The following is a 72089-nucleotide window of genomic DNA, read 5'->3' on the forward strand; positions in this document are numbered from 1 at the left end:
TGGATTGCCAGGCGTACCTCACAAGTTTCAACACCCTGTCCAGATTGGTTCCATACCTGGTGACCCCGGAACCCAAGAGGATCGCACGTTTCATTGGGGGTTTGGCCCCAGAAATCAAGGCTAGTGTGAAAGCCTCTCGGCCAGCTACATTCAGGTCAGTAGCTGACATATCCTTATCCCTCACTCTGGATGCAGTCAGACTAAGATCGCTGAGGAACAAGGATGCCGAGAAGAGGAAGAATGACGATGACGACAACTCTCGTCGATCAAACAAGAAGCACCGAGGGAACAACAACCACAAGAAGGGGTCTGGTTCAAGGAAATATGGGCATCAGTCTAGGGATAAGCCCAAGTGTAAGACTTGCCATAAATACCATTATGGGAAGTGCAGACTTGACTCCAAATCCCAATCTCAGGCGGGACGTTGTGGAATTTGCAAATCCACGGAGCATAAGACCCTCGAGTGCAAGAAGTTGAAGGATGCAACATGCTACAATTGCAACGAGAAGGGGCACATTAAGACAAATGCCCAAAGTATGCCAAGAAAGCGGATGAAGGAAAGAAGACTAATGCTAGAGTCTTCAGGATGGATGCAAAGGAAGCAGTGCAAGATGATAACGTGATCACAGGTACCTTCCTCATAAATGATGTATATGCAAGAGTACTATTTGATTCAGGAGCTGATAAATCTTTTGTAGACAATAAGTTTTGCACATTGCTGAATTTACCTGTTAAGACCTTAAGTGTGAAATATGAGGTGGAACTAGCTGACGGCACCTTAGAAACCGCCTCAACCATTTTAGAGGGATGTTTCTCTTTTCCCTTGACCCTACTTCCTTCGAAGTTAGCTGGTTTCGACATAGTTTTGGGTATGGACTGGTTATCTTATAACCAGGCCCAGATTGTCTGTAATAAGAAGCAAGTAGTGATCAAGACTCCGTCTGGTGAATCACTTACCATTCAGGGAGATACCCAGTATGGACTGCCAGAGCAAGTGACTATGCTCAAGGCTTCTAGGTGTTTGAAGAAGGGTTGTGTCATCTACATGGCACAAGTAACTATCGATGAACCGAAGCCCAAGATTGAAGATATCCCTGTTATTTCAGAATACCCTGCAGTCTTTCCCGAAGAACTACCTGGTTTACCCCCAAATAGGCAAGTGGAGTTTAGGATTGACATTATCCCTGGGGCAGCACCTGTTGCAAGAGCACCATACAGATTGGCACCAACAGAGATGAAAGAATTGAGAACACAACTGGATGAATTGTTAGCCAAGGGTTTCATTAGACCTAGTTCGTCTCCTTGGGGAGCGCCAATCTCATTTGTCAAGAAGAAGGATGGATCGATGCTTCTGTGCATCGATTACCGCGAGCTGAACAAGGTTACCATTAAGAATAGGTATCCATTACCCAGGATCGACGATCTGTTCGACCAACTTCAAGGAGCAAGCTACTTCTCTAAGATTGATCTGAGATCAGGTTACCACCAACTGAAGGTTAGAGATGAAGACGTGCACAAGACTGCATTTAGGACTCGTTATGGTCATTACGAGTTCCTAGTGATGCCTTTGGGGCTCACTAATGCACCAGCGGCATTCATGGATCTCATGAACCGTGTCTGCAAACCATACTTAGACAAATTTGTCATCGTCTTCATAGATGACATTCTCATCTATTCAAAGAGCCAAGCTGATCATGAAAAGCATCTTCGCTGTATTCTTCACTACTTCAACAGGAGAAGCTTTACGCCAAATTCTCTAAATGTGAATTCTGGCTTTGAGAAGTCCAATTCCTTGGACATATGGTTAGTGAGCGTGGTATTCAAGTGGATCCCGCCAAGGTGGAAGCTGTCATGAATTGGCAAGAGCCGAAGACGCCCACAGAAATTCGCAGCTTCTTAGGGTTGGCAGGTTATTACAGACGCTTTATTGAGAACTTTTCAAGGATTGCTGCACCCCTAACTTCCTTGACTAGAAAGAATATTAAGTTCAACTGGGGTCCTAAGCAGCAAGAGTCCTTTGATATACGTAAGCAGAAGCTGAGCAATGCACCTGTGTTGACATTGCCGGATGGAATAGAAGAGTTTGTAGTATACTGTGATGCATCACACACGGGGATGGGTTGTGTGCTTATACAGAAAGGCAAGGTTATGGCCTATGCTTCACGTCAATTGAAAGTGCATGAAAAGAATTACACCACCCACGACTTGGAGTTGGGTGCCGTTGTATTTGCACTAAAGCTCTGGAGGCACTACTTATATGGCATCAAGTGTGTAATCTATTCTGATCACAAGAGCCTCCAGTGTCTGTTCAACCAAAAGGATTTGAACATGAGGCAACGACGGTGGATGGAGACTTTGAACGATTATGATTATGAGATAAGATACCATCCTGGCAAGGCGAATGTAGTCGCCGATGCCTTAAGCCGAAAGGAAAGGGTAAAGCCTATTAGAATCAATGCCAAGAGCATTGAGATAGTCTGAATGAAAGGTTGTTAGCTGCACAGAAGGAAGCTGTGCTGGAAGCTAACTATCCTAATGAAAAGCTAGGAGTAACTGAAGAACAATTATCCTATGGAAAGGACGGAATTTTAAGGTTAAATGGACGAATATGGGGTCCAGTTTATTGGGGACTACGAGATGTTATCCTCCAGGAAGCCCACAGTTCCAAATACTCTGTTCATCCTGGAGCTGATAAGATGTACCAGGATTTGAAGGCAAACTTTTGGTGGATAGGCTTGAAGAAGTCTATAGCTACCTATGTAGCTAAATGTTTGACTTGTGCGCAAGTCAAGGCTGAACATCAGAAGCCGTCAGGTTTGCTGCAACAGCCTAAACTTCCCGAGTGGAAGTGGGAAATGGTGACGATGGATTTTATCACCAAGTTGCCGAAAACAAGGAAAGGAAATGACACGATATGGGTGATAGTTGATAGGTTGACTAAGTCAGCACATTTCCTACCCATTAAGGAGACTTATAGCTCCGACATGTTAGCCCAATTGTACGTGGATAAGATTGTATCCCTGCATGGCGTGCCAGTGTCTATTATCTCTGACAGAGATACCAGATACACGTCATATTTTTGGAAAAGTTTCCAACAATCTTTGGGCACGCAGCTAAATTTCAGTACGGCTTACCATCCTCAGACGGACGGCCAGAGTGAGCGTACTATCCAAACCTTGGAAGACATGCTTCGTGCATGTGTGATTGACTTAGGTGGCAGTTGGGATAACCACCTGCCATTAATAGAGTTCTCATATAACAATAGCTACCATACGAGCATTAAAGCTGCTCCTTTCGAAGCCTTGTATGGTAGGAAGTGCAGAACGCCCGTTTGCTGGGCGGAAGTTGGAGATGTCCAGATGACAGGACCAGAAATAATATTTGAAACAACGGACAAGATTGTCCAGATTCGTGACCGTCTGAAAGCTGCCCGAGCTAGGCAGAAAAGCTACGCAGATTTGAAGCGTAAACCTTTCAACTTCGAAGTAGGTGACAAGGTATTGCTTAAAGTATCACCCTGGAAGGGAGTGATGAGATTTGGTAAGAAAGGCAAGTTAAGCCCGAGATACAATGGACCATTCAAGATCATTGAACGTGTCGGATCGGTTGCCTATAAGTTAAACTTACCAGAAGAGCTCAGTGGTATTCATAATGTTTTCCACATCTGTAATCTGAAGAAGTGTTTCGCTGATGAATCACTGGTTATACCGCATACAGATGTATACATCGATGAAAGCTTGAAGTTTATTGAAAAACCTGTGTCGATCGAGGATCGACAGGTTAAGAAGCTTCGAAGAAAGTATATACCGATTGTAAAGGTTAAATGGGATGCCCGTAGAGGTCCCGAATACACGTGGGAGGTAGAGTCCATGATGAAAGAAAAGTACCCTCATTTGTTTCAGTAAATCTCGAGGTCGAGATTTCTTTTAAGGGGGTGAGGATGTAACACCTCGAAAATTTGCGTCCTATAATGTATTGACACGTGTCATAAGTTTACACGTGATAATAAATACTAAAGAGGGACTAAAGTTGACAAACATGGAAAGTATATGAATTCAAGGGTTCAAAATGTCAACAAGGGATAAATATACTTTACAGTAACCCTAAATGATGCTCGTACCTTCAAACGAATGAATCATGGATCAAACGGAACGAAATGTGGAAGAAAGTGAGAGATTACAAACTACAGGGGTTAAAAGTGTCAACATGTTTAAGTTATACCTCTGAGTGACCCTTTAACAAACCCGAGGCTTTGTAACGGTAAATTACGCTCACTAGGATACACAATATAAATTTCGCAAAGTTCCGTTTTAAAATTAGAAAGTTATGATCGAATTCGTACATGAGGGGTTAAAAGCGTCAACATTGAAAGTTAGGACTTTTCGGGTAGTTGTAAACTAACCGAGGGCTTAACAAAGCGGGTAAAAGTCACGAGGCCCTTATACGTAAATAAGAAAGGCCCAAAATCAAAGTTACCCCTTCGAAACGCCTTAGGCCAACTGCAATTATGTAAAAAGATTTGAAAAATCTTACAGCAGGCCTCAGGCGGGACGCGTAAGAGTTGCCGTAAGGCTTACGCGGGCCGCTTCAATATGTGAATTATTTGAAATCTGCCAGAGTGATCCAGGCGGGCCGCGTAAACCTTATAAAGGTCTTACGCGGGCCGCGTCAGACTTCCAGATGCAGAAAACGTGGACAGAAGCACTGTTTGGTGTTTTAACCGACTTAGATCATTATTACAACAGCATGGGCGCCCCCTAAACGACCCCTAGCACTCAGGGACACTTGCTGGGGATCTAGGAACCATTGTAGACTTAGTTGTAATGATCCTAAGCTTCCAAAATCACTATAAAAGGTCCATTGAGTGCAACATTGTATCCACACCTTCATTCTGCATTCTTGATCATTTCCGGAGCTCAAGAATCCTCTTTAAGCACCTCTGGTCGTGTACTAGACTTCTGTAAGTGTGCTTAACCTTTCTTAGTTAAGTTTTTGCTTAGTTATTGCTTAAAAGTCAATCTGTCGTAATTAATGATTGACTTAACGATTAATCACAAATGGTCCAGTGATTAGTCGAATCAAAGGTAGTTATATGTTGGTAATTATGTGGCCATTAAACCCTTAAAAGGGCACCCTCTGATTCCCACTCTAACTAGTCCAAATGTCGGGTCAAAGTTGCTTAGAAAAAGTCAACAGAATGCTAAACTTCGATTTAACACATAATTAACAATGTAGATGGCGTGTAACCTGTTTTATCACTCATATAACTTGATAATAAATATTATAACTGATCTAAGCTTGTTTGATCCGACCGTTTACTGTTTTGACCCGGTTCGGAACCGAAAGTCACAAAACTTTGACTTTTGCTTTGACTTCGGTTCTGACCCGTTTTGGTATGATTTAGATATGCCTTAGGACTCTCTTAGGACCAGGTTAGATGATGACATAACCCTCTGTGACCGGTCCGTTGTTTGTCCGATTCGTTTGCACATTTCCGTTATATGCTTAAATGTTGACCATAATGCCCTTTTCGGACATAAAATGAGTTCTACATGGTATTTTGACCCGAATCCAATTGCTACTGATTTTAAATAATAAATAAAGTATTTTGATCTTTATAACTTATTCAGAATACTCAGATTTCCTGTATAACCCAGAAATCTCTTTTATAATCTTTAAAATGACCAAAATACCCCTACGGGGCGAATATTGGGATTAAACTCGTTCTGGGCATAATGGAAGATATCCTACTAATATCACAACCTCTTTAGAGCATATTAACTTAGGAAACCTGTGTAGGACTCTCACGGTTACCCGTTACGCCATTTACACGTTCGGTTCGGTTTATGTAACTAGTTTACATAAATTAGACGAAACGGGTCAAACTTTGTCGTTTTTATCTCAAAATCCAGAATGTGGTTGGATTACCCATATTAAACAAGTCTTTAAACTTGTCGGGTCTAAATCACATTTTATTCCGGTCTTCGCTTAGTCGTGCGTTCGAACCGTATCTTTCGTTAAATACTAACCGGTCTAAGTTTAAGCTTAATCAAAGACCGTTAGGATTCTAATAGGTTATTATAAACCTTCGTTCCAGGATAGGAGACCCGGTAAAAGCTACTTGCATTAGCTATTTGTAAATTATACTTGCAAAGGTAAATACTTTTAATTTATTTCCCTATACGGGCTTGGGGTACGGTATATAAAATACCGCTTGGTCGGGCTATTGACCTTAATCGATTAGTGGTTAAGTATTATCAATATGACCCGTTAGAAATTTGATTTGTTTGCTTAAAGCCTTTGGGGGGTTAATGACCATGTCCCGGATATCCCTGGCATCATCTTACGAGATGGCCACGACCTAAGCACGGGGTGTAGGCGTACACCTGACAGTTGCATATGAAAAATGGTATCTCACTTAAGGATTAACCTTGTGGGCATTATACCTGTGGCGTGTCTATTAGTCTTTAACCCGGTCTACGGAACGGGCTACTGAACGCAAAGAAACATGTAATTCGTTTACAAGTATTATATTAAAATAATTATCCCAAGTTATAAAAGTTTGTGCCGCGTGCATTCAAATCAATTTTATTAAACCTTTTTACAAAAGTGTCAGTTGAATGTATTTACTAGTGTAAACTGACGTATTTTCCCAAAAAGGTTAACTGCAGGTACTAAACGAAATAGGCTGGCTTTCTCCTAGCGTCCTCAATAAGTCTCGCAAGCTTGGACGTCAAACTGTTGAACATTATATTCCTATTTATTTTTGAGCCCCTGTGGATTATTTTCAACTATTTGTGATACTTGATATTACAATAACATTCAGTTGAAATATATCTATTTTTGATTCCACTGTGCATTTATATATTGTGTTGTTTGACTATTTGTTGCCAACTACGTCACGATAGTCCCCCACCGGACCCACCGGTGAAACGTGTGGAAATCGGGGTGCTCTTGCAACAGGTGCTGCTCCAGGAATAATGTCGATTCTGAACTCCACTTGCCTATCTGGGGGTAAACCAGGTAGTTCTTCAGGGAATACATCTGGATATTCAGCAATGACAGGGATGTCTTCATCCTTGGGCTTCGGTTCATTAATAGTTACTTGTGCCATGTAGATAACACAACCTTTCCTCAAACACCTTGACGCCTTAAGCATAGACACTTGCTTAGGCAACCCATACTGAGTATCTCCTTGTATGGTAAGTGGCTCACCATACGGAGTCTTGACAACCACTTGTTTCTTGTCGCAAATGATCTGGGCTTGGTTATGAGATAACCAATCCATGCCTATCACTATGTCGAAACCAGCTAATTTCAAAGGAAGCAAGGATAACGGAAAGGAGTGCTTCCTAATGGATATAAAACATCCAACTAACACAGTTGAGGCAGTTTCTATGGTACCATCGGCCAATTCTACTTCATACTTTATGCTTAGGGTTTTAACAGGCAGATTTAACAATTTACAAAACTTATCATCAACAAATGACTTGTCTGCACCCGAATCAAATAATACCCTTGCATAAACATCATTAATAAGGAAGGTACCTGTTATCACGTTATTATCCTAAACTGCTTCCCGTGCATTCATCTGGAAGACCCTAGCATTGGTCTTCTTGCCTTCCTCAGGTTTCTTGGCATACTTTGGGCAGTTTGTCTTAATATGCCCCTTCTCGTTACAGTTGTAACAAGTTACATCCTTTAACTTCTTGCAATCCAAAGTCTTATGCTCTTTGGATTTGCATATCCCACAACCAATCGGCTTTGATTGCGACTTTGATCAAACTTGCATTTTCCAAAATGACGTTTCTGGCAGGTTTTGCATTTAGGCTTCTCATCCGTTTGCTGGCTACCCTTGTTAGACCCAGAATTCTTCTTGTGGTCTGTGTTCCCTTTACGCTTCTTATCAGAACGTCGTGAGTATCATCCCACGCTTCCTTTTTCCTTCTTCAGAACTCTTAAGTGATCTTAGCCTAACCGCATCCAAAGTAAGGGATAATGCCAAATCAGTCGCTGACCTAAAAGTAGTAGGTCGGGTGCCTTCACACTGGCTTTGATCTCCGGGGCTAAACCCCCAATGAAACGGGCTATCCGTTTTGGTTCCGGCATCACCAAATAAGGAACCAATCGAGACATGGTATTAAAACTTGTAAGGTACGCCTGACAGTCCAAATTCTTCATAACCAATGTCAGGAAGTCAGTCTTGATCTTCTCAACCTCATGTTGAGGACAAAAATTTTCCTTGATCAAAGTCACAAACTGATCCCAAGACAGATTGTCCAACGGGATCTTTCCAGTAGCCTGGATTAGAGACCTCCACCAAGCTAGTGCTTCTCCTTTAAATGACTGGGACACAAACTTCACAACATCCCTATCAGCGCAACTACTAATATCAACCACGGTATCCATCTCATCTAGCCACGTCATGCAGTCAATAGCTCCTTTTTCTCCAGTGAAATCCCTAGGCTTGCAGGAGACGAAATACTTATAGGAGCAGGTCTTTGCACGTGGCTCCTGATCAAATACGATCTTCTTGGACGGAACACTATGTTGATTTGAAGAGTGCTGAGCATCATCCTTCTTCGACTCATGTTGTTTAGAAGGTGGCTTACTATGAGCCTCAGAATGAGTCTTAGGGTGTGATTTGGAATGGGGTACTGATAAGGTTTTGCTATGCGTACCACTTGATTCTCTAAGTTGCCTATCCACGGCTTTAGCAACAACACTATCGATTAATGCTCGAAGTTCATCCCCAGTTATATTGATCCAGGTAGTATCATGGTTTTCCAGAGGATGACTGTTGACTTCTCCAGACTCTGCCATGTAGCTTGATTGCTACATAAAATGATGACAATGATTTATTCAGAAGTCTATAACAGTACTATCATTCTTGATGATTTATTAACCATGGTATCAATAAACCATATTGGTTAATTTTGTTAAGCATATATGTATTCGGGATTTTCATTATACTTATCCTTAGTTATAATTAAAATATAATAATGGCACAAAAGGCCAAGTCACAAGGACAATTTAAATTATAAGCCAAGATTTTATAGGATCGAGGCATTAAGGCTTGAATCATAGTTCACTACCTTTTCTTGACAGGGAGTTATAGACCACAACCGTCTTTAGTCTCAAAGGACATTAATTATGGCCCGTAGGCACTTTCATCACTATTGGATGATTAAATAAATTAGAGACAGGAATTGGAAGAATCCAATATAAGGATGACTTATGCGATTTTATCGAATCACATTTGCAAGGAATGTTAACATGTTTTCAGATGTTAACAAGGATCTGAATCTTAATAAGGAACTACCATCATGGCCCTGCCTTAAAATGACACATGGGCTAGGTTTTGCCTTTAAGATTTTATTTAATAATGGCAGATCTTATAAATAGATTGATATTTTTATTTATTCCTTATATTATATTCATACATATGATGACAAAATGAAATTTTAAATTCAAATATTCCATTAATAATTAAAAGAGTACATGGATGCCTTAAACGGGACTTTAACAGAAATGACTTGCCCACGCAGGGGCTAAACAGAAATACAAGTCCTCTCAGGGACTAAGTACTTAAATAGATGTCCACGCAGGGACTTGATTGAAACAAGGAAATTACAATACAAATAAATAAATAAGGAATCTTCAAAAATCCATTTTCTTCTTTCCCTTGATTAGATTCTCCAGACTTTGAGAAATTCCCGGTGGTTCCTACGCTCTTCTTGAACCTCCCGTTCCACCTGGCTCAACCTTTGGAGAATCTCCTGTTGCTGCGGTGGTCGTATCAGTGGCGGCTGCGGCGGCTGCGGCGGTTGCTGCTGTTGCGGAGGTTGAGGAGGTAGCGGGTATTGGTACCCATAGGCCAGGTATCCAGTTTGCCAGGGGGCTCCATAGGGCCCCTCGGGATGAAGAGCATTGTAGTTCGCCGCTACAAGGTATGGGTCAACTTCGGCGTAGTTGTAGTTGGTAGGGGCTGGCTCCTCAAAAGGGTTATACGCCGCTGCACCGGCATATGAAGGAATTGGGTTATCGAAACCCATTGGTGTGGTGCGACTGGTGTAGAGTCCACCTCAGAAACGGGGTTTGAAGGCCCACCCATCTGCGGGTCTTCATAAAGTGGTGGGTAGTGGCTGCCATTGGAGTGTTGAGGGGTGCTGATACAGATTCCCCCTCGCACGGACATCCGTGCGTTTGATCTTCTCCGCCTCGGTGGCTCCGGAGGTGGCTGCTGCACTGGCGGCGGTGGCGGTGGAGTGACCGCTACAAAACATGAATCCTCAGAGGGATCCTGTTGCGGTTGCTGTGGTGCTGAGTGGTAGGAGGGAGTAAATACCCAGTCGTATTGGGCAAATCTTGCCTCATAGCTGTCTGGACCATGATAAGGTGATCCATGAAAAGACGACCCATCCAAATCTCGATGGGGTGAGTAGGTGTCCAGATGGTGGTTCGGCAGGATCCGGGTCATCATCCATTTCCATGTCCTGAGCTTTAGGGAAATGGTCTTCGGGGCCCAATGGGTTATGACCCATTGGTTCTTCAATCTGATTTGCCGGGTTAAATCGGCTCTGGAAATATGGGGTCGGGTCTTGAAACGCGTGGTATGACCCCGACCGCTGCAGTGGTAGGTAAGAGTGGTGCGAATCATCGGGCTCGTTCTCCGACTACGGCCCAAAAGAATGATGGTAAGAGGGTGATGAACTTAGCGAGACAGATCGCCTCGCGGTCTCCAGATATGTCCTCCAATGCTCCTGAGGATTTGTGCTCATTGTTGCAGACGGAGTTCGCCGGTGGGAAGGTCTGGCTTCATGATCATGGCTGGTGAATGGCGCCTTGCCTCGTCCTCCTCTTCTAAACCTTGGTGGCATTTTGTTGAACCTGTCACAACAACAAAGAACAACAAAGAAAAACAAAAAAGAGCAAAATAAAATAAATTAAGATTACTCCTAAGTTCTTTGCCTAGACTCGGAAGTCGAAGAATGTCAAACTGTGTCATTGAGATTAAACACAAAAGGCTAGTGTTTAATTCACTCAATGTTGGCTCTGATACCAACCTGTCACACCTCGATATTTCCACGTATTACCGGTGGGCCCGGTGGGGAGTATCATGACGGAGTTGATATCATTATAGACAATTTATCACAGTTTAATACACAGCGGAAGTCGAAAGATAAAAACATTACAAACCGAATAAAACTAATATCAATTATTATAGAAACGGTTGTAAGGAATCCATAGGTGGATCAAAGTTAAAAAGGAACATTGTTCAACAGATTTGTGAACATCTAAGCTTGCAAGACTCTTTATTGATGCTAGGAGTAGCCAGCCTATTCCGTCTAGTACCTGCACTTAGCCGTTTTGGAAAATACGTCAGTTTACACTGGTAAATACAATTAACCGACTCATTTTGAAAATGTTTAAGAAAAATGATTTGAATGCACAACGCACAAAATATCTTTTATAACTTGGGATAATTATTTTAAAAATAATATTGTATACAAATTTATATGTTTGCCGTCTGTCAGGGCCGGTTAGAAGAGCCAGACAAGATTAATTGACACACCACAGGTATAACGCCCACAAGGAGAATTCCTCATTGTGGATTACCATTTATACATACGCAACTGTCAGGTGTATGCCTACACCCCGTGCTTAAGTCGTGGCCATTTCAATAAATGAGCCGAGGATATCCAGGACATGGTCATTAACCCCCCAAAAGCCATATACCAAACAAAACAGATTAAAATGAGTTATGCAATTATATTAATCACAATCCAATTTAAACAATTACACACCCGACCAAGCGGTATTATTATTATACCGTATCCCAAGCCCGTATAATGGAAAATAAGTTAAAAGTATTTACCTGAGCAAGTATATATATCAATCAGCGAGTGCAAGTATCTTTTACTGGGCTCCTAATCTGGAACGAAGGTTTTAATAACCTATTAGATTCCTAACGGGTCTTAATTAAGTCTAAACTTAGACCGTTAGTTTTAAAGGAAGATATACGGTTCAAAACGCAGGATTAAGCGAAGACCGGGTTAGAATGTGGTTTAGACCCGACAAGTTTGAAAACTTGTATAATATGGGTAAACTAAACACATTCTGGATTTTGAGATAAAAATGATAAGGTTTGACCCGTTTCGGTCAATTTATGCAAACTAGTCACATTAACCGTACCGAACGCGAAAAATGCATAACGGGTAACCAAAAGAGTCATATACAGGTTTCACAAGTTAATATGCCTTAAATATGTTGTGATATCAGTAGGATACCTTCCATTATGCCCAAAACGAATTTAAACTCAATTTAAGCCTCGTAGGGGTATTTTGGTCATTTTAAAGGTTATAAAAGAGGTTAAACATTAATCTGAGATTCTGGACTGAAAAGATCAGTAAAAATATTTATTTTTATAAGTCACAACAGTAGGGTATTGCATATATGTGAAATTTATTATTTATAACCAAACTATGCACCGTAGGGGCATTTTGGTAATTTCACATAAGCTTTAAAGGTCAAATTTGGAAATCTGAGTTTAAAACTTTTGCTTACTGTTAAAGTATAAAATTTTACTTAAAACATCAGTAGGTATTAAGTTTATATATATCAAAAAGATTTTTAATCCATACTATGCGCTTAAAACGCGTAAAAGTCGGTTTTAAGCGATTTTCGGGTCATATAATGAAAGCTGAGATTTTTATCAGCCCAGAAGGCTTAAAATATTTTATTTATCATATAAAATCAGTAGCAAAAGATTTGGTATCAATATGTTATGTAGAACTCATTTTATTCAAGAAAAGGGTATAACCGAGAATTACCGAATCAAAGCTAGAACCCTATGTTATGATCAGTTTAAAAATAAATAAAAATCTTCAAAAATCCCAAAATATTATATTACATCAGTGGGTAAAAGGTTTGGTGTCAAAATTTGGGTTTAAATAGGCTTTATGCTAATTATGCCGTTTAATTAATAAAAAGCTTCTAAATTATGATATTGAGCATAACTCGTAATTTAGACCTCAAACTGATGTCAAATTTTTAGTACATGTTTATAAATCAGTAACAAAGGTTTTTGTCTTCTCACATTTTCAAAAATCTCGTTTTAAGGTAAAAAGGGCATAATGGTCAACATTTACGCATATAACGGAAACATGCAAATGAATCGGATAAATAAGGAACCAAGTTGTATAACCTCAGAGGGTTATACTAACCTATAACCTGGTCCTAATGGAACTTTAAGGCATGTCTAAACTAAACTAAATCGGGTCAGAACTAAAAGTCAAAGTAAAAGTCTACTTTTGCGACTTTCGGGCCCGAACCGAGCCTAAACTTGAAATTGTCGGGTTGAACATGCTTGGACATGTTCTTACATTAATTACCAAGTTATACAAGTGTTAAAACAGGTTTCATGGCTTCTACATTGTTAATTATGTGTTTATTTGAAAAAATAGCTTTCTGTTGACTTTTTATAATTAAGTTTGACCCGACAATTGACCTAGTTAGAGTGGGAATCAGAGGGTGCCCTTTTAAGGGTTTATTTCCCACATAATTACCAACTCATAGCCACTTTCAATTTGAAAAATGACTGGACCATTGGTGATTAATCACTAAGTCAAAGCTTAATTACGACGGCTTTGACTTTAGGTCATTAAACTAATAAAATGCGAATTAGAGAGGTTAAGGAAGCTTACTGAAGTACTTAGCACGAGTTATGATCCATAGAGAATGACTTTGAGTTCCAGGAGGCTCCCAAAAGTGAGTTATGAATAATTTCAAGTGTGTAAGAACAATGTTGCAACAAAGGCTCCTTATATAGGAGTTTAGAATGCATGAGATCATTCCACCAAGGTCTACTATTGATCCCTGATGATTTCCAAGTGTCCCTATGCATGAAAAACCACTGGTGCAGCCCCTGGGATCGAATACCATGCATATAAGTCGGTGTAACAGGCACCTGCCACCATTTTTTGGAGCTGGCACTTTTTAGGCGGCCCGCGTAGGGTCTGGCCAAGGCCTACGCGGCTGGTATGGGGGTAGATCCGGTCACCAAGTTTCAATTAATTGCATATTCAGTCCCTGGTCCCTCCAAACATGTTTTAACTATTGTTTATTGCACTTTTGACCCTCAAACTTGACTTTTAAGGACTCTAAGTCATAAACAAACTTTGTTAAGTTCTCGGTTAGTTATACGATCACAGAAACGTCCTGAATTTCAACGTTGACGCTTTTAACCCCTTATTTACGAATGTTAACGTATTTTCCTCATACGATATCGAAACCTTGTGAAATTTTTATTACTCATTCATGGGAGCAAATTTAATCGTTACAAAGCTTCGAGTTCGTTAAAAGATCACTCAGAGGTATAAATTAAACATGTTGACACATTTAACCCTTGCGGTTTGTAAACTTTCACTTTCTTCCACAAACGGCTTCATATGATTCATAATTCATTCGTTTAAGGGTATAAACATCGTGTAGGGTTGTTGAAAGGTATAATTATCAAATGTTGACACTTTGAATCCTTTTTCACACATACTTTCTTTGTTTGTCAACTTTAGTCTCTCATATTTAATCCATTACACGTGTAAAGCTCATGACACGTGTCTTCATTATATTGGTCGTGATTTTACGAGGTGTCACAGAACTGCACATGTCGTGTCAGAACATTCTAGTTCAAAGATGACTTTTATTATTCAAAACCTATCAAACCAATAGGTATTAAATAAAAGGTGTAAGCTTTGACTTACCTTGCATCCAGATTATGCTTTTCCTTCATTCTTGATTCGTTTGACCCGCTTCCTTCTCAAGCTTCCACCTAGCTTGTTAAGCGTCAAACTATCATTGAAATTTGTAAGATGGTTAGACAAGTCATAATCATTCATGACTATTCCATCCTACAATCTTTATGTCGAAATTATCATTCGATCATATAGAAGGTTATTTTGACTTTAAAAAAAGTCAAACTGCCTAATGACAAAAGTAACTACACGATGTAGCTTAACTACTCGTTTTATTACTTTTCCACTATACGGTAAGCATCCTTGTTATGCTACTGTTTTAACTACTTATGAATTCAAGTTATTGTAATCGAATTTCATTCGGTTAACACATGATGATATCAAACATCATTTTAATCATAATATATCATCATTTTCATTTTATCATACTAATCCAATTCCTAGCAAGTATGATCATGTACTCAAACACAAAATTTGTTCAAGTATTTCCTAATTACTATCAGACATGATGATTCTAATCATAATTATATCATCAAATTCATCATATGATTAATACCCACTTATCCTAGTGTGGTAAATCATTCAAATTATAGCATCATATGTAAAATTTTCACTTAGGGTTTGGTTCCTAAGCAAGTATACATCACTAATTCAATCATAGCTTCAATAATTCATTCATAATTCGCGATTATGATGATTATTAAAATTTCATAACTTCACAAATCATCAAAATTTGGCATACCCTATGATCCCCTAGCTTGGGTGATCTAATTCACGTTCAATTGTGAATTTGAGCTTCAATTGAGCCTTCAATTTGATGATATTGTTGGAACTTAGGGTTTTGGAACTCCTGGGGAGTCTTCTGGTCGAACAGAACATACACATACCTTGTTATTTATAATTTAACTTTCAATTTATCCAATTTTTGCCCCTCTTGTTTGGTTAGTTATTAAGTAGGGCGCAACCTACTTATTTCTAACAATATTTCCACTTATTAACTAGGTTAAACGTTCCTAGTTAACTTAGTGGGTTCAGGGTATTTATAACTCAGTTTACTTTAAATCCTGTAAACTCGGACCTTTTATAAACTTTATTTCCTCAAAAGCCTTTATACCGTTTTTAATTAATATTAGGTTTAGTTATATAAATCCTAATATTTTCCGGGTTAATTTTAACACTAACGGTACTTTACCCGTCTTTAATATTAACGTGGTTTGATTACCAAACCCGTTTTTGGGGTGTTACAAGTCTACCCCCCTTAAAGAGGTTTCGTCCTCGAAACCTTTATTGCATAGTTCATTGAGTTTAAACTCAATGCACTTGATTTCGATATCAATTGAGCATTGCTCATATTTTAACCAATTGTTAGCATTACCATAAAAATATGGTAATATCTTTTTGGTTACTAAACATATATGCATTTCATACGAAATAATGCAACTCGAAATAACATAATCTAGTTATTTCCACTTGTTTAGTTAATTTAGCGAAGTCCATCGCTTTTATACTTTTGGACTCTTCATGAATTCGTTATTTTAACATGTTCAAAGGTCTTTAGTGAAATCTTTCACTTTTAACAAACAAACTCTTTTGTTTGAATTGACTTCCCGACACTTCACTTGGGTTGTCTCATGATCCCTTAAAATAGGTGATCAGTATTTTCTGTTATTAAGGTCTCATGGGCCTTTGTCGTTTACTTGATTGAGTCGCCAATTTGGCCACTTGATCATGTAAATTTATTGATTTTGTTTATTCCACGCTATTATCATAATAAATAGCGTATTATCGAAATTCTCAATTTAAATTTCGACCTTAACCGGTCTCACTAACTAGACTTATTAGTCCAGTTACCTTATACCCATCGCTTGGGCTATAATGTGATTATACTTCACATTACTTTTCTTGACCGTGATCGCGTCACATCATGTTTAAGTTTATGTCAACCTTTCATTTTCGAAAATATTTCTTTTCGAATGTATCATCTTGCACTCGTTGGTGTCAAGACTCGCATCTTTTAATATTTACAATTCCTATTCCTATCAGAATAGTCATATTTGTGAAAACGTTGTTTCTTACTAAAACTGAATTTTAGTTTAGCGTTTTCTCTTTAACTTATGTCAATTACTCATATCAAGAAACTGACAGCTAAGAATTTATTCTTGTTCATTCTTATTTTACGCGGGGATTCTCAACTAGTTCCCTCACTTTGCCTAAGTAACCCGTAGGTTCTTTCACTTAGCCTCATGGGCTATTTCTCTAGGCTTTCACCTTATTAAGGTAAGGCCCTTATAGTTCATTTCTTTTTATTTATACCCCACGGGTCAATTTGGTCCTATAGACCTTTTCATTATTTATAACCCAAAGTTTATGTTGATGCCGTAGATCATTTATTACTCATGTCATTCTTAAAATACATGTTTGGTGTCAAGGTACCTTGTTTATGTTTGAAAATCATTTGGTTTCAAGTTTTAGATCCCTTAACCTTAACTGTAGTTCGTGACCACAATCGTTTTGTTTCGGATCATTCTCCCGACTCTATGACTTCTCACGTCATCTATGCATCGGTTCATCTTATGCTCACCGTTATCTGGTTTGCATATATTCGTATTTGATTATGTCCCATTACCGGGCTAATTATGCTTTTGCGTTTAACGCTACCGTTATTCGGCTTGCGCTTACCTATGCCATCCGACATTATATTGTATTCAACCCGTTTGACTTGTTAATGTAAATTCATCACTTATAAACAATCAAACTTTATTCTATATTTAACTCGTTCAAACTCAGAATAGTTGAACATATTTATTCAAAATTTCTATTTACAAAATTTTATAGTCTTTTAGTCATAACTCATAATCTGAGTCCTTTGACTTTCAATCCGCATTCCCGTCTCTAGGTTCACGCATGTATTTAATTTCCTACCCATCAATCGGGTGATTTACCGAAGTCATTATTAATGCAACCCTTTAGGTATGCATCAAGACTTCATTTTGACTGGGTTGGGTGTCTTAGCGAAATCCATCGCTTTATTTAACCAAACCTTTATTCTTTATGTGACCATGCTTGATGGTCTTTTAAATTCTGAATGATGATTATCATCATCACCCTTTCATTACTACGACCAAAGTCAATGACTTCGATCGTCTTTTTGTACGAGCAATACCTTTGTTTTTATGACCTCGTGGGTCATTTATCCTTTGGTTTTACATGCCCCTTTTGTCAACCATGGCTCTTTCCATTATGACTTATTTCACTATTTACTTGGGTCATCTATTTCTATGCGCGCCATACATCGTTTTTATGGTTCCCTCGAAAACCACTTATACGAGTATGCCCATAAGATTTCTTGACCCCAAGGTTCTTTTAACTGTTTCATTCGTCTCGACCTTACCACATCGGACATAACTGTGCTCATTATAATAAGTTCATGGTATCATGTGTTCACTACTTACTTGGCCAGAGCAAGCGATCAACACATGTCACACATGACCTTATTATAATTACCACATCACGTCCCATGTAAGTAATCTCTCGATTTATTTCATTTTTTTATGATTTCATTTGGTAAAACTTTATTTAATTGTCAATTGACAAATATTAGTTTTACCTGTTTTATTCGTGAACATATAAAATGTCCCTTTTTATACCCATTTATACAATCACATTCATTGATGTGATCATTACTTTTCTCAATAGGATCTATATTAAGAATACTTACTTGGATGATTATTTTCGTCCAAGTTTATATTTAACTAAATTCAATTATTGTCTTATTATTCACGACTGTGAATAATATATATTTCTACGGAATTTCTCTTGGAAACGTCATCCTGGATAGGTAATCTATCCAGGTTTTCCAAGTTTCATATTCTATATGCAATTGTCATTCACTATGTGTTTGTTGCATATTTCTAGTTATACTATAAGTTTAAGACGTGTACCTTGTAGATACTCGCTCTGATAACATTCCTTGTTGTTCGATCTCTCATTCGAGGTCGTTTCTCTATTCATGTCTTTGGCGTGTATGACTTACTTGTCATACTTCAGACTATTTCTTTACCGCATCGATAATTCTTTAAACTCTCGCCATCTTCCAATGTGAGGTTCCTTCAACTTAAAACATTTACAAATATTAGTAACTTTGATCTTTATAAGTGCCCGTATTATAGTACAAGGCTTTCTATGACACGTGTTAACACACGTAATTCGTTTAACTATATCGGTCTTTTATTGCTTTCTTTGGGGTAATGTGTTTTACACGATAACCCTATATGTTGTTTTCAACACTTTACATGCTAGACCGTCAACATACTGAATAACTTACCGGATTTTGCGATCAAGCTTCGAACTGAACACCAATCTTTATCAAGAGCATAAGGTTTAAGTCCAAGCATAGTTTTTCCCCACCATACTTGAATCTCTTAAACCAGGGCTCTGATACCAACTTGTAAGACCCACATCAGAAATTTACACGATTACAACTTTAAAATATGCATTTCAATACTAAAAATGCGACTTTACAAAAACTTAGTTGTAAGCGTTTACATAAATCACTTATAACAAAACGAAACAAGATTTAACGCGGAAGCTTTATTTAACGTGTGTTCGGTTCTTGTTCGACGCTTGATCTTCATCTGGCACTTATCGACATTCACCTATGATCAAAACCAACTTACAAGTTAGTTTTGATAGTTAAATAACAAGCACAACAAGTTAAATGGGTCAAACAAACAAAATAAACAAAAATTGGAGGTTTTTACCCCGTCGCCGCACGCGACGGTATTCCCCTTTAGGCGTCGCGCGACGCCACGCCCCCATTTCGACAGAATGTGTTGATGCTAGTGCTGCATATTACCGGCAACCCAATTTTTCACGAAAACGGACATAACTTTCTCGTTTTTGATCCGTTTCGCGTCACGTTTCTTCCTACGTGACCGTAATTTAATTCTCCATCATATGGAGTTAACATCCGACATCCGGATTAACAAAATTTTAGACTTTTAAGCCTTTGGCTTAAAATGTAATTATGAACTTTTGACCCGTTCGTGTATTAATCAAACAAACATGTTTGTTTGATCTCAATTTCTCATAAACTTTATAAAGTCAATGTTATCTATCATACTAGATTCAAATCCCGGGTTTATACATTCTTAAACCTGTTTTTACTTAATTGCTTATTTTGACCCGTTAAGGGATTTTAAGCATATTTTAGACATGAATCGCTTTCATTCGTTTCTAGCATTTTATTATCACATTTCTTATCAAATAATCTTCATACACAACTATATTTGTGTCGGATTTAATGTGATAATTTATAAATTCCGAGTTTTACCCCATGGATCATTATTTTACGGCAAAGACTCTTATAGAGTCAATTGACCAAAGATTTACATCCTTCACTTTTGATACTTATTCTAAGTATTTATTTAATCATAAAACTTGTTTCCAAACAACCTTTAAAGGTTGTTTGCTCATTTTAGCTTACAAAGGCGTTTTGGTCCATTTTAGCCTTTCATTTATGATGAAGTACTTTTGAAAGCATGTTTGACCCAAAATCCCTCTTTTTAACTATGATTTTGTTTGAAAAGTCATTATGTTTGAAATCACAATGACCATCACTTGAATCATTCGGTTTACTCATTAAAGTAACCAAATGTCTGTTTTTACTTATTTAACTCTCAACGAACCTTTCATTCTAAATGAGTAGTTAACCTATTACACATACCTGGCTCGGATCAATATATTGACCCATTTCAATACGTTGCCTTAATAGCCGCTAAATAATAGCGATGTAAATATTCACTCAATATTTATTCCTATAATCATACAACTCGATAAACCATTAGTCGATATTGTCAAAGGGTGATGTTTTCACCTTTTGACCTGTTTGGTCTAAATGACCGTATATCTTTGCGAGATGAATTTATTATCATCTCGTCTACATGACTCGCACCGCTTTACACCGTACGGTCAATTTACTTATAAACCAATTTCATAAACTCTTTTGACCCATTATGGCTTACGCCATAAAGTGGCTTTCGAAAACTAACGGTTATCGTCAACGTGCGATCGAATTACCGTTTTACCCTTATTCTTTATGTTGGTTTACTCTGTAAGGTAACCCCTCGAAACTCATGATCTATTAGTCATTACATGACCAATTTATCGTATTACTCTGTTTTAACCATTAAACATGGTTTATTATCAATGTCTTTTGTTCCGAACTGCACATGTCGTGTCGGAACATTCTAGTTCAAAGATGACTTTTATTATTCATAACCTATCAAACCAATATGTATTAAATAAAAGGTGTAAGCTTTGGCTTACCTTGCATCCGGATTATGCTTTTCCTTCATTCTTGATTCGTTTGACCCGCTTCCTTCTCAAGCTTCCACCTAGCTTGTTAAGCGTCAAACTATCATTGAAATTTATAAGATGGTTAGACTAGTCATAATCATTCACGACTATTCCATCCTACAATCCTTATGTCAAAATTATCATTCGATCATATAAAAGGTCATTTTGACTTTAAAAAAAGTCAAACTGCCTATTGACAAAAGTAACTATACGATGTAGTTTAACTACTCGTTTTATTACTTTTCCACTATATGGTAAGCATCCTTGTTATGCTACCGTTTTAACTACTTATGAATTCAAGTTATTGTAATCGAATTTCATTCAGTTAACACATGATGATATCAAACATCATTTTAATCATAATATATCATCATTTTCATTTTATCATACTAATCCAATTCCTAGCAAGTATGATCATGTACTCAAACACAAAATTTATTCAAGTATTTCCTGATTACTATCAGACATGATGATTCTAATCATAATTATATCATCAAATTCATCATATGATTAATACCCACTTATCCTAGTGTGGTAAATCATTCAAATTATAGCATCATATGTAAAATTTTCACTTAGGGTTTGGTTCCTAAGCAAGTATACATCACTAATTCAATCATAGCTTCAATAATTCATTCATAATTCGCGATTATGATGATTATTAAAATTTCACAACTTCACAAATCATCAAAATTTGACATACCTTATGATCCCCAAGCTTGGGTGATCATTAATTCATGTTCAATTGTGAATTTGAGCTTTAATTGAGCCTTCAATTTGTTGATATTGTTGGAACTTAGGGTTTTGGAACTCCTGGGGAGTCTTCTGGTCGAACAGAACATACACATATGTGTGTGTTTTGTTTTAACCTTGTTATTTATAATTTAACTTTCAATTTATCCAACTTTGGCCCCTCTTGTTTGGTTAGTTATTAAGTAGGGCGCAACCTACTTATTTCTAACAATATTTGCACTTATTAACTAGGTTAAACATTCCTAGTTAACTTAGTGGGTTCGGGGTATTTATAACTCAGTTTATTTTAAGTTCCGTTAACTCGGACCTTTTATAAACTTTATTTCCTCAAAAGCCTTTATACCGTTTTTATTTAATATTAGGTTTAGTTATATAAATCCTAATATTTTCCGGGTTAATTTTAACACTAACGGTACTTTACCCGTCTTTTAATATTAACGTGGTTTGATTACCAAACTCGTTTTCGGGGTGTTACAATTCGATGGTTCAATCTCTTACAAGCACAAACTATATAGCCATTAACTAACCAATAACCCCTACACCATACAACAATTATATTTAGTCCTTCTACTTATTTTGACACGTAACATTTTAACTATCACATTTACGAAAACAGATTAACAATGTTTTATTATTATTTTTTGTTTTTTGAGTTTTTTGGCCTTTTGTCTTTTCCTTCTTTTATTTTTATAGTTTTATTTTTTTTCTTTTTGACTTTTTTGGCCTTTTGTCTTTTTCTTTTTTGATTTTTATTGTATGAACAGTGGTTGCCACCTGCATGGTAGGTGGCTATTGGTTGCTTTTAGTTTCTTTCGTGCTTCAACTTTTTTTATTTGCGTTCCCTTTTATCTTTTTGAGTTTTTTTATAGTTTTGTATTCTTTTATACTTTTGTGATTTCTTTTATCTTTTACTTTTTATTTATAGTTTTATATTCTTTTACCTCTTAACTTTCAGAGAATTGACACTTACAACCCTTTAACTTTATAAAAACTTTGTAATCAAGTTTTACGTGTTGGTATAAATTAAAATTGATCTGCGTTATTTTGCGTTTAGACGTAATTTTTTCGCGAAAATGAGTTGGGTCAAGTATAATATGTTCTCATCCGTATAATTATGTATGTTTTCAGTTAGTCTATATTTTAACGTAATTTTTTGGAAAATGAGTCGGGTCAAATATAATACACTTTCGCGCTTATTTTTATTTACAGTTTCAATTTCTCTACGTTTTGACGTAAATTTTATTCAGAAACGAGTAGAGTAAAATATAATACATTTTCATTAGACAAAATAAGAGTCACTTTGCATTTTGACATTGCCGCAATGCGCCGTAACTATTTTCTTACGTGCTTATTTTATTGCACGTCTCAGTATAATTTCAAGTTGGTTTACCTTTCGATGTAATTTTTTTTCAGAATATGTCAAGTCAAATATAACATGTTTCTATGCTTATTTTTATGTACTTTTTTTTCTTGATTTTTTTTCTAGACTTTATTATTTCTATTTCTATACTTTTCTTTATATTTAGTGTTTTAGTTTTATGTTCCTTTTTTATTGAAGTTACTAGTAGTGATACCCGTGTGCAAACACGGGTGGTTTTTAGAAATTCATGCATACTACATTTTAATAGAAAGTATAAATAAGTGTATAGATATTGTAATTTTTAGTTTAGTTTTTCATTTGATTAATATTAAATTAGTCATGAGTTATTCTTACAAATCTTGCATGTTGATGCATTTGAACTCTGATTTACAACTAAAGAAATAGTCAGCCTAAATAAATAATCAAAAGTAATCACTACATTTCATCATAAAAAGCGAGAACTACTATTTTAAATAGTGATATTTGGTTGAAAGTATGTGCATACATAGGTTGTTTTTAGAAAACCATCATACCACATTTTATTAAACAATGAATCACTAGATATTTTTAGAAGGGAATTACTTTCCCGAATGTTCATATCTGTTGGAAATGTGCTTATTAAACTTCGATACAGAAGCTGTAAAGTATCAAACGAATATACTAACAAATTTAAAATCTTTACTTTGAAAAAAATTAATACACGTAATACAACTTGACTTTCAACAAACATTAACTATGATCACACGATCACGTGCCTCAACAACTTTCACCAAAGCCCAATCAAGAGTCTCTTACCCAGCAACATCTCCTTTGCTACATGTTGTGTCCTGGCTACATATGCTGCTAGAAACAATGTCGCAGCTGCTGATCCAGCAACATCTCCACCCGCAACTGTTGTTGGAACTTTCACCAAAGCCTAATCAGACTTAGTCTTCTTCAGCAAATGTTGATCAGACCTTTGCTATCAGCAGACTTTGTCTTCATCAATTGTTCACTTTGGCAGACCTTTGAATCAGCAGACTTTGTCTTCAACAGACTTTAGCATTAGTAGACCTTTGAGTGTAGCAGTTGTTGATGCCTTTGCCATTGGGAGGAGTATGTTCTTCTAAGCACTATTATTATTGATCAAATGATGCAGAACATTTTGGATTTCAATCATCTGTTCTTCTGACGGGGTCCACATAATCCAACAATCTCCCCTAGAATAGATGATGCCAAAACATTTCTTTATTGCTCATCTTTATTCCTCATCAGCATCTCCTTGATTTGTCCTTTTAATTGTAGTTCAAAGTCCATGGAGACGATGTCTTCAAAATCCCTTTCAAGGTCGAGATTCAACAGATCTTGGAGATTACATGCATCCAGACCATATGCATTCTCCATTTTAAGCTTCTCAACACTACCATCTGATCTGACCAGAGTCAATTCGAGGGTGTCTGAGGATGACTTCCACTCTACAATTTTTGGGTCAGTTGGTTTTTTGGGTTGAAGAGTTATTGATGATGAGTTGGGTGAATGAGGCCTGCTCTTGGTTTGGCAACAAGCTCTGCTCTCATTCTTTTCAGTTTCAATGCCTTATCTGGATTAATTTGCTTGCCTTTCTTCCAATCTGGTGGAGTAGGCTTTACTGAAGGATCATTGAGCATCTTGGTAATTCTTTCAATCTCTTCTTTGAGAGCCTGATGACTAGTCTTTAAATTGAACTCTGGTTGCCTTGTATGGTTTGTGAGTCATGATATGTTCAATATAATCCACCCTTAGTTCCTTGTCAAGCTCAACATTGATAGGCTTCTCTGACATGGATTTTCTCAGGTCCTTAGCAAAGTCTTCAAGTTTGCTAACTTTGCTAAGTTCATGTGAAAAGATACCCTAAACTTTCCTGTCTTCCATCCCTTTGCTCTTCTATTTTGCAATGTACTCAGCATGTTGTGCTTTCAACTTTAGATATTAATCTAAGTTTCTAGGCGTTCTATAACCATAGAGAGATGAGAATGATCTTTGTGATGCATCCTCTGTTTGTCTGAATTTCCAGAGGATACTGAGTAGCTAAGGGAATGATTGATGGTTGTGAAGCAGGAGGTAGAGGTGCAATAGATTTGGATGGAAATGATGAGAGTGGTGTGGTTTGAATGTGAACAGATGATAAGGGGATTGGTGATTTAATCTCATCATCATCTTCTTGCACTATAAAAGTTTTCCTTTTGCGTGTGAAGTTGAGTTTTGGTGATGGTGGACGTTTTGGTGAAGGTCGATGTGTAGGAAATCTTTGTGGTGTGGGAGGTGGTTGAGTTGTTGGTGGTGTAGAGAAAATGATCATGGCAGTTGTTTGGGTAACAACTGCTGAAACAACTGGTGTATCAGCAGTGGTTTGGCTAGCATCTGCTGATACATTTGTTGTACCAGTATTGTTGTACCAAAATTGGAGTCACTTTGCGTTTTGACATCGCCGCAATGCGCCGTAACTATTTTCTTACATGCTTATTTTATTGCACGTCTCGGTATAAATTCAAGTTGGTTTACCCTTCGATGTAATTTTTTTTTCAGAATATATCAAGTCAAATATAACATGTTTCTGTACTTTTTTTTCTTTTTTGATTTCTTCTAGACTTTATTATTTCTATTTCTATACTTTTCTTTATGTTTAGTGTTTTAGTTTTATGTTCCTTTTTTATTGAAGTTATATTTAAGATAATGTTTAAGTTTTCATTTACAATTAATTTAAAATCAATCCATCTCGCTGTCCAATTTAAATTTATTTTTATGATCTTCGATCGTTGTAAATTTTTATGATTTTCAATCGATGTAAAAAATGTGTCAATATTCTTTTGAGAGTAAATTACAAGTTTTGTCCTTTATGTTTACACCAAATTGCAAGTGTTGTCCTTTAGAGCAAAAGTTGACAAGTTTTGTACTTTATGTTTCAAAATCTTGTACGGTTTGTCCTTTAAGCCTAACTCTGTCAGATTTTTTGGTTAAATATGGTCATGTGCCTTGCACATGAGGGCATACTTGTCTTTTCACATTTCCAAAGGTTGTTATGTAAATAACTTATATACAAGGACTATTTTATAAAAGTAAAAAGATATTTAATTAAAATAAAGCTCTCACTCTCTCCCTATCTCCTAGTCTTCTCTCTCTCTCTAAGACCGCCCGTAGTGGGGCGTTTTTTTTTTAATTTTTCAAAAATAACGCGCTATAACGCCCCGGTAGCCGTTACACCCGGCGTTACCGGGCGTTATTTTCGAAAAAAATCACCGCGACGTTTTAATTAAAACGCTTAAAATGTATAGGGGGGCGAGATTTTGTACCGTTGACAAACGGTCATATTTAGTATTTTTTTTAATTTAAATTATTACCCACTATATATATATATCAACCCACATTCTCACATTTTTTATAAAAAAAACCCACTTTCTCTCCTACTTTCTCTCCCACTTTCTTCTAATTTTTATAAAAAAACCCACTTCCTCCTATTATTTATACAATCATGCATCCATACCGACCCCCTTTTGGTGTCCCCGCAAGACCCACGAACCCAAACACAACTCAACAGCAAAACCCGTATAACCTTCAAGACATGGACCCGAGCTTTTTAACGTACGCGGCTTACTTGAGTGGCGCCACTCCGTTTGTGCCTCCCCCTTTCGGCTATGGTCAAACCGGCGGGTCTCAACCGTCTCAACCGTCACAACCCGAATCCGAACCCGATGTCGATGTCGTGCCGGAGACGCAACCCGAACCGGAACCGGTGCAAGATAAATCGAAAGCGGCAAAAGGTCGCATAAGAAGAAGGAAAAAGACGTACCTCGGCGTACAAAAAATATCATTAAATGGACGAAAGAAGAGGAATTCACGTTGACTCGGGCGTGGCTCGACATTTCGGAGGACGAAGAAACCGGTAACTATTTTATATATATATTATTTTACTTATTTTGTTACTTTAATTTTTAACATACAACTTATAATTTTTTTTTTAATTTGTAGCAAACTTTCAAACGGGCCCCGTTTTTTGGGATAGGGTTCGTGCACTCTTTTTTAGCACGTGGGGTCAAGGCGAACATCGGGACAAAGATTCCATTTCTAGCAAATGGACCGACATCAACAACAAGTCTCACGCGTTCCAAGAAGTTTACCAACGTAACTACGATACTCGCCCGAGCGGTGAAAGTGACGTCGGGGTTTTAACGAGGACTTTAGGGGAGTTCGAGAGGACGAAATGCCCTTTCACGTACTATAAGTGTTGGGAGCTACTACGAAAAAGTCCAAAGTGGGCGCTAGTTAATCTAATGACGTCTAGTAGTAGACGTCGAGCTAAAAGGTCAAAAACATCATCCTCCGTTGACCCGTCAACTCCGACATCGGATGCCCGCAATGTTGATTTAAATGAGGCGGTGGACGTTGACGAGGGAATTCAAGAAGAGTTGGTCCGACCCACCGGTAGAAGAAAGGGAACCAGGAAAAAAACGGTCGAGTCGTCTTCCGATCTCGAGTTAAAGGAAGATTTCGAGGAGATGAACCGTCGTCTCCAAGACATTCGCGACCTCGGCCACCAACGTTATGAGATTATGAAAGAACGAGTGGCCGAAACCAAAAAGTTTAACGAGATGCAAGAGGCGAGGCAAATGGAAAAGGACATTGAATTTTTGTCCAAACCTATCGACCACCTACAAGGCGATGCGTTGATCCTTGCGCAAATGCGTCGCCAAAAAATTAGAGAAAAATATGGACTCTAGATCATGTTCTTTTTTTTTACTTTATTTTATTTTTTCGGTTTTTTTTTCTGTTTTTTTTTTTCAGTTTTTTTTTAATTTCAAGTAGTGTAATTTTTTTTAAATTAATGAAGTTTTTTATGTTTTAAATTAAAAAAAAAATAATTGTGAAATGATTGAATGGGGGCTATTGGCATAATGCCCCACTACGCCACTTTTTGCTATAATGCCCAAGTGTGACTAGGATGCCACGTGTCGGATAATGCCCCATGGTGGGGGCATTATAACAACTTACCACTACACATGGTCTAAAAAACTCTACATCTTTCTCTTTTTCTCTCAAAAAAAGAACATTCATTTTAAGCTTCTTGTGATTCTTGAAGATTGATTTTTTAGGAACTTAAAATGATTGGCTAGCTTAATAAGCACGATATACCGATCTTCTACCGCATCATTCCTACATAAAACACAAATCAGTAAACTCAATCCAAAACCTAACATAACCAAATCAATCAATGCCTAATAAAACACAAATCAGTAAACTCATCAACATGACGGCCACAAAACGCGACAAACTCTTCAACCGAAAGGTAGTTAGGTACGGCGACGATGAAGACGATCGTAGTGCGAGTGGCGACGTTCCAGAGCGTCATGACGGAGGAGGAAGAGGTGAAGGGGAGGTTGCGGAAGAGGTGAAACGACGTCGTTTAGTTCAATGTGTTTGGTGGATGTGGACCAAGGGTTTGATTACTAATTAGGTGTTAGCAATTGATAGCAGACCAAATCCACTCAACATGAGTTAATGACCTTTTACCTGAATTTATCTCTTTTATACAGTATTTCTGGCCAAGTGAGTTCTGCAGATGCTTGTGACAAAACAAGCAGCTCAATTAACTTACAATCTTCATAAACCGGAACTCCCCATTCTTCATCAATCTTTCTAACAATGGTTCGTGGAGACCGGGATCCTTTAGCTAACTTTACGGCCAGCTCTTCGGCTTTGTGTCCACCACAATCTTCTTCTTCTTTTTGTTCAAGCTCTCATTTTTATTAATCTTTTCTCTGTTTCCAGCCGACCGAGTATGTTTCGAGCCGCTGAATAAACCGTAGCTGATGGGGGTAATGATAGAAGCTCAGGTGATGCAGAAATTTGCAAACGGCAAAGTTGTAAGAAGAAGACTGCAATAAGGATGAAATTAAAGGGTAATTATGGAGTGCTGAGTACAAATATTTGATTTTGAAATGTTTAAGGGAAGAGTATGGTGTAATCAATTAGGGTTTAAAGAATATTGAAAAGGGGGAGAGTGAGAGGTTTATTTTAATTAAATATCTTTTTACTTTTTATAAAATAGTCCTTGTATATAAATTATTTATATAATAACCCCTGGAAATGTGAAAAAACAAGTATGCCCTCATGTGCAAGGCTCATGAGTCATGACCATATTTAATCAAAAAATCTGACTGAGTTAGGCTCAAAGAACAAACCGTGCAAAATTTTAAAATCTAAAATACAAAACTTATCAACTTTTATACTAAAGGACAACGTCATTTGGTGTAAACATTGAGTTTGTTTCTTTTAGTTGCCTGAATAGATATCGAACAAAACCCATAGCCCGTGTAATCTCACCAGTAATAAACTAATAACTAGGTGTAGGACCCGTGTAACCACACGGGTAGGTTTAGTAATGATCGAAATCAAATACTAAAAAACAGATTATAATATATCATTTAAATTTTGGTCTTTAGTTCTATATGTTTATAAAATAATGTTAAAGACAGTATGTGTGACCACACGGGTAGCTTTAATAACCATCGAAATAAATAAATGACAAAGTGCATATCTTGTTTTAGAGCATTCTATAACCATATTTTTATTTCCCTGTCAAAGACTCAAATAAAAATAAACTTAATAAACATTTAAAATTAAAAATAAAAAATATGACAACACTAATGCAAGAAATACATTATATTATACATAATCATAAAAGGTAATCAATTTGCTGCCAAAGGGTCGTTAGGATTTACTTAGTAAATACATTCAGTTGATAGCCATCAAATTAAAAAATAATCAGTTCACTCCTAACGGGTCATTTGGATTTGCTTAGTAAAAATATTCAGATGATAGCTAGAAAATGTTGACAGAATACATACATACTTTTAGAACAGCTTTGCTAGAAATAAAATAATACAAATCACAATTCACACACAAATTAAGATCACTTCTTGATCAATGAAATTCACTTCACATAAAACAGAACACTAATGAAGATACATATATATAATCAGCAATAACTTTCAATTCATTAAAATGAACAACTGTAACTATATACTTACAGGTATAAAAAGATTCCACAGGCCTTCTTTCTTTGCAATCTCTTTCAATTTTTCCTCTTGTGGATGAACCGTCCAACGCATGGACGATTGAGCGAGCTTACTGAACTCTTGCTCCATTGGATAAACATGTTCCTCGATAAATTTAATCAGTTTGTCTCTTAAATCCTTACTGTGGAATCGGTGCTAATGACACACCTCTATAACGGACACCATTTTAGAAACCCATGAATCCATAGTCTCTTTCCATTCGGGAAAACCCTCGGGTATAACCGGCTCAGAGTTCAGCTCCTAAACAAACCAAAAAAATGCAAATTCACATCTCTAATTAAAAAAACCAATAATTAGGTTAATTAAAGTGATCAAAAAACTATGATGAACCTGAAACTTGGTTGTTGATGGCCGAGAACCGATTCTTCACAATCATGAAAATCACTTATAAAATGAAAAGGTTAGGACTTATATCGTAATGATTCAAGATACCTGAAAACCAATTTACTCAGTAATCAGTATGCAACTTTTTTTTAACCTAAACTATAATATAATTCATTTCAAATTAATATATAACACAAAGATTTTTACCATATTTTATTGATATAAAGCACATACGAATCATTTCAATAAAAAGGAGGATTTTCAAAGTTGTGAACAAAAGCTAAATAAATAAATAAAACCCTAGTTGTTGCTGGGATCAGAATGAAAAGCAATAGAATAATAATGATTACTGAATATATACATAAATTAAGATCCGATGTTAAGGAATTGAAGGTTGACAATTATGAGCAACAGTAACAATTTGATCAAGACAAAGTTCTAGTGAGATCATTTTATAGTCATCTAAAGTGTTTTCTTAATGCACGTCATTTTATATAAATAATTAAGATTGTTATTGAAATAATATTGATAAGGAAATGCCCAAATAAATTAAAACCATAAACTTCAAAAAGATATACATGCTTATAAGACTTTGGGTCACAAAAATCAGGTCTGTTTTACCAAACCTATATATACATGTTTAGATCGATTAAGTAGATACCTGTTTAGATCGAAGAACACACCAGATTTTAGGCAAGATTGATGGAATCAGAATCGCTTTTTGATAGTTAGGGTTTCAATTACAAATAGCGATTGACCTGCTCATCAATTCTGTAACATAGCAAGCAACATTCAAAACAATGGACCAGAAATTTCTTGATGAAGAAGGTGAAATTAGGGTTTGAATACATCATGTACCAAAACTGGATATAAGTAGATTGTACTGCATTAAAATATTGGATTCAAAACCAACAGTGGTTCAACCACTGTTTTAACCCAACAGTGGTTTAACTCACTGTTTTAACCCAACAGCGGTTTCAAGCACTGTTTTTACCCAACAGTGGTTTCAAGCACTGTTTTTACCCAACAGTGGTTTCAACCACTGTTTTAACACAACAGTGGTTTAACTCACTGTTTTAACCCAACAGCGGTTTCAAGCACTGTTTTTACCCAACAGTGGTTTAACTCACTGTTTTAACCCAACAGTGATTTAACTCACTGTTTTTAACCCAACAGTAGTTTCAACAATTGAAGGCCAGTAGATAACATCGAGCATCCTGTTAAAACCCAACAGTGGTTTAACTCACTGTTTTAACCCAACAGTGATTTAACTCACTGTTTTTAACCCAACAGTGGTTTCAACAATTGAAGGCCAGTAGATAAGATCGAGCATCTTGTTAAGACCCAACATTGGTTTAACTCACTGTTTTAACCCACAGTGGTTTAACTCACTGTTTGACCCACGTACATAAAAATAAGCATTCAAATTTCCTAATTTTTGCATTAAACCACTGGAATAAGAAATATGAATGTTTAGTATAGCTTTACAATATAATCATACTTGTAATACCTTTGAATGCATCATCCTCAGAAATTTACTCAGACAACTTCATTAATTCATTGACTGAAGCTGCTTGGTGGTTACTATTAACAGACTGTCTTTACAATGCATGTATCTCTCTCTTCAATTTAGCAGACTCCTGTTCAGCCTGTGAAAAAGACGAAGGATTTTGTTCATCAACCATAAAAGAACACATATATCAAACAATAACCAAGATTTATATTACCAAGATAAGTTTTGTTCTCAAGGAATCCAATTGAGCATCAAGATCAGAGTTACCAACAGCTTCAATATCCATTGCATCACCATCAGATGCTTCATCCTGCAGACAGATAAGATATTGAATTTAGTACAAAGATATCTGTATGATGATTAAGATATCCAAGTTTTTAACTTCTGGAGACTTTTATATCTCAACTCAGGTTATCAAAATATAAATATATATAGCCTTTCTCAAAGTAACTCTTTAGATCGAAATTTCAATATATATATATATATATATATATATATATATATATATATATATATATCACTACTTTTCTTATGTCACTGCTTCTTCTTCTTGTCAAGCGAGTCGTCGGTTTTCTCATCTGGTACATTCGATGAATTCGTAGACTCAATCGTCGTGTTTGAAGCTTTTTTGCCACACATCTTATTCTGTAGCATTCAATATAATAAAACATAAATTCAGAATACAATGTGAATACAAATCAAAGAATTCAAATAGACTACAAAAATTGTTTTGGCGGATACTAATTTTGCTCAAAACTTAAAGGACATAAAATGCATTTTACCCATTTTTTTAACGTGAAACTTACCTTCTTTAACTCTGGTTTAGGAGGAGTTTCATGGTAAAAACTCGGAATCGGTGTTGCTTTGAACATAAGACTCTTTCTTAACATCTTAATCTCGGCTTCTTGATGTTCCTGGTACAAAAAATGAAAAATAAAATACAATTTCTTGTTATAATCTACCACAAAGGGGTCCACGACCTTTACCTTTAAACAAAAATTCAAAACTTAAATTTACCTTTGTTTTTGCTTGCAGTGTGTTTTTTTCCTCTTCTTTTGCATGGATTTTCTCCTCGAGCTTCGAATACAACTGCCAAAACCAAAAGTTTAGAAACAAAATAAATAAATTAAAGTCATTGAACTAATCATAGTTATGATCCACAAAGTCAAAAGAAAAGTCAATTTCCAACCGCTTTACGTTTTTCGGCTCTTTCGTTACACCTAAAACTAAAACTATATGCTGGCAGGGTTCCCTGTCTTTGTGGCTTCTCATCTCCTGTTGTGGAGCTTCTATTCAACAAAATTAAGGACAAACCGAGTATCTTCACATTCAATTTCGATTTGGAATATAAAGTATATAAGAATATACAAGATGCTGAAGTCTTGTATGAATTCTTTAAACGTGTAGTGAAACTTAAATTAACCTTTGTTTTTGCTTGCATTGTGTTTTTTTCCTCTTCTTTTGCATGGATTTTCTCCTCGAGCTTCGAATAGAACTGCCAAAATCAAAAGTTTAGAAACGAAATAAATAAATTAATATAATCTTAATTATTGTTATTGAATTAATTATAAAATCTGCAAAAAAAAAATGAAAGAAAGATCAATACCATAAGATCCTTTTCGGGTTTGGTGGCTTCCAATGCCATGGGCACAGGTTGATCTTCCTCATCTTCAAATATCTTAAAACTCTCAGTTGACTGTATCGGCTTCAAAACGTCCTGATTTCGATAAAAAGCTTCATTTTTTTAAGAAAACACTCATTAAAATAAACGATGATAGAGATCGACCAAAATCACAACCACATCTGAACCATTTTTTACCACTTACATTATACATACCTTCACTTCGTTTGTCACTTTGAACATACAAAATGCGCAAATTAGATCAAATTAGAGCAAATCACTTAAATAAAGAAAAGATGAAAACTATTCAAAAACTGTGCTGATATGCTACCTTGACCAATGGACTGAGAAAATAGTCCGATCATGATAACCGGACAGATTGTAATCTTATAATGTCCACTCCCCACACCTTAATGGTGAGATCATCACTACAAATTTAAGCCTCAATTATTGAGTTGTTAAAAGATAATGCCCATACTGTAGATGTGTGTCCACTGAAGTCATCATGATAAATTTATTAGATTTGTACATGATGCTACTTAATCAAGAGCATACGCTAAAAGACATGTGTGATTTACTTTAAATTGTCACCTGTTTGATTAACTTAGAGTCTGCACACAATGCCAAGCATCGCTATCACCATCCTCTGCCCAAACCTGAAAATACATGTAAACAATAGCACTGATTAACTAAAAGCACAGGTAAATTTCCCAATTCATAAGGTTTTTAGCAATAACAACCAGCCCGTAAAAATTTATAGTGGCCCGAATCGACAGAATACTTTACCAAACTGATCTCTGCAAGGAAAAATGGACCGTCAAACTTCCGAAGAGCGGATTCCTAATAATCAAAAGCAGCACCTGATCAAATTTCAAAACGTTACATTATAACAAAATGCAGATACAAAATGGCCATGTCACATATTTGATAGATTGATTAATACAAAAGGAGCTTTAACAAAAGTTTTGAGTCATACCAGCTTCTTTCACAACATCTCCTTGTTCCAAGAATCAAGACTTCAAAGAATCAAGACTCTTTCACAACATCTCTTTAAATCTTCTATCTCCATGTTGCAAGAATGAAGACTCGACTTCAAAGATTCTGAAACGGTTTTCGCTTCTTCCAGAGCAAAGACGACTTCTTTGTTTTCACCCTCAAACTTTATAGATAGTATAGATACCAAACTTGACCCATCAATACGTCGACATTTATTGGCATTAATAATAAAAAGAAATGCTTATAGCTAATCCTCGACAGTCGTTACCGACACAAACTGCTTCATTTATAGCTTTTGCGACACCTTTTCCATCATCATAGAGCAATCTCCTGCAAAACAGGTTATTCATTTTTTTAGATATGCATACATACATATATATAGTTGTTAACTGTGAGTGCTAATGACATTATCGAGGAAAGATGTACCTATGAAGCATCAACTCCAATTCACCGTCAACAATGCTTGATCCACCAACGGATCTATCTACCAAAACCGAGAGCTCACTTTTTTCATCTTTTAGGTAAATTCCAAGATTGATCTGGAAAATAATTTAACTTACGTTGAACATGTGTAATCCAGCTCGAGTAACGTATGAAAATTAATCAAAAAGTTAAAAGTACGCACAGGATAATAGTTTCCTGCAATAGGTTGATTCACTTCAAGATCCCAGTCTGCTCTATAGTCTCGAATCTGCCATTAGAAAATTAACTTAAATTATGATTTATGACCAAAAAATGTTTCTTCAAATTCATATGCTTAATGATATTCAATAATATGATAAAAAAATGCATAAATTATATATTAAATATTTGATCAAATAGGAGTACTGCAGCATACCCGTTCAATGAAATCTCGACCGTTAGAATCAGTGTAAAATGTTTGGTTACTCTTTATGGTGGTTGAGATCTTGGTCGCAATCTCTTTCCCAACTCCATCACCAATAGGTATGAGACCCACCTGAAATTAATATTATTAGTGATATGCCGATAAACATGTTCACAAAAATAATAATAATAGTAACAAAGTATGTTGATCTTACAGTGAATTCGACTTCAGCATGTTCCTTATTTTTGTACACTCTAGTGATCTACCCAAGCATGAAAAGAAAACCTCAATATTAAAAATAAATTTATGTTTGATGGATTTTAAAAATATATATATAATAAAAAGGATGTTAATCAAATCATAGATTGACCCCCTCAAAACTGTTATATTCTGTAATATCATTGAACATTATTAATCCGGCACTCGTTACATACATATCATACAACACGTTCATTCGAAGAAATTTTATACCTGCTTCTGCGAGCCAATAGGATATGTACCACTTGGACGAAAAATGTATGCTCCGGATGCCTAAAACAAAATAAAATAAACCCTTATGAGGGAGCTCATTTTTAACAAAAATAATAGTTATAATAAAGTTACCTGTAGCCCCGTCGTTCCATCAAATCCAGCATAAAAGCTATATGATTGCTTCAAAGAGGCATCAATCTTTCATGACACAATATCAGACATGTTAGATACACATTAGCAATTTAAACAATAATCGACTATTTCAAATATCAAGCATAACAAACAAATAATCATATTACATGAAACTTTGTGACTATAACATGTTATTAGTGACAAGAAAATGAAAAATATCGAACGAAGAATATGAAAATGTACTTACTGCGCTTCGACTATTAACATAATGAGAAAGCTTTCCTTCACTTCCGTATGCGTGTAGACCTCTTCTTTAACAGGGGTTAAAGTTGCGCATATTAATTTTTTTTATCAATAAACGTTGTTCAACATTCAAATCAATTTATTTTAAACAAAAATAGACATTATACCTGCTTTTTTGGTACTTGAAATGGTGTATGTGCTAAAACCCAAAGGCTAACATTTCCTAAATAAAAACTAATGTGAATCATGATTGTTCTGGAATAAAAAAAGAATTCGACATCGCTTGAAATAACTGAAAAAGAAGACCATTTTATTTTAAGATTGTGATATACCAAGAGCCCTCTTAAGCCCTAAATTAGCAGGAAAAATTTGGAAATTTCAAACAAAAATTTGGCTAGTCGTTTTATCTAATACCATCAAAATCACCTTAACTACCAAAAGCATTCGATCCCCAACTATAAGGACACACCAAACATAAGGTGTAGGGTTTGATGAATTGAATATGCTCAGATTAGGGTTTGTGATTTGAAAAAACCTAAAAAAAATTGTAAAACCTGGATTACCTGAACTATTTCTTCAATCAGAAAAAGCCCCAATAACAAAACCCTAATTCCTAAAATCCACAATCACAAAAAATCTAATAAACAAAAACAATAACAGTTACCAGGTCAAAAGGTTGAAACAAATCAGCTCCATAATCAGCGGATTAACCCAGTTGCGGCTGACCTTATTGAACCACACCCATATCAATAAGTAAAGATTAAAAAAATCGAAGGTGTTAGGGAAGACGAAGGTTTTTCTGCGACGATTTTCTAGAGAGAGAAATTAGCATAGATTAGAGGATTTCATAATTTCGAACTTGTTGATTGAGATGATTGTAATCGCCGGAGACAGGGTTGAAGATGGATTGAAGGTTGTCGCACAGGTTGATTGAGATCCGGAGGAGGCGATTCAATTGAAGATGGAATTTAGGGTTAGAAATCGCCAGAGGGAAGAAGGAAAATTGTGGATCTGATGTTTGTGATGAGATTGGGCATATCCCCATGTCTTTTTAAAATTCAAATTACCCCCTTTAATTATGTACAATATATTATTTAGATTAATATAGATTACAAAATACAAAAAGGAATTATGACATCAACACTGACACTTGGCATAGCTTAGGAGTTGACACTAAGGCAGATTTACATCAGCCCATTTTCTCTTATTATATATAGTATAGACTAGGTGTAGGACCCGTATAACCACACGGGTAGGTTTAGTAATGATCGAAATCAAATACTAAAAAACAGATTATAATATATCATTTAAATTTTGGTCTTTAGTTCTATATGTTTATAAAATAATGTTAAAGACAGTATGTGTGACCACACGGGTAGCTTTAATAACCATCGAAATAAATAAATGACAAAGTGCATATCTTTAGTTCGTATGTGTTTTAGAGCATTCTATAACCATATCTTGTTTTAGAGATTTACATCAGCTGCTGAATCAACCGTAGCTGATGGGGGTAATGATAGAAGCTCAGGTGATGCAGACATTTGCAAACGGCAAAGTTGTAAGAAGAAGACTGCAATAAGGATGAAATTAAAGGGTAATTATGGAGTGCTGAGTACAAATATTTGATTTTGAAATGTTTAAGGGAAAAGTATGGTGTAATCAATTAGGGTTTAAAGAATATTGAAAAGGGGGAGAGTGAGAGGTTTATTTTAATTAAATATCTTTTTACTTTTTATAAAATAGTCCTTGTATATAAATTATTTATACAATAACCCCTGGAAATGTGAAAAAACAAGTATGCCCTCATGTGCAAGGCTCATGAGTGATGACCATATTTAATCAAAAAATCTGACTGAGTTAGGCTCAAAGAACAAACGGTGCAAAATTTTAAAATCTAAAATACAAAACTTATCAACTTTTATACTAAAGGACAACGCTATTTGGTGTAAACATTGAGTTTGTTTCTTTCAGTTGCCTGAATAGATATCGAACAAAACCCATAGCCCGTGTAATCTCACCAGCAATCAACTTTTTTTGAAAGGCCAACAAACTCAATCCCGAATACTCTCGGGGCACCCACTGGACAAAAGGAGTACTCCGAGAGTAACCCGAGTCCACCACCAATTCCAGGGAAAACCCGGTAACCTACCCGCCCGTAGGCACGACGGTGAAATTTGCGGTAAAACCCGTTTGGCTCAAGGATCCAACCCAGGTTTCCTGAGTCTCCTATCATTGCCCACCAATGCCTCACCCACCGGTAATAACTAATAATCATTTGGCATCCCCTGTTCCACGCAGGCCTTTCTGAAAATACGACAGACGAGAGGTGAATAACCCCATCTAAAACCCTCCCTCCTTCCCTGGAGAGAATCTGAATGAAGTTTTAGATGCCTTACCCTGCAATAATGTTTATGAGAGTATCTCTGAATCCACTGAGGACTAGTTGCCGGCGCCTCCATTTGAGCCCTAGATTCATCATCAGCCCCCTTTTTCATCCCTCATCATCGTCATCGTCATCGCAGCAGCGACTGTTGGTTTGTTGCTCTTCTTCTTCTTCTTCTTCCAGTCACCTGATTAAGAGAAGGGATTCCTCCTACTCGTTACCCTACTTCTACCAGCAGCGTTTGCCCTACGGCCGCTACGCTTACGACGAATATGCTTCCGAAGACGACTCTGACCTTGAACCTCCTCCACACTCCTCTCAAACTCTGGTTAGTCTTATATATTCTTTAAAATCATATCAATTTCTTATAATTCACAGCTGTTTATCATTCACAAACTCACTTTTACCACACAATTTAGCCACCAGCTGCAGTGTTTATGATATATGTTTTATGGGGGTGTTTGGGATTCCTTTTTAACTTATGACTTATCAAAAGTCCTTCTCACAAGTGAGAAGTTAGAATTTGTAACTTCTCAATTTCTCCTTTTTAAAGCTAATTCAAGCCATAAAAGTCCTTTTGAGAAGGTGTTTGGAATTCCTTTTAACCCTAAAAGTTCTTCTAACCTTCTGGGGTAGCCCAGTTGGCCAGCCTCACCCAGTCTCTTCTTGAGGTCACCGGTTCGATTCCCGGCAATGCCCTAATGGGGTGTTGGGGCTCTTCACCGTGGGTAATCACCGCCAGGCAGCTATGGGGCTAAGCTAGCTTGCGGAGTTGCAATACTCCGGCGGATGGGAGGTCCGTGCAACTACCCCCCCCCCCCCCCTAAAAGTTCTTCTTATAAGATGTTTGGGGTTCCTTTTAACTTCTAAGAAGTTAATAAGTCAAAAGTAGCTCCAAAGTAAGTTAATCCAAACACCCACTATGTTTGAGCACCGCTTGCCTGCGGGCGTGCGCATATCATGTGTATATGTGTGGGCCCTCGAGGGGGCAAAGTGAAATTACACTAATTTTAACGTTATTTTACTAATTTTGTGAAAATAACGTTAAAAGCGGTGGACGTTTAATCATGCATCATGTGGTGGTGTTCATCGCCGAAAGACAAAAGACTACATGCACTAATCGGCCTTTGTCCCGATTGGTGAGTGTTATGTGCCTTATGTCCAAGGCTTGATGCAAAACTACTATCAAGCCGGGGTAAGGTTGTCTACATCTTACCCTCCTCAGACTCTACCTTAGCTTTGCTATTGGTGGGAATTACTGAGTATGATGATGATAATGTTTGAGCAAGCCTTTGGAATCATGTAGCCAATTTTAGCATAGAAGGTTTCACTTTTTATAAAGTAGGTTTTGATATTCTATAGTTGTGATTTCAACAAAGATAGATTTAAACTTATATAACAGGGGGCTTCAACTCTTGACAACATTGACGAGTGGCAATGGAAGCTAACTACACTCATTAGGAAAAAAGATGAGCAAGAGTTAGTTTCACGTGAAAGAAAAGATAGAAGAGATTTTGACCAACTTTCTGCACTCGCTACTCGCATGGGATTACACTGGTATCATGTCTTTGTTTTAACTCTTCATTTTTTTTTGTTTCTTTGTCTACTTATACTTATAATCTTTGCAGCCGACAATATTCAAAAGTAGTTGTTTTTAGTAAAGTTCCATTGCCAAATTACAGACCAGATCTCGATCAAAAACGCCCACAAAGAGAGGTAGATTTATATGAAGTTTCTTCTTATGTAATTTTTGCAACGTCATTCATGCTACAAAAGAGAACTTTTAATGTTTAGTGTCAAACTGAAAGTGATACATGCCTACTTGATAACTTATTAGACATACAAGATTCTTCACGACATAAATTCATGCATGTTGTGATACCAATTTGACAAGACTTGGCTAGGATATACTAAGTTTTTAAAATGATCCTGAACTCTATTCTTAGTTGAAAATATCTGGTTAAGAGGTTTGTTTGAATATGTCTAGGTGGTTGTTTCTTCAGAACTACACAGTCGGGTTGATTATCATCTTAAAGCGCACCTTTCACGAAAGTCTGTTGCCAGAGATGGTTATCCAAATAACACTATGACTACATCCCCTGGTCTTAAAACTGATCATGAGCAAGACGAGCCTCATAGAAGAAGTCCTGTTGCAGAGGGAATTCTCAGGCGTAAGAGTTTTCAGCTTCGCAATATTCAACAAGATTGGCAGGTTTATTTCGTGTCTTTTAATTTTCTGCAACTTCATGCATCACCAAGTTCATATAGCAATCCAATGGTTAGGGGTGGAAAAATGGAAACTCTTTCTATTTAGTTTTTTGAATTTTTGAAAGCACACATGTGCTAAATAAGATCTATGTTGTAAAAAGCGCAAAAAGCGTGCGCCTAGGCGCTCGGGCGCAGCAAGGCGCACTTATAGCGTCTGGTGGTAGCCTAGGCGCAAAAATGGGTGGTTTTTTTTTTTTTTTTTTTTTTTTTTTGCAAAAACGGTGCTGAGGCGCAAAAAGGCGCGCGTCTAGGCGCAAAAACGGTGCTGAGCGCAGCGCATAAGCAGAAAACAAAAGGTAACGCAAAAAAAAAAAAACGAAACCGAGTGCGTGCAGCGTGCAAAAGCTGCCTCACGCGGGCCCGGGTTTTCGGACCACGCACGAGTTCAACCAAATTCCAGCTCAGAAACTCATTTTTGAACCCCCCCTGCGCACGGGTAGGACTTGTGGTAAAACATGTCATAAAGCTACAATGGAGTAGTAAAGGCTTTACCTTATAAACAATCACTCGCTTTGTCTTTGACAACATAGAATAAGATTACAGAAACTAAATATTACGAAATCAGTTGAACTTTCTTTAATAAAGAAGTTTAGGAAATTTTTTATGCATTTGATTACAAGTTGGTTGAATTTCGATCTATTTGACTTGTTTCATTTATAGTAAATACTCTAGCTTAACCTGTTACATACTAAGTATAACTATGATTGACCTATTAATAGGTAAATGGTTCTATATTGACATCTCTACCCAAGGTGTACGTAACTGCTTTCTTGAAGGCCCTGTTTTGCTACTCCACAATGACTTATGGATTGTACATGTATATTCTTAGTATATTAGTACTGGTAGATGCTGACGTTATTTTTAGAGCGTGTCAGATCATATTGACATCTTTTTATCTTTCTGTAGGAATCTGCTGAAGGCCAAAAAATGCAAGAATTAAGGAGAAGTTTACCTGCATATAAACAAAAGGAAACATTGTTAAATGCTATTTCCAGAAATCAGGTGGGTTTTACACTCATGTTTTAATTTTAAATAACAACAACAACCACGCCCAGTAAAATCCCACAAATAGCGAAGCTATTGGTAGGGTCTGGGGAGGGTGGGATTTAGGCACATCTCTACCGATGAGGATAGAGAGGTTGCTTCCAGTGAGACCCTCAGCTCCCAAAACACCCAAGAAATAAATAAATATAACATGAGTGGTAACATCCATAGTTATTAAAAGCGTTAAGCGCACTCAAAGCGCATGCCTGGGGCTTAGGCGCAAGGCGCAAAAAAAGCGCGGGCCTGAGAAAAAAAAGCGTACAACAAAAAAAAACATAAAATATTTTTATATAATAGAAAATTAATACTATTCTTCAAATAAAATAAACTAAAGCTATATAACATTTAATATCGTCTATATAGTACCAAAAGTTATAAAAAGCTAGTTTATTAGTGTAGATAAGTAGTTTCGTTAGATAAACGTAGAAATCTAGCTAGAATCTTGCAAGAATTTAGAGAATTTGGCCGAAAACTCTCAAGAATCTAGGAATCTCGCTGGAACCTGCGCGTGAGCCATCACTTGGAGAATTAAAGCGCAATTGCCTTGACTTAAGGCGCAATTGCCTCGCCTCGCTAGGAAATAGGGCCTAGGCGCAAGAGGCGATGGCTTTTAACAACTATGGTAACATCACAAACAACCTATACACATAGTGACATAGATACAAGATAAGAAACGCATGTAAATTCCACCTAACGTAGTAACAAGTAAGCATATATACGACCATACATCACACCTAAATCTCAATTGTAACCTCCCTTAGAAATCCTTAACCTTAATCCTACGATAATTTTTTTATTATCTAAACAGAATACATATACTCTATAACCTTTACGTACAAGTTAACTTGAGCCTAAAATAATTGATTGTATAATACTTTTGGCAGGTAATTGTGGTGTCTGGAGAAACAGGTTGTGGTAAAACGACACAGTTACCTCAATACATCTTGGAGTCTGAAATTGAAGGTGCTCGTGGAGCTGAATGCAGTATTATCTGTACCCAGCCCAGACGAATATCTGCCATGTCAGTTGCTGAGAGGGTTGCAGCAGAGCGAGGGGAGAAGCTTGGAGATTCTGTAACTTTTCTAATCTGCAGCTTTGAATAATATTTATTGTAATAGATGGTAACATGCTTTTATTTTCCAAAGGTTGGATATAAAGTCCGGCTTGAAGGAATCAAAGGAAGGGATACCCGTCTTCTATTTTGCACTACTGGCATTTTGCTTAGACGATTACTTCTAGACAGGAGCTTGCAAGGTGTAACTCATGTTATTGTTGATGAGATTCATGAACGAGGGATGAATGAAGGTAAATGTAAAAGTTGGTGTCAAGATGGAATATGTCAAAATGGGTCCGCTCATTTCTATTATGGGTCTGGTCAGGTCCAGTTGACCTTTAAAACACTTTTTTTTTTCTAATTTGTTGAAATTATTTTTACAAATAGTTCAAGTACGGTTACCATGTACAACATTATTACGGCTATGCAAGTCTTTGACATCAGCTCTTGGCAACTTTCAACCTGTTTGACCAATTTTGATCTACTCCGCTTTTAGCTATTTTTTTAGTTTTGCCAGTTTGAGATAGTTTACTACCGAATTTAAAGGGTTTCATGAGCGGAAATGGCTATCTATATCGTAAACTTTTGCCTGATAAATATTCCTTTCGTGTCAGATTTTCTACTTATTGTTCTAAAGGAGCTCCTTCTTCACCGACCAGAACTGAAGTTAATTTTGATGAGTGCAACCCTAAATGCTGAGCTTTTCTCCTCTTACTTTGGAGGGGCTCCAATGATTCACATTCCTGTAAGTTACTCTTGTTAGGTAAAGGTGGTATTTGCTTTTGTGTTTTAAAATGGATTTCATAATTATTTCAAGAGTAAATTACAAGTTTTGTCCTTTATGTTTGTCCCAAATTTCAGGCGCTGTCCTTTACCTTTAAAATTGATGAGTTTTGTCCTTAATGTTTCAAAATCCTGCACGTTATGTCCTTTAGGGCAAACCCAGTTAATTTTTTTTTGTTAAATCTGGTTACCCAAGGGCAAGTTGGTCTTTTTGCCTATATAATCAAAATTATTTTAATAAAAAAAAAGGAAATAAATTTAGAAAACCAATATTATATTATCACCTGCTTTCTCCCTCTACCCCTTTCTCACCCCCCCCCTCTCTCTCTCTAGATATCAGCCAAGAACCATAGCCACCACCTCCCTCACAGCGACCACCACCGCCCTCACAGCACACCACCACAATCTTCTTTTTCTCCGACACTCTTGCACCATCATCAGAACACCGCAGCCTCCATAATATCGCTGCCATAAAAAAAACCCTAGCTTCGTAGATCGGAAAGATGGTGGTGGTTAGGATTGGGGGTTTTTCGCAGATCTGGACGGTAATGGTGGTTAAGTTAGGCGGTGGTGGTGGAGTGGGTTGCAGGTGGATAATCGGGTGTGGTGGAGGTTGAATCGGGTGTGATGAAATCTGAACGGTAGTGGTGATTAAAACACTTAATTTACCAGTTTCAAAACATTCAAACAGTTCATACTTTGTGTATTTGTTCTTCAAGTTTTCAGATCTGAATCTGAGATGAAGAGTTCTTGATGTTGTTTTGTTGTTCGTTTCTTGTTCGTAAAGAAAAGATAATAGAACGAAAAAGTAGAATATCATTTGCAGGTTGCGTTTGATTCAAAAATCTGAATAGAGTAATTGTGTTTGTTGTTGTTCATCGAAAAGAAGATGATGTTTGATTGATTTAAGTGTTAGGAGAAGCAGAGTTTTCATTGACTTGAGGTTGAATATTTGATTGATTCATTAAGGGTGATTTCGTAAGAAGAAGGGGGCTTGATTCGGTGGAGTCTGGTGGGATGGTGGTGGTGGCGGCAGTGGAGGTCATGGGGTGGTGGTGGCTGTAGAGGTCTGGTGTGTAGTGGGGAGTTTTAGAGAGAGGTAAGTTAAGAGAGAGAGAGAGAGATGAGTTTAGAGAGAGAATGGAGAGATCAGTTTTTTTATATTTTTTATTGATATGTTTTTTTTTACAAAATAGTCCTTAAATATTAATTATTTACACACTAGTCCCTAGAAAGATAAAATGACAAGAATACCCTCATGTGCAAGGCACATGGTCAGATTTAACAAAAAAAAATAAACTGGGTTAAGCTCAAAGGACATACCGTGCAAGATTTTGAAACATTAAGGACAAAACTCATCAATTTTAAAGGTAAAGGACAACGCCTGAAATTTGGGACAAACATAAAGGACAAAACTTGTAATTTACTCTTATTTCAAAATAGTCAGTTTTCGTGTTTTGGTAACAAGAATCTGCCCTTTGACTTTGGATTTCAATTAATGTTTTTTAAAAAATCAGTAAAATTTTTGTTCAAATGTAAAGTTCTTTTAACCAAATTTTAGGTACTTTTACTTCCATATGACAAGCTGGTTATTTAAATTTCACATAACCACTTTCAAATACCCCCTAAGACTAAGATTATGAATTTGCCATTTGTGTTCACAAGTGTCACGTCTTTTTCTGCTCCTTCTAGTTACAATATTTTTGAGTTTGAGAGTTATATGATCCTTTCAAGCATGGTTTGTGTCTATGTTAGTATTTAATGGTTATCTGTATACCTCTTTGGTGTTTCTTTTTTTTTTTCAGGGTTTCACTTATCCAGTTCGGAGCTATTTTCTGGAGAATATTCTAGAAATGACTGGATATAGGTTGTCAGCGTATAATCAAATCGATAATTATGGTCAAGAGAAAAGTTGGAAAATGCAGAAGCAAACTTTACGTAAAAGAAAGAGCCAAATTGCTTCAGCTGCAGAGGTAAGTAATAGTATTGTCTATTTTCCCTTGTATTGATTGTGTTTATATAAGATGAAACATTGTTTGTGGATTGGAACAGGATGCGCTTGAATCTGCTGATTTAAGAGATTTGAATCCTCGGACTAGGGATTCTTTGTCTTGTTGGAACCCGGATTCGATTGGGTTTAATCTTATCGAAAATGTTCTCTGTCATATATGTAGAAAAGAAAGGGCAGGTGCTGTTTTGGTTTTTATGACTGGTTGGGATGATATTAATTCACTCAAGGATCAACTCCTGTCTCATCCGTTATTGGGAGATCCATCTAAAGTTTTACTTCTTGCATGCCATGGCTCTATGGACAGCTCAGAACAGGTAACAACATTGCAGATCATCTCTTTCTTCACATTATGAGAAAGTACCAATGTAAAACATCTTCTGATTGTTAAATAACTTTATATGGATTATTAAAAGTATTTGGTGGCTAGATGAGATGAGCCAGGGATGACAATTTTGACCCATTTGCATGTACATGGTTTAATTGGGGCTGTAGTTTTTAATGGGTATAAAATAGCTGAACGGAAATGGCCTAATGGGTACGTGAGGTGTATTTTTTAATGCATTAAACCTCCCAAATCAGTTTTATGTGATTGTGATTGAAATTATTTAGTTTTTATGATCAAAGTTGTTTTTGGTCAACTTTTTTATATACACTGTTAAAATTGAATATTTGCATGACAAAAATTGTTTTTGGTCAACACAACTTGACTCACCCGTAAAAAAAAGTTACTGTTTTAACCTGCTGGACCCCATTAATCTGTCAGCTGTATATAAAAAAGTTGTATACCACAGTTTAGATAACGTATTATTTCATGTTGTTGAATAGCATTCGTTAATTATATTTTTGCTGTTTACTTTCTTCATATGGACGCGACGATGCCCGTGATGCATAATTTTCTTTCTAACATTTCTTTTATGAATCTTTTTCAAAATCCACTTGGCTCAACAATGGTTGATGTTGGTTGATGTTTAGGAAATTTTCAAGAAATTAATAACTCGATGGTTAACATTAATGCGCATCTTCATTCCAACAATTTTTTCTGTGTTGCTTAAAGTTTTTGGATTCTTTCCATGTCAAAAACTTTGTTATTCCATTACTTATGTAAATGGATGAATAAAATGATTCAGGAGGTTCTGCACATTATAAATACACTCTTGGTGGCTTTGACCAGCCTCCTTGTAAACTATTCTTTCATTAGGTCCATTAAATTTTGAATACTAGTAGTGATATTATATTAGAATGGCTAGCAAGAGTTATCTGATGCTTTTGTTGTGAACAGAAATTGATATTTAATAAGCCTGAAGATGGTATCAGGAAAATTGTTCTAGCGACCAACATGGCTGAGACAAGCATCACCATTAATGATGTAGTTTTTGTTGTCGATTGCGGAAAAGCAAAAGAAACGTCCTATGATGCACTCAATAACACTCCATGTTTGCTTCCGTCCTGGATCTCAAAGGCTTCTGCTCACCAGGTTAGTGTTATTGAGAACTAAGTATTCCCTCTTGTGATTACAATAAATTTTATTTCAACATGTCTAATGTTTTTTAAAAGTAATTTAGATGGTTTTATGTGTCAAGAATACACTATGGCAGCTTCTGAGCTGTTTGAATCATTTGAGCTTTCCCTTTTCAGCTAGTTCTCCCCCTCACTAGCTTTGTTTTAAAAGGCGTGATATTCATACAAGATTTGTAAATTAGTTCTATGTAACATTTTCTTTCTTGTTAATCCTCAAACATCCAAAAATAAAATAGTAAACAGTTTAATACTACAAAAAGCATGGCTTGCTCTATTGGTTTCTGTATGTACAGCTAAAAAGCTTAGGAAACTAAACATTATAATACGAAAGAAAAAAAAATATTTTCTATATTTTTTTATTTAAGCCCCGCTTGCGGTATGCGCATATAATGTATATATGTGTGGGCGCTCGGGGGCAAAAGTGAAAGTGCACAAATTTTAATGCTATTTTACTAATTTCGTGAAAATAACGTTAAAAGAGGGGGATGGTTAATCATGCATCATGTGGTGGCGTTGATAGCCGAAAGACAAGGGAGTACATGCACTAATCGGCAGTTGTCTCAATTGCTGAGTGTTATGTGCCTTATGTCCAAGGCTTGATGCAAAACTACTATCGAGCCGGGGGTCTCACTGGAAGCAGCCTCTCTATTCCTACGAGGTAGAGGTAAGGCTGTCTACATCTTACCCTCCTCAGACCCTACCTTAGCTTTGCTATTGGTGGGATTTACTGAGTATGATGATGATGATATTTTTTTATTGTTTCAAGTCTCTTTTCACATCACACTTTAAACCATCTCTTGTTCTCTGTCTCTGTTTCTTTTATATTTTCTTTGTTCTTAGTTATAAACTTCACCGGACCAAAAGTGAAAGCAAGATTCCCATTATCAGCAACAATCAACCATAAAAGAAAAAAAAAACTGCGGTTGTTTTTCTCATTGCTCTCACCCCCTCCCTCCCTCCTCCCTCCCTCCCTCCCTCCCTCATACCGACGACTACCCCACCTATACAAGAAGCGTTTGAAGCATCTGCCTTAGGTGAAATCGATCGTAAGGCATGCTTTTCTAAACGAAACTCTTTAGATCCGATCCGGATCGTCCATTCATATGAAATCTCTAATCTCTATTTTTCTAGCACGATGTCCCGCTTGTGTGATCTGATCTCTTTTAACTTTTGGGAAAAACTGATGGTTGGATCTACTGCTTATCGAAAATGAAACTGTCTTAACCAATGTTTTAGGATTTATATGGAACTTGAAGGGTTGACTTTCGTGGTCACTTATTAAAGAGGAGAGGGAGTACCGGAGTAGTAGGATTCTTGGCTTTAAGTAGCTTCATACTAGAGCTTGTTAAATGGGCGAGTTAGGGCGCTGTGTAACCAACCAGTAGAAAAAGCTGTGCTGTTATAGTTGACTAGACTTGTTTAAATATTTTTGGATGACTCTGTACCTGACCAATTCCCATTCAAACCGTTAGAAATTAAACGTAACCTGATTCGATCCATGTATAAGTACTTGACACAATTTTCAGTTTTACATTTGTTAATATTATGGGAGCTCATGACGCTTTTCATCTGTTGTAGAGGAGAGGAAGAGCAGGCCGTGTTCAGCCAGGTGAATGCTACCACCTGTATCCCAAATTTGTATACGATTCTTTTGCTGAATATCAACTGCCAGAACTGTTGAGGACACCCTTACAGTCTTTATGCCTCCAAATTAAAAGTTTACAGCTTGGTAGTATTTCAGACTTCTTATCAAGGGCCCTGCAGCCACCTGAACCTTTATCAGTAAGTTATTCCACAACTATTAACTATCCTGCTGATTTGTGTTTCTGCTTATTATTCCTAACACAATAGTAAAATGGCTAATTACAGGTTCAGAACGCTATTGAATACTTGAAAATAATTGGGGCCCTAGATGACAATGAAAATCTTACAGTGTTAGGTAATAATCACTCGTATCCTTATTGTTTCCATATATTGAAACTTCCTTATAATATGCTCACTGAAACTAGAGATGGCAATTCTGACCGATTTTCTTATAGATGTGCGGATAAAGGTTGTGTTTTATCTCTTAACAAGTCAAACGGGTAATATGGGAAATATTAGCTAAAGTCAGATGGGTTGTTTGGGATTAAAGTTGCCCAAAGTCCTTTTTTTTAATTCACAAAACCTCATAAATTATTTCACTGAGAAAGTTGGTTTATTATTGAAATACCCACAAGTTATTAATAGAAAAGTAGTTGTCGATAATTAAAGGTTTGGGGTCAACCCTTACCCAATCAAACCTCAACTGTTTCAACTGACCTGTTCATATTGCCATCACTAATAACAAGCTTTCTTAAACTTCACATACCTAACATAGTTGCTTTTTCCGCAGGACGTAAGTTGTCAGTACTTCCAGTTGAGCCCAAACTTGGTAAAATGCTAATATTAGGGGCTATTTTCAACTGCCTCGACCCAATAATGACCGTTGTTGCTGGTTTAAGTGTCCGAGATCCATTTTTGATGCCGTTTGACAAGAAGGATGTAAGTACCGTTCTCCGTTTGGTTGTCAGAGTCTAATTTTTGGAAATCTATATTGCTTGAAAACCAACATGGTGGATCAAGATTTTTATTATATTTAGCTGTTAATTTACATAGCAACTTCTGTGACAACTTGTGAAGTGGGACTCGCTCTGTTTATGAAATCCATTGACTTGTGCAAATTCCTGTCTTCGCTTCAGTAATCTAGTTTTCATTGATTGACCTCAGAAGTCAAATCCCCCCTCCCTTTTATGAAAGTACGGTGTAACTTGTTTGCTATTGTGACATGTGTATAATTTCTAATGGTGGTAATATGGGAGGGTCGGGGTGGAAATTTTTTAGCGCTGATTGAAACTGCTGGGGCAAAATGTTTGATCTATGTATATACACACATTCATAAATACACACACATATAATATATGTATGTATGTATAGGGAAAGGATCATGAGAAAACTCTTATCAAACAATTGATATCTGTGTTGAATTTTTTATGAGGTGTTGTTTTTAGGGTTTAATTTTTAGAGTTAAGGGGTTAGCTTTTAGGGTTAGGATTTATTTCTTAGGCTTTACGGGTTAGGGTTTAGTAATGGTTAGATAAAGTTTTCTAACAAGGAGTTTTCTCATGATCCCTCCCCAATGTATATGTATGAATACTACATATAAATTAGGTGTTACCAAAGGTATATAATAAGATAATAATCTGTTTTTTAATTTATTTATTTATAAATAAAGTTGTTTATTAGGAGATCATACAACCTGGGCGACTTTTGACCCAGTTGAACCTTTTTTTCACCTGTTTTGATTTTAGCAAATTTATATTGAATTTGTTTGATCTGATAGAGAAATTTATAAACTAAATTGACCCATTTACCTATAAATTTGGGTGAGTGCCATATTTCAGCTCGACTACATTGTTCTAACTTTAAGTTTGATTTATTTCTCTCCCCTAGCTTGCTGAGTCAGCAAAAGCCCAGTTTTCTGGAGGTGATAACAGTGACCATTTTGCTCTTCTGCGTGCTTATGATGGTTGGAAAGCTGCTGAAAGACAACAGTCAGGTCAAGAGTATTGTTGGAGGAACTTCCTTTCTTCACAAACCCTAAGAGCTATTGATTCTCTTAGGAAGCAATTCTATTATTTGCTTAGAGAGAGTGGTATGGTTGATAATCTGGAGAAATGCAACACATGGAGTGCTGATCAACATCTTATCCGAGCCATCATATGCTCAGGGCTGTTCCCTGGAATTTGTTCCGTTGTGGTCAGTACTCCTTTTCTTTTCCTAGGGCTAGACAAATGGGTGGGTCAGATGACGAGCTAAAACGGGTAATATTTAGTCGGTCTGGATTGGGTTGTGCTGACTAGCATCAGTTTTATATAGCATTTATTTATTTCATGCTTAAGTGTGATTACCATTGTTAATCTAAACCATAAATATTTAGCATTAAAATACACTTTACAAGTTTGGTGGTATCAATGGCCATTTTCTAAGTTACAGTTGGAAAAGGAATATTCAATATCTATTTGGGGTGGCAAAGTTTTAAGGATAACTAAACAAAAATACTTTCTTTTGGTGATTGTAGAAAGTATATGATCTCCCTCACCATGGGAAAATACAAAAGCACAATCTTGTTTTTTACTGTTTATATTCAGTTTTTTTACGCCCCGCTTGCGGTATGCGCATATAATGTATGTATGTGTGGGCGCTCGGGGGGCAAAAGTGAAAGTGCACTAATTTTAACGTTATTTTACTAATTTCGTGAAAATAATGTTAAAAGAGGGTGATGGTTAATCATGCATCATGTGGTGGCGTTGATAGCCGAAAGACAAGGGAGTACATGCACTAATTGGCCTTTGTCTTAATTGCCGAGTGTTATGTGCCTTATGTCCAAGGCTTGATGCAAAACTACCATTGAGCCGGGGGTCTCACTGGAAGCAGCCTCTCTATTCCTACGGGGTAGAGGTATGGCTGTCTATATCTTACCCTCCTCTGATCCTACCTTTGCTTTGCTATTGGTGGGATTTACCGAGTATGATGATGATGATTATGATTTTTCAGTTAACCCCAAGAATACTGATTCTTTTTTCAATCTGCAACTAGCTTTCAAACCTCTGGTTGTGCCATCGGTGTGCTACTTCACTGCTTTAATTATTTTCTATCTATATAGCTTATATTTATTTTGTTAATAATCATCATCCTAAACTGTGGGTTACATGATAATCTTACAGACTCCAGCTGAAAAGTTTTTTTTATGCCTGTAATCACAGTAACTGTATCCAACAGCTGTCTGTTATACGAGAGCACCTCGTTTCTCTATAGTGACAGTACATCTATGTGCTATTTATGTTAGCCATGCTCTATTATTGGTTTCAAAGTAAGGATCCAAAGGAGGTTTATATGTAAAAGAGACGCAACTTGATAAAAATGTTGATATGTAAAAGAGTTAAAGAGATGCAACTTCTAGCTGCACATAAAGCTTATTTAGTTGTTCGTAGATCAATCACGCTTTTTAAAACCAACGCTCTATTAATGAACAATTTTTTTTTTTTTTTTTTTTAAATCAGTGTATTGGAATATCTGTTATATACATATGGAGATGAATTTGTTTTTTTGCAGAACAAAGAGAAATCAATATCTCTGAAAACAATGGAAGATGGTCCTGTATTGCTCTATTCAGTAAGTTTATATTTCTGCTTTGATTTTGAGAACAACGTGCAATTAAGTCTTTGTGTAATTTGAATTGTATTGTATTGTATTGTATTGCATATAGAGTTCCGTTAATGGGCAAGAATCAAGAATCCCATATCCATGGCTGGTATTCAACGAAAAAGTGAAAGTGAATTCCGTCTTTCTACGAGATTCAACAGCTGTGTCGGATTCTGTTCTTCTTTTATTTGGAGGAAGTGTTACAAGAGGCGGTCTGGTAATTATTAAGTTTCTTCTTCATTAGTAGTCCAATTTTTATTTATTTATTTAATTGTTGGGAAATAGGATGGACACTTGAAAATGCTGGGGGGTTACTTGGAATTTTTCATGAAGCCTGGCTTGGCAGCCACTTATCTTGCCTTAAAGAGAGAGCTCAATGAACTCATTCAGTTGAAGGTAATTGGGTTTGTTTTAATCTGTTACCTAGAAATTGCGGCATTTTTTATGAAGCACTTTTGTAAATTGTTTACTTTCTCTTGATCCATTTACCCACTAGATCCTTAGTGATAAAATTTAAAGTGAATTGAGTTGAAATTGCCACCTCTCCTCTACTGTATCTTTTTTCTATCTTCAAAACGTTGACTTGAAATTTGGTCAACTTTAATTCGATAGTCTCTAACCGGCAGAATTAGTCGAATTTGGAAACTTAACTAAACTGAAATTGGTTAAACATGTTTTGAGTGTTTGAAAATGCTTCAAAGTTTCCCAAGGTGTTTATCAAAATCTCAAATTTGATTTATTTACAAATTAGTTACTTGTTTAATAGAGTAGTTTTGTAATCATATTTAATACATAAATAATAATAATAATATGTAAATTTAGATTTTTAAACATGTTGACCACTGGACCTGACTCGAATTGACCCCTATTAAAAACTTGACAAGTCGAGTTGAGAAGGATAGTTGGCTCGGTCTGGACTCGTTATGTATTTTTTAAATATGTAAAAGTTATTCTCGTATACATACATAATACACACACACACATTCTATATGTAATAAAAAATATATGATTATTCAGTTAATTTTTTTTTTTGGATAAAGTATTCAGTTAATTTTATCCTGTCTTTATATATAACATTAGGTAAATAATTATATATTCGTTATATAAAATTATAGTTATTATTTTTGTATAAATAGTAGGCTTGTTTAGGCTCACAAACTCGCTTAGTGATGCTCGGGCTCGAACTGGAACTCATTTATTGTATGAGCTTCAGCCGAGCACGGGCTCAAGCATGTTTTAGAATTTACATGCTCTTTTTTTCCTCTTGCAGCTTCTGAATCCCAAAATGGACATAGGCCAGAACAATGAATTCCTGGAGTCTCTAAAACTATTGATATCCGGGGATCGCTGTGAGGGTAGATTTGTGTATGACCGTAAAGTAACGCCGGTTTCAAAAAATAGCGGGAAACAATCTGATAAAAAATCCGCAGCCACTTGTGGCCCTGAAGCCGAGAATGAAAATTCCAAGAATCACTTGCAAACGTTACTTCTAAGAGCGGGTCATCAACCGCCTTCCTACAAGACAACACAGTTAAAGAACAATAAGTTTAGATCCACTGTGATTTTCAACGGTTTGGATTTTGTTGGGGAACCATGTGGTAGTAAAAGACTTGCAGAAAAAAGTGCCGCATCACAGGCTCTTGAGTGGTTAACGGGTGAGACCCGATCTTCACAAAAGGCAATCGACAATATCTCAACATTACTAAAGAAAAACAAAAAGAAGAGCCGAGTTCACTAAAACCAGGTATATGCACAAAAAAGTCTTTTATTTATTAACTCTTAAATTTAAACGGATTAACCTAATTTATATTAACCAAAATCTGATTACTTTCATGCCGTGTTAGGAACTGCCGTTCCAAATTTTCCATTGTTTAAGAGGTGCAAAAGTAAAGACATACATGCCTGCACCAATAGACGGAATTCAAACTACCGTGCCAGGAAAGGCGAGGCGAGGCCATACTAACATATTTCTGGTGGTGATGTTTTTGGAGGTTAGGAAAATAGTGTCCCTAGTTATAGTATTGTTTTATTGTTGTTGATTAGTTATATACTTGGGTTTAAACTCGTGTCTTGGAATTTGTAATTATTTATTATATCACAATAAATAGTTTCAAAATCATATTTCTTATGAACTGAATCAAACGACCATTTACCTATGGTTGATTTTATGAACTGTTACTAAGAATAATAATAATAATAAGAGTTAAATGCCATTTTAGGCCCTGTGGTTTCATTTTGGCAGTTTAGTCTAAAGGTTTCATTTTTCTCCCGTGGGACCAAAAAGGTTTCACCGTTGCCATTTTAGTCCACTGGGTTGACTTAATCTATTTTTTCTGTTAACTAGAAGGGCAATTTGGTCATTTTATATGTAATTCTGTTAACTAGAAAGGCAATTCGTCCATATAAAATGATTGAATCGCTCTTTTTGTTAACAGAAATAATGGATGAAGTTAACCCAGTGGACTAAAATGGCAACAGTGAAATCTTTTTGGACCCACAGACGAAAAATGAAACCTTTGGACTAAACTGGCAAAATGGCCCAAATCGCAGGGACTAAAATGACATTTAACTCTAATAATAATCTTAACACGTTTAAAATGATCATGTGTAACCTTTGGACTAAGGGTGTGTTTGGGATTGCTTTTTCAACTTGATTTTTTGATTATTGTGTTTTGAAATCGCACAAAATCTATTTTGAGTGTTTGGTAAAAAAATAATAAAAACTGATTTTTTACATTTTGTAGAGATCAAAACGTGATAATCCAAAAGTAGGTCACCCCTTACTGTAGGAAAACGTGATAATCCAAAAACTGTTTTTTTACGTTTTCACTTATTTATTTTTTAAAATATATATACTTGCCAAACACTCAAATAGTTGATTATCTGATTATTGTGATATCAAACAACATAATCAAATCCAAACACTGTTGATTATCGGATTATTGTGATATCAAACAACATAATCAAATCCAAACACTATCTTTCTGCAACACGTTTTGTTACAACTAATTATATGATTCTGATTATTCAAAACGCATAATCTATTTTCAATACTCAACCCCAGACACCCTCTAAACTGGTAAAATGGCCCAAACCACATGAACTAAAATGACATTTAACTCTAATAATAATCTTAACACGTTTAAAATGATCATGTGTAACGATCATGTAATTTGGCAGAAACTAATTCTACCAATTTACTTCTCTTCCACCAACCAAACACGTTTTTTAGCGGAAATAATTCTAATACCAATTGGGGCGTGAGAGTTTCATGTATGATTTCCAACACTAGATTTTCATAAACAAACAAAATTAAGTGCTTTTGCTGATTGCAGATATCTTTGATATTAAAGATAAAGATAATCTGGTAGGGCTAATGCTCAACTTGACATTTTTTAGAATTATTAAAGGCCGACTACTTGAGATTCTATAGACCAACTTTTAGGTTGGATTTTATAATGTTAAATTAAGCGTCTACATTACAAAGTAAGTCCTAAGAAACGTCTTAATTTCTTTAAAAAAAAAAAAGGAAGTGTCACGTAATAGTAAGCAAGTTTTAAAACTGTTCTAATTAGGTCACTCATATCATTTTTGTCTCAATTAGATAACTTAACATTCAAATCGAGCCATGTCCTTTTTTTCATGTATCAAGAAAAAAATGAAGCATAAGATACCGTGGTCGGATTTTTTTTATATATCGAATTAAATTTATTAAAAATAAAAACACTTTAATTACATTGAAAATTAAACAAACAAGTTACAATCCACGTCATCATTCGACGTTAGCATCAAATAAAAGAGAAAAAAGAAACAAAAATCCACATCATCAAGGTTACCTGTGAAATGCATGAAAAACCCCTTAATTTTAATGAAAAATGAGTGTTGAGTGACCTGATTGAAACACATTTGAAACTTGAGTGACCTGATTGAAACACATTTGAAACTTGAGTAACCTAATTGGAACACTTAAAAACTTTGTTACTATTCTACAAAGTTTATAAAATATATAAACTTACGAATTATCATAAAAGGGTAATTATGTCATTTGACAATATTATATTTCAATTCCTCTTATGTTTTTTGAAAACCAAACAGGACTATACGAAAGGATTCTGTTGCAATTTTTTAACCAAACGCATGAATGAAATTTATTCCGATTTCTTCAAATTTCAATTCCTTTGAAAATTCTAATTTTATCAAAAATACTAGGTTAGAACCCCGTGTATTACACGAGTTAAATAAATGTAATTTTATGTATTAAATAATAAAAAGTTATATCTTTATGAAACTCGCATATTGTACGAGTTAAATAAATGTAATTTTATATATCAAATAATAAAAAAATTATATCTTTAAAAACCATGTGTATTACACAGATTAAATAAATGTAATTTTGTATACTAAATATTGAAAACGTCGTATCTTTAAAAAACTCATGTATAATCGGGTTGAATAAATCTACCGAATGATAAAAAAAAATACATCCTTAAAAACCCCGTACGGTATATTACACATGTTGAATAAATTTAAAAAAGAGTTATATCTTTAAAAACTATGTGTATTACACAGATTAAATAAATGTAATTTTGTATATTAAATACTAAAAACGTCGTATCTTTACAAAACTCATGTATAGTCGGGTTGAAAAATCTACCAATTAGTAAAAAAATTATATCCTTAAAAACCCCGTGTATTACACATGTTGAATAAATCTAATTTTACATAGCAAATGATAAAAAAAATTATATCTTTAAAAACTTCGTGTATTACACAGGTTATATAAATGTAACTTTGTATAGTAAATAATAAAAGTTAAATTTTTTAAAAAAAACCCGCGTTTTACACGAGTTGAATAAATATAATTTTGTATACCAAATAATAAAAAAGTTATTTTTTTAATAAATTAGGATAAAATTTAATATTAATTTATTATTTATATATTTAATATAAGATAAGTATGGAAGAAAGGTATTTGTTTAAAAATATATTAAATTAACAATTTAGATTTGAGGATAATATTTTATTAAATTATCAAATATTTATTTAATTAATCTATACATATAATTAAAAAAAAAACCATTTTTGGGACACTTGTCATCATATTAGGCCATGTCTTATGGATAATTATTATTTTAGTTTAATCTCTTCTAATTAATTATAGATAATCCTTCTACTAAATATTATTTAGTTTAATTATTAATTTTATATTTATCTGTTTAATTCAAATCTAGTTATCTAATGTGATATTAGAGTAAATTGCGATTTTGGCCCCTGTGGTTATATCACTTTTACCCTTTTAGCCCAAAAAGAAATTTTTTAACATCTGACCCCTCAACGTCTTTTTTTCTATTCTAAAATTTAAATTATTAATTTAAGATATTTTTAAATAAAACAAATTATTTATCACGAAAACCAAACTTTGTATTAATATATGAAATATTTTTATTTTCATTACTAAAAACATTATTATATCAATTTTATTACATAATTTATAAATCAATTTGTCAGAATTGGTAACAACATTTTATCACTCAAATAGATGCTGATTTGCTTTCTTGAATAACATATCTTCTTTTCAAGAACCATCTTCACAATTACCATATCCATCGTGTATCGAGTATATCCATTAGTATATTGAAAGATATGAGTTTTTTATTATTGGTATATAAAATTAGATTTATTAAACTCGTGTAATACACATAGTTTTTTTTTAAAGATATACCTCTTTTATTATTTACTATACAAAATTACATTTATTCGACCCGTGTAATACATGAGCTTTTTTAAGATATAACTTTTTATTATTTGATATATAAAATTAAATTTATTCAATTCGTACAATACACGGGGTTTTTTAAGGATATATATTTTTTATTATTTAGTATAGAAAATTATATTTATTCAACCTGTGTAATACACATATTTTTAAAGATGTAACTTTTTTATTATTTGGTATATAAAATTACATTTATTCAACCCGTGTAATAAATGAGGTTTTTTAAAGATGTATTATTTTATTATTTGCTAAACAATATTACATTTATTCAACCCGTGTAATACACATGGTTTTAAAGATATAACTTTTTTATTTGGTATATAAAATTATATTTATTCAACCCGTATAATATGGTTTTTATAGATATAACTTTTCATTATGTAATATATAAAATTATATTTATTCAACCCGTGTAATAAAGGAGGTTTTTAAAGATATATTGTTTTATTGTTTAGTATATAAAATTCATTTATTCGACCCGTATAATACACGGGGTTATAACCTAGTATATTATAAGTATATATTTGAGGATGCCTTCAGTGAATGACACGTGTACAAAAATTGGTTTCTTTTATTATAGTAGACTAGCGGTAAGACCCGTGTGCAAACACGGGTCGTTTCTTAGAAAACCATGCATAACACATATTGACAGAGAGTAAAAAAATAATTAGTTATTCAAAGAAAACGAAACAACGAATTAAACAGATGGTGAGTTATTAAAAGTTCTGTTGAATACTAAATGAGATGATGACCAAAATTCAAACAGATATTGACCAAAAGTCAATCAAATGTTGACCAATAGTCAAACAGATGTTGACCTTAAACAGATGTTTAGTTTAAGGCCAAACATCTGTTTATGGCCAAACATCTGTTTAAGGTAAAACATCTATTTAAGTCCAAATATCTGATATAGAAGGCTAAACATCTGTTTAAGGCAAAACATTTGTTTAAGCTGAAACATTTGTTTATGGCCAAAAATCTGTTTAAGGTCAAACAACTGTTTAAGTCCAAACCTCTGATATAAAAGGCCAAACATCTGTTTAAAGCCAAACATATGTTTAAGTCTGAACACATGTTTAACTTAATCAGATCTACTGTCTTCTCACACTGTTTTCCTCTTCAAAACACTGTTGAACCTAACATGGGTTTCCATTAACTATTGACCAAAAGGCAAATATGGGTTCAAACCACTGTTTGTTATTGTACTTCTTTACAAAATTACATAAAATTCAAGAAAACGAAACAATGACTTAAAGAACTATAAATTAACACATAATCTAATCGGGCAAAGAAATCTATTATCTGATAATTACCTGGTTTTTACAACATGAGACACAACATCATCATGCCAAATATAGTCATATATATCCATCCATTATTCTGAATTCATAAACCCATAAATGTAGAAGAATGTCACATTTGCGATTAATAAACCAAGTTTCTACTAATTGCAGTTACTATTAGCAAAAAGAAGCATGATATCATCTATATATAAAACATAAAGAGCTAATAACAGTGTTTCATCATGTTAGTTATACATAGTAACAAAACATCAAGTTAATAACTTAAAAAAAAACATACAACATCACCATAAAAAAATTCATAGTTATAATATCTGATATCAGAACATACTTAAATGTCGTTGTTAAAGTGAGGTAACTTGATTTAATACGATCTTCGGTTGCGAAGACACATATGTGAAGTGCAACATATCACCAAACCTCAAGTTATTCTCAGTCATAAACTTTCGCCAACCGTCCAACGCATAACGTGGCTTCAATTCATTTAACTCCGACTTAACATCATAAACCTCCACAACTCCAACCATGTTTTGAACTTTCAAAGGATGAAGATCAACAGAAAGACCTGCTCGTCTGGCAACTTCAACAGGAAGACGCTACATGTATTGTGTAGAAAAAAATAATAGTCAGACAAATAAACATAAATCATTAGTTTGTTATAAAAAATGGTATATCTGCCTATAGTCTCCTTTGTGATCAAAATGAAAGAACTCAGGGTCGAGAAGATGTCCAGAATGTTGTTTTGCAGTCTTCGTAATATTATTTCTACAGTTAAGCTTTTTCTGAACGTTAGCGGTTTTCTTCCCCTTGATGAAAAAGTAAACATATACATGTGAATTAAAGGAATGTTGAATATATGCACAAAAAACAGTTTATATAAGATATACTAATTAAGTGGCGAGTATAGATACCTTAACTTTGTGAGCAGATGAAGAACATCCAATATGATCACTTGTGTAGACAACTAAGGCAGCATTTCCCTTAGTCCTATTCTTGACCGTCTCCTTCCTCTCAGAAGTAACTTTACCTTTCTTCTTAACATGTTGTCATAGAGTAACTTTAATAACCATAGTAATATAACAATCTTTAAGATGGTAAACTTACATCTTGTGTTTTATTCAATCGTGAAGACATGCGTCTCTTCGATGTGCATTCAGCATTGGTTGGTAACTTCTTCTAAATAATACATTATTGGATAAATGTAACATCAGTAAAAAACATTACTAATAGTTGTAAAAACATTAAATTCTTATATGTGTTAAATTAAAAATAAATAATTTTAATAATTTAGTAAGTACCTGAGTAATGGTTCTTCCTTCACCTACATACACAACTTCTTCATCCTCATAGATGTCCTGGTCAACATTAATGAAATAATTAATATAATGCTAAAATAATTAAAACTTTTACTGCTAATGCTAAATACGTACGTACCTTGAATACATTCTCAACATAATCAGCCTTCGATATCTCAAGTACACTATCATCTTCAGATTCATGTTTCTTCGAAAAGCAAATCTCAGTCTCATCTCTATAAACTACTACCTCAAAAACAACATCATCAATTCTGCTAAACACAAGCAAATCATCCTCAAGTATCCCAACATCGTTACACATTTCAGGCCATCCTCTAGCAAATACAAAGTTTGTATCAACCTTAGACACCTCAACATTTCAATAGGAACCCTTATAACAGATTTGAAATTTGCCACTTGGTGGGCTGTTTACGTAAAATTGTTTAATGAAGCAGTCTTCGATTACCTGCATAAAATTAAAAATAATGAATACTATACGTGAAGTATGTAACTTATGAGAATAAGTGTTGACACGTTTGAGATGCAAAAGGATTCAAGTTAAGATCAATACTCATACCGTAAAACCAAATCTTGCATAACGATTAAACGTGAAATAAGATTCACCACACATGTCATCAACAAAACATGAAAGTTCAAGCCCAAAATCACCTAACGCTTTGAAAACCAACAAAGTATCCCTCGGCAGATTGAGATCTTTAACAACATTGTCCCAACCGTCAGTTATTATTGGTGTTGAATTTTCTGTTCTGACCCTCACAACCCATTTTTTACCAGACTCATGATAGATTCGCAACTTATTTTTTTGCCAACAATCCCCACTTTTGATTAGCAAAGGCTATAGGTACATCCTGTATATAATTTTTAAGAAGTGTAAGAAAATATAAACCATAACAACTGTTAAATATATATCTCAATAAAAATAAATTATGTATATAAAAACATGTCATACCAGTTTCAAAGATTCTGGGTTATCAAGAAACTTAACAAATGTAGTATACATGATAAAACCTGAATCAGTAAAGATGTTAAAAGATTTAAATTAAAAGTTGGCTTCGAAGATGAACATTAACTTTTTGTATTAACAAAGTATCTACTGAAATTAATCATAGAAACAGAGTATGAGTTAAAAATTTTCTGCAAATAATAACTATTTTAATATGTTCTCAACAAATGATTCAAACACCTAACTGAACCTGTTGGGATTGAACCCTACCAGAGGAACAGATAATGAAAGCCAAAACCGGATCACAACAATGGATTCACAATAAGCAGCTGTTTACTATAAGCTTTCCCCTTGACTGTGGCTCCAACATCTGATACACTCCAAAGTACTGCCTTTATCAACATCTGCTGTCCTACAACTGCTGTTCTATTCAAGGACTGATGAAGACTAAAAACCCTGCTGTTCAATCTGCTGCCTTGAGTCAAGCACTGCTGATCATGACAAGTACTGATGGGTTCACAGCAGTAGAATGATGCAGCAGCAGTTTTATTCATTTCATGTAATGTAATGCAATATCAGTAGTTAGCAAAGCAGTAGTTGTATAGATCAGTAGATAGAGTTTGTTAGGTTGTTAGATGTCACTTTCATGGTGACGTCAGCTGAGATGCTTCAGTGGTTTGGATTGTCTATAAATATAACAGTACTCTGTACTGTTACACTTGATCGTTTTGAGTGAGTTGTTCTCCTCAATTCAATCCTTTCATCTTGTACAACCAACCTTGGGGTATCAGGCTGAGGGGGAGTTTAGTTATGTAAGCATGCTTGTAATCTTTTGATTTTCATTGTAATCATTCAACTTAATGAGAAAGCATGTGTTTATCAAACTATTCTCTTCTTTGATTGTGTTTACAAAGTTTGTATCCATTTCCGCTGCACTTTACATTGTTGTATATTCATTGATTTGTCAAATTCTTACAAACAAGCACAATCATGACAGCCTCCGATCCTAACAATTGGTATCAGAGCCCGGACAGTCAAATTCGATCTAATAATCAATTTGACATAACAGTTCAGCTCAAAATTCATTGATACTAAGGTTGATTGTATTTAGTTGAAAAACAGAGCAACGAGAAATCATGTTCAAAATGATGAATCTGATACTCTGTAAAACAACCAAGATGTCATAAGATTCACAAATTTCAAAATAACAAGTGTTTTCATGCTCAAATCACTCATAGTTCTCAGATCTGACAACATGTCTGGCAACTATGTATGACTATCTTCATTCAAAATTGATTTCAACTGTTGTTATGAAATTTGTGATGATTTCATCATATTTTATACTAAAGTATGCACCTCAGATTAGTGAAACCTATGTTCATATAAACATTAGTGTTCTGCTAACATAGAAAGACAGAAATAAAGCTTTTGTCAAAATTTCTTATGTGCTAAAAGGCAGGTTGAGAATCCTCAAAAGGACCAAATCAGCTTTGTCAAAACACATTAAGAAAATAAGGGGTCAAAACAGTCCAAATCGTACGTAATGTGAGATTTGGTAATAAAACATGTACAAATGGGGCCAGATCTCTCAAAACATTACTTCAAAATGATTCTAGACTATGCTTTTTCAAAATGAAATCTCCCAGTGAGTATTTCTGTACTTATGAATGAGAAGGGTAAAAAGGGAAGAAGATAATGAACAAAACTCAAAAGTGTGTTTATCTCAAAACTTTTGAAGCCAAAAGAAAAGGAGTATAAACATAAAACACTTATGAGTCCAAAGTTGGGTAAAACAATGGTAATCATGCAACTGTGTGCATTCATCAATACATGAATTGTTCAGGTAACAATGGCATCTCCAGTGATTGATCTTAAGAGAAGAATTTACAATCAATTGACAAGAAAATGATCCTGAACAATGGTCAAAATAACTTGAGAATAATATGATCATGAGCTTACTTGAAAAGCTGTCAAATCCTTTTGATGTTATTTTCAAAACATCCTTTAACTATTTTCAAAGGTGTTTTTCTCAAATAAAACCGGATATATTACTTCATTTTTCCTGAATAATATATTTTGGACTTTTACTCATTTTTTATAGTAAAAGTTTTCTCACCGGCCAGGATGTAATTTCCTTATTTTTGTGTGAAATTACTTTCCGAGAGTTTTGGGCGGGAAAACCTGTTGGTGAAATGTTGACGGAAGATGCTAACCCCGTAAGCGGTTACATTTCCTTCCGTTAAACTTCTCGATCCGACGTGAGTGCACACGGATCGCTTTTTAGATCTATGGCTGGGGGTTTGCCACGTGGAAAGTGATCCAGTGGAGGTTTTCCTCCAATCTTCATGCCATCATCGTGATTTCAGGGGCCCCTGAGGTGATGACACGTATCCAATCGGTTGTAACCGTTTAGTGGTGCACAATTGGGTCCTTCTAGAAGGTTATTGCCATAATCCTGTGTGACTCTTTATCGTGTGGCACCAGTTGGGTAAATAATATCCAAGTCTGGACATTATTAAGCGGAAGTGTCTAACTTAGGATTTTCATCCTTTGTTTACGGAGGAAAACGCAAGGATTTATGATTTCCTTTTGGCGCGCGAGTGTTGTCTGCTATCTGCCTCTTAAGCCTTCTTTGTAGGACCAGTGCGCGGCCGCGCAAGGTCAAAAAGAGCTGAAAGACAAGGTTATGGTATGGTCCTAAGTACTTGTTACAATGTTTTTGGGACCTTACCCTTTCAGATGTCTAACAAAATGTGTTTGGAAACCTCTGTTGGTCGTTGGGAACAGTGTGAGTCAAACAGTCGTTAGATAAACAGAAGTTATGAGAACAGATGATAACTTTCAGCAGTTGTTTTATTTTTAGCTAACATCTGTCCACGTCAAAACCTCTGTTGTCTTTTGTCTTTTAAATTCTTCCAAAAAACTGTTATTGACATACAAAATTCTATAATAACACTTATAGCAGACCTTATACAATAATACTTATTCATCATTAGCCCAACCACTGTTAGTATCAAATCCTCTGTTAAGCATTTTAAGATTGAATATCATCTGTTGTTCGTTAACATCTGTTGACCGATAGCAGACCTTTGCCTCTTCAGACATTTATTCATCAGCAGATGCTCTCTTTTGTCAGACTTTAGCTACACATCACCTTTTACAACACCAAAATATACAGTAAATTCTTCCAAAAAAACTGTTATTGATAAACAAAATTATATAATAATACTTAAAATGAAGATGCGACAACAAAGATTAATACTATTAAAATTTATTCATTTAGTCAACAGTGATAAATCAAACAGTCATTAGCATACACAGTTGTTTCATCATCAGCAGATGTTCTCTTTTACCAAACTTTAGCTACAACAGACCTTTTACAACTCCAAATATTGACTCTCTGTAATTTGCAGGAGCACAGATTCTTCAAAAAACTACTATCAATGATCAAATGCTGAACATTTGTTTTATCTTTGCACTCATCTGTTCACCATCAAACCAACCCTTGATACTATTAAACCTCTGTTGACTTACCAAACAGATGTTCAGACATAATTAAACATCAACATTATAAGTTCACCTTCAAACCAACCCTTGATACTATTAAACTTCTGTTGACTTACCAAACATATGTTCAGACACAATTCAACATCAACATAATCTAAATCAAAATCAAACTCAAACACTAAATAAGTAAAACTAAAATGCAACATAGATTCATAAGATTAAAATTTATTCATTTATTCATGACATTAACAGTCCAATAATTACATCACATACTGAACAACATTAAAGTTCAAATCTAAAAATAACAGCAAGAATTAAGAAACTTTAGCTTCAACTCCATCGATTGCTGAACCTCTCGATGTATGTCCTTCAGCATCGCCATGAACTACACGTCTCTATTACTGACAACACAAAGCTCACGAACGGAAGTTGAAGGCATCCGCATAAGATCTCTGGAAACCTGCTCTCTAGTGAATAGGCCAACTTGCAATCCATCAAAACATCTCTTCAGCTCTTGAAGAGTAGCCCTATCTTCATACACCTGTTCCTCGATTTGCCTGACAAAACGATGCTTTAAATCATCTGATTGTGCATTTGTGAAAGACGCCATTTGAATAAACTATATTACTCGACTTTCCTGAAAGTATGATATCTTCGTAGGAAAACGTGATGAAAAACAGGTGAAGTGACTATGAGTTTATATACTAAAATTTGTAATTATGAAAACGTGTACATTTAATATAAACATATTAATGTATATTTCAAAACATTAATCTTTTAATGCAAAAGCTTTTTCAAACCCCAACTTTTATGGTAAAACTGTAAAATTAAATACCAAGAAACCCAAAGGACAAAATTTCGAAGTTCAAAGAACAAAAGCAGATTATCAAAATTATAATTAACCTCTTGATTTACCATGTAGACGCGTTTTTAAACTCTATAAAAGACCGATGATTACTTTTGATTCAAAACATCAACAAATTGTCCTACAAATCACTTTCTGTCAAAAATTGTTCCAAATCAGAAAACCAACAAAAAATCTACATGGCAAACTTCAGCTTCTACCACTGGTCAGACACCAGCGATGTTAAAACACGGTTCTCCATGTGGTCACTCAAAGAACAAAGAACAGACGAAGAACTAAGCAGGAAAGTCGACATAATAAATGACACTAATTACAACAAAACCTGGAACAACATAGCATTGCTCGATGAAGTCCTCCACACTCCTCCATCAGAGTTCCAGAAGAATGCAGAAGAGTTTCTGACACAACTTCTAAAACAGGATCAGAAAATCTGCAACATGTTAACTGACCTGAAATTCAAAAGAGAGCATGAAATCACATGGAGAAAAGCCAGAGTCTACGAAATCCTAGCAAGTGTTAACTCTAGCGTGTAATACTTTATAAATATTTCATTAAATTTCTATTTCTCTATGTAGTAGTTCATTTTAATAACATAAACATGCATCTTAACATATTCTAAAATGTCAGTGTAAATAAAAACTCTTAACATCATCAACAGTTAATCAAAATAAGAAACAAACCTAAAATGCAAAGGTTTCTTCTCAACTGTTGTAGCACATCTGACTTTTCATGATATAAAATACATATCGTCCGTTCAAGTTGCAACTCCCCCATCAAAGATGGTAGCACATGCAACTTTTCACGATGTTGCAATAATTATACTGCAACATCGATATTCAAAGGTTGATGTGTGATGGGAAGCTTCATTGAAACGACGATGTTGGAACAATGATACTGGAACGATAGCATGTAAACATAATCATCAAACATTCGAACAAAGAAGTGTAATCGGAGAATAGCGGCTGAATCACGAGAAAGATGCATTTGAGAGAGAGAGAGAGAGAGAGAGAGAGAGAGAGAGACGCTCGTAGATATGAGCGAGAGAGATTTGAATGTGGAGCCAAATAATTATGTCTTATTTATAGGATTAGAATAGAATTAGAATATATGGTTTGAATTTTGAATGTGAAGCCAGAATTTTGAATTGGGAACAGATGTTTGATTATAAGATGTTGAGGGAAATGGATTTGAATTTATAACATAGGTTTGAATTTTGGAGATAGGCACTGGTTTGATGGCAGGCCTTTGGAGTATGAATGTGGGCCAACTTTAAATTTTGAGTAAAATGCACGGATAGTCCCTGTGGTTTTGCAAAGTTTCACCTATAGTCCCCCAGCTTTTGGAAATTACACTCACAGTCCCTGTGGTTTATGACTTTGTTTCTCGGATAGTCCCTGGGTGTAACAGACGTTAATTAGCAACGTTAAGTGTGGTCGTGTGCTGAACATGTGAGGGTAATTACGTCCATTAATGAATTAAACCCTCCTTCCACCTCATTAAAACCATTGTCAGTTGCATTCCCTCCCATTTATCACCCAACTCACATTCTCTCTCTATCAATGGCGATCATCTTCATCATTCCCAAAATTGACACCGATCAAACCCTAATCGTAATCAGCAATGGAAGACGATGATCCGCAAAACCCACGGAGACACAACACTTGGAGAATAAGGAGTCTAACAGAGGCGTTTATAGCAGAAAATGTATATGGTAAGTATCCAAAAACCCTAACTTGATTCTGTTAAAAATCCAAAATTGATGTTCTTTTTGTTGATTTATCAAACGAACAGGAGGCTATGACAACTTGTTCACTTTAAAAGTGTATTATGGTGGTATTTTCACAAAGGTTCCACGAAGAAGATACGTTGACGGAAAGGTTAGCTATGTTGACTACTGCAACATAGATGAGTTTTCTGTGCATGAGATAGATTTTATGGTCAGGGACCTCAAGATTTATATCCCATATGTTGAAAGTTACTACCATTTTCAAATACCTGGGCAAGATTTAGACATTGGTTTGACACCTTTAGGAAATGATGCGGATGTTTTGTGTTTAGGCAAATATGTTGCAGCAAACAAGGTTATAAGAATGTTTATAGAACATGGTTTTACTCGTATTCCAGATTACCTTAGCCCTCCAAAATCAACTTCTGTGGTTATTGAACAACTAGAAGATGCAGGGCCTAATATACCTAGAAAGAAGTTGAAGGTAGCAAAAAAATTAAGGCTTGGTGAGGGTTCTAGTGAACCAAATAGCGGAGTGGAAGTGGGTAGTTTACAGGATAATGTGGTTAGTTTAGAGGGTAACAAGAATGTAGAGGTCAGACTGAATGGGATTGAAGATATTGACAAAAGAATGCAAGTTCAGGGTAATATGGTTAGTTTAGAGGGTAATGTGGGTAGTTTACAGGATAATGTGGGTTCTTTAGAGGGTAATGTGGCTGCTCATGATGGTGCAGGTGTCAATGATGGGGCTGGTGTCAATGAGGTCAATGTGGGTAGTGCTAAGGGCAATATGATTAGTGAACAGGGTAATGTGTGTATAGTAGATGGAAATGTGGGTACTGTCAATGAAGGTAACATTTATGAAGAATCATTCAATGGAGGGTTTTCATATGACACTGAAAATGCAGACTTCTCTACTGATTTCCCTGTTGACATTACAGATAATCAGCATGGTCATGAACCTGACAATGAGGTTGAGGCTGAATGTGAGCATGAGGGATCATGTGATGGTGAGTCTGAATGTGAGCATGAGGGATCATGTGATGGTGAGTCTGAATCTGAGGAGGATGAGGATGATAACTCAGAAGATAGTGATTTTAAAGCAGACTTGGACTTTATGATGGAAGATGTTGCTGTTGACATGAGAGACTACTATGAAAATGTTGACCATGGTGAGGAGTTTATGGGTCCTGTGAATGAATCTGTTGGTAACAATGATGGGAATGATAGTGATGACCCTCTTGCTGGTGAAAATTTAAATTATGATTCATTGGATAGTCTGACAGAAGACTCAGAGGGGGAGTTAAGGTGTAGAAGGCGTAAGAAACTTAAAGAAGGAGGGTTTAATACATTAATGGACGAAATTACCCTCACATGTTCAGCACATGACCACACTTAACGTTGCTAATTAACGTCTGTTACACCCAGGGACTATCCGAGAAACAAAGTCATAAACCACAGGGACTATGAGTGTAATTTCCAAAAGCTGGGGACTATAGGTGAAACTTTGTAAAACCACAGGGACTATCCGTGCATTTTACTCTTAAATTTTAAAGTCTTTTAATATTAGGGATTATGATGTAATAATGACATAAGAAAAGCCTTGTTGAACAGCCTCTCCAACTGACACATCAGCTTTTCTTATGTCATCGAAGTTTCTTTTTTTTATAGAAAATATAGATAGATTAAGCAAACCAAAGCAAACCAAACCAAACGACCATTTAAAGAAAAAAAAATTTTAAAATGAGGAATTTGACAACTTTTAAAATGTTATTTAATGTTTACTTGTTTTTTTATAACTTGTGAGACGCATATCTTATCTACATTTTCGTCATCTATTGGATATTATAATAAGGTAAAGCAGAATAGCATTATTGAAAGAAAGTTGTATCTGTCGCCTTTCACTTTCTTTCTACCGCCTAATGGATTATCATCAATTTATCATCTTAATTTCAGTTTTGAAATTGATTTCCACAAGAAAGAAAAATTAAGAATATACATTAAATTCCAAAAACTACAAAGAGTAGTTGCTGTTAACTTGTTATTGTCTACTACTACTACTACTACAGAAAGGATGCGAAAGTAACTGGGAAGCCGTCCATCTCTTCCCGGAATCTTTATCCAAACAACACTCAATAAAGCTTCGAAACTCATCCGAAACTCCTTCCGGCAAACTCGGGGGTTCACCGAAACATATCGCACACATGAGCGTCGCCCAGTCGGGTTTCTGACCGCTTGCCAGCAACGGGAAATGACCCATATACAGTTCCAATATCGTTAACCCTAAACTCCATATATCACCCGAGTAACCGTTATAATTTGCACCGTAGCTATCCGGATCAAAGCGTTCCGGACTCATGTAGGCGCACGTACCCACGTACGAATTGCAGGCGTCCAGCGTCCGGCACATAATCTTACTCACTCCGAAATCAGCTATTTTCACCTCCATGTTTTTATTCACCAGAAGATTTGCTGGTTTGATGTCCCTATGAATGATTTTATGCGCATGCAGATAGTTAAGCCCATTGAGAATCTGACGCGCCACGTTGGCGAGTGTTTGCTCCGTAAACACCCCACCGTTTTTAGAAAAGGAGTCTAGGGTTCCGGCGTCCATGTATTCCATCAATATGGCAATATCCCCATCAGGCTTTTCAAATATCTCATGACATTTAACCACGAAGGGGGAATCTGCTCGCCGGAGAATCTCCATCTCACGAAAGATCTGACGGCGCATCATTGGATCGCTGTCGGCGTGGACCACCTTGAGCGCGAAAACATCCAATGTTTTCTTGTGAACCACTTTGTAGACGGTGCCGCCGTTTCCGTGTCCGAGAACTTGAACCGTCTCGTATTCGGTTGTGGTGGTGGTGGTTGTGGTGGTGGTGGCGGTGGGAGGGAACCGGGGCCGCCGTTCGGGTAACCTGAGGCCCAGTTTTAACTGCCCACGATCTCGAACAAGTGCCATGTTTACAAGCTTTTAAAATGGAGTGGATGTTGAGCCAAAGTGTCGAGAGAGAATATATATAAGTGACCGTGAAAAGCACGTGGTTTTGGTTTGGAATTTTAAAATCTTACAATGACGGAGGAAGGCATACGGAGGCACACGTGGGACCCAAACATTACAGATTCATCTGCACGTATAATATCGAGGACTTTTGTCTTTAACGTGGATTTTTTTTTTTTTAATTTTTTTGTGATTCATGACATTTGCGTTATTAAATGTGAACGCCAAGTGGAGTAGCTGTCTCGGTTCTTATCCTGAACTATTATGCCACTCACATTTCTTCCTTAAGTTTTTTAATGTTCCCATTATTGATATATTTTAAGTTTCACATTATTGATATTTATATATTGTAAATATTTAGGCAAACTCCCAACACTATGTCGGTTTGTGTAAAACAGGTTGAGAGTTCACAATATTAAAATTATCTTTTATTCTAATTTAAAATGGGTTGATAAATCCACGTGTTTAATCAAACATAACCCACATAAGTCCGGTATAACTATTCAATGGGTTCAACATTACAACCCAAAATATGACCAGGTTCCTATGGTGTTAGAATCAATACCGGATCCAGGGGTGTTTTGGGGGTTCCCGGGAACCCACTCGGTTTGAAAAAAAAAATAGTAAGAATTAGTGAAAATCTAGCAAAAGAAACCCGGTTTAAAAAATTTTGGATCCACCACTGGTTATAAATTATCATCACTAACATATTTTTGTTTATATACAAAAAGCATAAATCTCTTATCGGATAGGTCCAAGGTATAAACCTGAATAAAAAAGTAGTTTAGATCTATTGATGTAAGTAAGTAGAAATTACATTTGTTGTTCAAAAAATTATATATGCAAAAATTATTTGTTTTGATATCTAAATTTTGAAAGACAGATCAACTCTTGTTTTTTTTAACTAATGGTGTACCAATTTTAGTG

General features: G+C 35.6%; 3 protein-coding genes and 2 long non-coding RNA genes across 5 annotated transcripts; 1 reads left to right on the forward strand and 4 right to left on the reverse strand.

Moving 5' to 3' along the window:
* Positions 1 to 30267: 30267 nt before the first annotated feature.
* LOC110930526 lies at positions 30268 to 32462 on the reverse strand. The gene is made up of 5 exons (XR_002587884.2): positions 32366 to 32462; positions 32149 to 32287; positions 31300 to 31409; positions 30645 to 30746; positions 30268 to 30554 (listed from the first exon to the last, which is right to left on the reverse strand). It is a non-coding gene; the product is annotated as an uncharacterized LOC110930526 (long non-coding RNA).
* Positions 32463 to 33198: 736 nt separating this feature from the next.
* Positions 33199 to 33565, reverse strand: LOC118481228. The gene is made up of 2 exons (XR_004864958.1): positions 33349 to 33565; positions 33199 to 33240 (listed from the first exon to the last, which is right to left on the reverse strand). It is a non-coding gene; the product is annotated as an uncharacterized LOC118481228 (long non-coding RNA).
* A 412-nt stretch (positions 33566 to 33977) lies between these two features.
* Positions 33978 to 37981, reverse strand: LOC110932471 (probable alpha-mannosidase At5g13980). The gene is made up of 14 exons (XM_035976027.1): positions 37919 to 37981; positions 36608 to 36639; positions 36445 to 36508; positions 36198 to 36263; positions 36066 to 36125; positions 35809 to 35856; positions 35607 to 35726; positions 35394 to 35459; positions 35195 to 35307; positions 34749 to 35098; positions 34559 to 34632; positions 34364 to 34428; positions 34104 to 34200; positions 33978 to 34005 (listed from the first exon to the last, which is right to left on the reverse strand). Exons 1-10 carry the CDS (start codon positions 37979 to 37981, stop codon positions 34990 to 34992), a joined length of 741 nt encoding a protein of 246 aa, XP_035831920.1. The 3' UTR covers positions 33978 to 34005; positions 34104 to 34200; positions 34364 to 34428; positions 34559 to 34632; positions 34749 to 34989.
* A 745-nt stretch (positions 37982 to 38726) lies between these two features.
* Positions 38727 to 54890, forward strand: LOC110930528 (DExH-box ATP-dependent RNA helicase DExH3). Its single transcript, XM_022173843.2, has 20 exons — positions 38727 to 39151; positions 40226 to 40380; positions 40452 to 40539; positions 40811 to 41035; positions 41998 to 42093; positions 43020 to 43208; positions 43281 to 43440; positions 43804 to 43934; positions 45778 to 45945; positions 46025 to 46297; positions 47263 to 47457; positions 49080 to 49283; positions 49371 to 49440; positions 49876 to 50024; positions 50973 to 51278; positions 52635 to 52694; positions 52789 to 52941; positions 53010 to 53120; positions 53995 to 54468; positions 54569 to 54890. Exons 1-19 carry the CDS (start codon positions 38828 to 38830, stop codon positions 54460 to 54462), a joined length of 3525 nt encoding a protein of 1174 aa, XP_022029535.1. The 5' UTR covers positions 38727 to 38827; the 3' UTR covers positions 54463 to 54468; positions 54569 to 54890.
* Positions 54891 to 70085: 15195 nt separating this feature from the next.
* LOC110930529 (mitogen-activated protein kinase kinase 9) lies at positions 70086 to 71494 on the reverse strand. The gene has a single exon (XM_022173844.2). It carries the CDS (start codon positions 71121 to 71123, stop codon positions 70200 to 70202), a length of 924 nt encoding a protein of 307 aa, XP_022029536.1. The 5' UTR covers positions 71124 to 71494; the 3' UTR covers positions 70086 to 70199.
* Positions 71495 to 72089: the final 595 nt, after the last annotated feature.

Source organism: Helianthus annuus, chromosome 8 (genome assembly GCF_002127325.2).
Source record: "Helianthus annuus cultivar XRQ/B chromosome 8, HanXRQr2.0-SUNRISE, whole genome shotgun sequence".
NCBI classification, from domain to species: Eukaryota; Viridiplantae; Streptophyta; class Magnoliopsida; order Asterales; family Asteraceae; genus Helianthus; species Helianthus annuus.

Bases quoted from the DNA above. Each gene is read 5' to 3' on its own strand.
- LOC110932471 (XM_035976027.1), bottom strand. From the start codon at position 37,981: ATGTCTGCATCACCTGAGCTTCTATCATTACCCCCATCAGCTACGGTT. The intron at 35,460-35,606 runs GTATGCTGCAGT...TTCTAATGGCAG, and splicing joins GTCGAGATTTCATTGAACGG to ATTCGAGACTATAGAGCAGA. The intron at 35,308-35,393 runs GTGCGTACTTTT...ATTATTTTCCAG, and splicing joins TTGCAGGAAACTATTATCCT to ATCAATCTTGGAATTTACCT.
- LOC110930528 (XM_022173843.2), top strand. From the start codon at position 38,828: ATGCCTTACCCTGCAATAATGTTTATGAGAGTATCTCTGAATCCACTG. The intron at 49,284-49,370 runs GTAAGTTATTCC...GGCTAATTACAG, and splicing joins AGCCACCTGAACCTTTATCA to GTTCAGAACGCTATTGAATA. The intron at 53,121-53,994 runs GTAATTGGGTTT...TTCCTCTTGCAG, and splicing joins ATGAACTCATTCAGTTGAAG to CTTCTGAATCCCAAAATGGA.
- LOC110930529 (XM_022173844.2), bottom strand. From the start codon at position 71,123: ATGGCACTTGTTCGAGATCGTGGGCAGTTAAAACTGGGCCTCAGGTTA.